Source organism: Phaseolus vulgaris, chromosome 4, assembly GCF_051622355.1.
Source record: "Phaseolus vulgaris cultivar YP4 chromosome 4, ASM5162235v1, whole genome shotgun sequence".
NCBI classification, from domain to species: Eukaryota; Viridiplantae; Streptophyta; class Magnoliopsida; order Fabales; family Fabaceae; genus Phaseolus; species Phaseolus vulgaris.
Window position 1 is genome coordinate 47709019 of NC_143501.1, and position 63712 is coordinate 47772730.

Sequence of the window (63712 nt, forward strand, 5' to 3'; positions counted from 1 at the left end):
ACAACCATGTGCTTTCATTCACTTCACTTGGTGTTCACATGGATGAAAATATAGTTGCAACTGGTTGTGGTATATATAGTTTTTGTGCTCAAGGTGCAATGTATCACAGGATTGGAGGGTTTTTTTCCAAATGAGGGTTCCAGACCACGTTTTTTGCAATTGTACATTTATGACACTGCACATGAATTACAAAATAGGATGTTGGAAACTCCACATCTTCATCAAATCATTGTTAATAAGTTGCAACAAATACTACATCAGTGCAATCCATTTGTGCATGTATTTAGACAACTTGCTCAAGAACAAAATATTCATGAATGTACTTTACTCATTAAAGAGCGTCCTGCCAATCAACCACAATATAATCTTCCAACTGCATCTCAAGTGGCAGCAATTATTGTTACTGGGGACACAGAATCAATGGCATGTGGACGAGACATTAAAGTTGTAAATCATGATGGGAACTTAATAAATATTAAAGAAACTGTGGGATATTATGACCCTTTACAATATCTACTATTATTTCCTTTTGGAACATATGGTTGGGATTTCAACATAAAAAATCATAATGGTCAAAGTATCTCATGTCGAGAATATTATAGCTACATGGTTCAGGTAACTTCCAACACAGTATCAACGAAAATATTATAGATATCTGTTGCAGGATTTAAAGGTGTCATGTAACTTGTCAGCTCAACTTTTCTGTGACAATCAAGCGGCATTACATATAGCAGCAAACCCAGTATTTTATGAACGCACAAAACACATTGAGATAGACTGTCACATTATGCGAGAAAAATTACAAACTGTGATAATCAGTCCTTCATATGTACCGACACAGTATCAACTCGCAGATATTTTTACAAAGGCACTAGGCAAGGAACGGTTTTTAACGCTACGACACAAGTTGGGGTTCATGATCTTCATCTACCAACTTGAGGGGGAGTATTAAGGAAATAATAATTATCAAATTATGCAATTATTGTATGCAATATTGTACGATATTGTACCCAATTATATGCAATTAATTTAATAATGATAGATCTCATGATTAGTATCCCTACCTAATTAGATTGTAAATTTGAGAGATAAACTCCCTATATATTTCCTATACATGATGTAGCCATACACATAAGAGAATAATAAACATCTCTTCTTTTTATCATTTTATCATCATTTTCTTATATGAAATGAATAACCATGATGAAGAACCATCAGTCTTATGAAAAATTGAAGAGCTCGAATATTGTGAACCACAAAACAAGGTTTTCCCATCGCCGCTCCAATTCAAGCTGGAGCAGAAACAATTCTGCAAAACAAACTTTAAAGAAATAAGAAAAAAATGAATAAAAAGATCGAGTGAATGAACGAAGAGATTATGCAACGCACCTCGAAGTAAAAATCTTGAACTTTCTTCTTACCCTCAAGATCCGAAACAATCACACTTTCTTCAGCAACGATGCCCTACCAAAATTTCGAAGGAGAAAAAACTCAAGCCATAAATGCAGGAACCAACGACAATCTCATTAAGCTTATTGCCGCCTTCCATTCCCCACAATTGAACAATTCCATTCGTTATGCCGCTGGCGATAACGGATCCGTTACGGGGAAGAGCCACCGTGTTCACGCAACCTGCGTGGTCAGAGGTGGCGAAACGTTTTACCAAGGTCCCATTAATCATATTCAGGTCCCACACCTTCACACTGCCGTCCCAAGCCGCCGTCACGAGCCTTGGAGACTCCGCCGTCGGAACGAAACGCACGCATGAAATCCAATCAAAATGGGCGTCTTCTGTGCCATTCTTCAAGATTATCGTACACTTTTCCAAGGCGTTCCAGACTCTCAGACTATTATCACGACCGCCAGAAGCGATGACCGAATCGTTGAACAGCGTGGCGGAGAATACGTGGTTCGTGTGGCCCACAAAACGTCGTGTCCTGCGACCGGTGGTCAGATTCCACAAACGGAAATCACCGTCCCATAATGTTTGTCTCTTTCTTTCTTTTACCCTTCATACAACACTAAATGTAAAAGTCTCCTCCCACATAGCTTTTCTTTCCATAAATATACAAGATGCGTACATATATTATCTTCGACCACCACTCTCCCTTCCCTAGGGATTAAATAAGTTCTATAAATATATTTTTTATTAATAATAATTTTTAAGATTGTAGATAATCATGCAATCTCTGCCTCATGGCAAGCGATTAATGATATATGTGGCGTTTAAAACGCATTCTTCCCAAAATTCTAATGGTAAATTGGACTAAAATAGGAGGGTCCGTGTTGTGTTTAAAACATGTCTATGTTTGCGTTCTACTACTCCATTTAATGAAATGAATGACTCTAAGAGATGTTGGGTTTCAAATTTGTGATTCATAAGAAATAGCTAACTACATCTAGTATAGTAATCGACTATAGTGAGAAAAAAACGTTTTCCAAAATGAGTTGGAGTTTTATGAGGACCCCAAATGTCACAATGCAATAGATTAAATGGAGAATGAGATTTTATTGTGCTTAAAGGAAATGGTAGCCTTGTCTGTTTAGCTTTGGGACAAATACTACAAGGAGGTTATCTCTCCAATTTACAATGGATACTAATCATGAGATTTTATCATTATTAAATTAATTGCATATACTTGAGTACAATATCGTACAATATTGCATACAATAATTGCATATAATTTGATAATTATTATTTCTTTAATATTTCATACTTTTCTTTTTGTAAAGAGAACATTGTATTTGAATTGAAAGAATTGAGTTTTTTTTTTCTTTTGGATTACAATATAAGATATTCTTTGTAGGTGTACCTGTTTCTAAGCAATTTAAATGCATACATGTGTACTCTGTTTCTGAGCAGTTTAAATGTATACATGTGTATTCTGTTTTTTAGCAGTTTTCATAAGACTCTTCTTCTTCATGGTTTTCATATCTTTCTTTTTCTTGTTCTTGTGTCTGATCTTGTTCTTGTGTCTGAGTAGTTTAATAATGCATACATGTGTATTTTTTTCAAAGTATTTTATATTTCTGGTATAAGGTTCCATTGATGGTTATGAAGAAAATACGACAGAAAAATAGAATTTGATAAATGATAAATAGAGTTAGTTGGAAAAAAATGGCAAGTAAATAAGGAAGTGAAAACTACTAAACCTAAATTCACCTTTAAATTCATTGCACAAAGTTTTAAAATTCAAGAATGAAATGTGTGAAATATTAAAAATGACTGAGACAAAATTTGTATAATAAAACTTTTGTCTTCTTGTTAGTCTACCGTTTCAAAGTTACTTATAGATTTGAATTAAAGTTTGTAATTTCAATTTTGGATGAATTAAAAGAGTCAAATTATTGAAAGGGTAAGTGGTCTTTAGGTGGATGAAAGTTAGTAAATAAAGTTAATTTTGCTTATGTGTCATGTTAAATGATAACTCATATTTTATATAAATTCCTGATGGATATTACTTTATAACAAAACAATATGAAAGGTTAATTATTTAAGGTATATATGTCTTCTTTCTTTTTTTTTTCATATTTTTCGTTTTCTTTTAAATTCATCTTCCATTATGTTATTTTTTTAAAAGTGATTTTTTTTTAATTTTAGTTTGGTTTTCATAAAAATAATAAAAACTGTCTAAATGAAAACTAATTCTGAATTATTTTTTTTGTCTTAAGTTAAGTTCTATTTATAATGTTCAGAAAATCTTTCTTCCTGCACCCGTCAAATTTTTCTCAGCACCTCCCATTAATTAGGTGATATGACCAAAATGCCTTATCCAGTTCATTTTGGAAAGCTCTTTCTGAATATCTATTTTGAAAAATTTATCCTAAAAATTTTATTATGAAAATTCTGTTCCAGAATTTTTTTTTCCAAAAATATATTTCACCCGAAAACATTATTAAGAAAATAATGCAAAAATCATTTTTAATAAGAGTAAAACAGTCTTTGACGAAATTGATGAACTTCAGGACGATATTTTAGCTTAAAAATATATTAATAACTCTAAATTTTGAAATACAATTGTATTTTAAATTTTAGAGTTTATAATTTTGAAATTTAACAAAAAAGAAAGAGGGATTTCAATGAAAAATATGAAGAAAAGGGTAAAATTATCATTTCATGCCTTCTATGAGGTGTAAGAAAGAAATTGCATTAGCTAAGTTCTATTTATAATGTGGCTCTTTCTCTCTGCACCCAACAAATGACTTCCTACACTACATCATTCTTTGAAAATACCATTTTACCATTTTTAAAATGACTTTAATATTACTTTTTCCAAAATATTTTTGGAATATAGTTTTCAGAATACATTTTACGAATTCCGGATTTATCATTCTAAAAATTAAAAAAAATGTGTTCTAGAAAGAATATTCTGGAATGATTTTTTAACTTCCAAATTTCTTATTCCAGAAGTAAATTTTACTTACAAAACCTCTAGAAATACCTTTTGCTTATAGAACTCTTATTCCAGAATCTTCCAAAAATATCAAAGATAATTCTGGTATTGCATATAATGTAGGGGTGCAGGAAGAAATATCCTTATAATGTTCTAAAGCAAGAAGAATGGGCCTAAGCTCCATCGAAGTGTACTGAAATTACAAATTAGGACTCTTTCTTCCTACACCTACATATATGTTCTTCTTCCACCTCCATAAATTTTCGTATTTTCAAAAATGTCGCTGTATAATATTTCAGATTACGTAATTTGGAAGTCATTTTTCAAATTCGTAATTAGCTTCCAGATTACATAATCCATAAGTCTTTTTCAGATGCATGATTAGTTTCTGGATTACATAATCAAAAAGTCTTTTCTACTTCCAGATTATGTAATTTGGAAGCCTTTTTTTAAATACGTGTTTGGATTACATAATCCGGAAGCTATTATTAAATCCAGATTTCTGTATTATGAAATCCAAAATACCATTCTGGATTATATAATCCAAAATATGAAAGTAACACAAGGATAAAAAAGTATTTTTATATTTTATATGGGGTGGATGAAGAACATATGGAAGTGCTGCTGGTAGAAACAGTCACAAATTAGCTCTGAATTCAATGTCATGATCCAATTGTCCAAAATAAGCTTTGAAAATAAAGAATCAACTGCAATTACAGAAAAATAAAACATAAATCAAATAGTAAATTAATGTAGGAAAATACAAAATTTCAGCATAAAAGTATACAGTATTTATATAGTATTTACTAAAACTCCTACACAAAGAATACAAATTCATACTAAAAACTAAGAATAAGAAAGAAGTATTATTATATGTAACAAAATTAAGTTAGAGGAAGCTTCCACCATTACAGCTAAACACATTATTGGAAACTTACCTACCTACTTAAACCCAATGTAAATACATAGTACATAATATATATATATATATATATATATATATATATATATATATATATAAACCTAAATTTATTACCTAAAGATTAAATCTGTACGAAATGTTGATGCCATAAAACAGAAACAATTAATGGAATAGGACTCAATCGTCCTACACTATAAAAAAAAATATACCATTAAAAAAATTAATTATATAAAAAAATTAATTATTATATTGACTAAATTAAATACTATTTTAAAAATTAAAAACTTATTTAAATTAATTTATATTATTTAATAAATAATTTATAAATTAATTAGTTATTAAAATTTTAATTACTAACTTTATAATTTAAATAATTAGTATTACGTAAACCGGTTTAAATATATTCCAAAAACAGTACCAAACATTTAAGCAACCACTACAAAATTCAACCAAACATTTAGTAAGGACAAAGCTAAAACGACTCACTAAGTAAGAGGAGGGTAAGAAAAGTAAAAATTTAAGTTTAGATTTTAATATTATTTACTTTAGGGTATTATGGTAAAATTAACTTTAGTATGGGGGTGGTTGAAGAAGTGATGGAGGTGCAGGAAGAAGCAGCATTTCTTCATATGGGTTTAGTGTATCAATAGAGAACTGGGTAGGGTGTTTCTTCATGTACCCTCTCAAATTTCTCTCTGCACCCATCAATTAGGTGAAATTACCAAAATGCTTTATCTAATTTGTCGTTATTTCACAAAGTTCTTTTTGAAATATATTCTGAAAACTGGAAAGGTTATTTTAGAAATTCATTTTTGGAAAAAAAAATCGATAATATATTTATAAATTCCAGAAAGTATGTTCCAGAAGTATTCTAGAAAAAGTAATCCAAAAATCATATTTTTTTTTAAAAAACAGTCTTTTCCAAAATTAATGGGGGTGCAGGAAGAAATTTATTGGGTTGCAGGAAAAAACAGCCGAATGAGTATTGTGAGAGCTGAATTCTCAAATGAGTTTTATCTGAACTGTCAGAAATCCCTTTGAAAATGGGCTTCCTATGGACTGAAATCCAGTGGGGTTTTCTGGTGTTTTAAAAAAGGAGAGGACAATTTAAAAAAAAAAAATAAGAGAAAAATAATTAATTAAAAATGTTGAGATTATATTTTAATTTCTCTGAGAGAATAGAAATAAATAAAACATAATTATACATACTTACACATGTTAGTTGGAAAAAAAAATAACCATTTTCATAAAAAAATAGAAACACAAACCTTATAACATGGAGATAATTGATTATGTCTCATTTATAACCTACTAGATAAGTGACTATGCTTGTAACATACTACATAATTGATTAAAACTTTTGGTTAATCAATTATGCATGTAAAAAAACTATTGGATAATCGATTATAACCTTAAAAAATCACAATTAAATCGAAGACAATGAAATAAAATAGTTTGTATCTATGTGACTTTCCTGGAGAATCTCTATTGTTTGAGAGAATAAATAAAATTATCACTCACTTTTTTTCATCATTGTACACTTTCTCACACGCGGATCAGAACAACAACCATTCACATTCTTTCTTTTGTGGTGAACAATACACACATGAAAGTAAACACAATATAAGGAACCAAATCACAAGTAAACATATTTATTTGAGGAAATAATGTTCAATTGGGTCTATTTGGAGAATTATTTTTTTTAAAAAAAAGTATTACTCTATGAAAAAATTGAAACAAATATTTGAGAAAATTGATAATAATATCTACAATTTAAATTGTTTATATCCTTTTCTTCAATAATTTAAACTTGCATGGAGACGATTGTCTCATAGCTAATGAATTACAAGGTGAATCATTATAAAATATGTATTTATATTTACCTCCATGAGTCGATTATCTTAAGATTAGTTGGATCTATCCTATTACATGCTATCCAGACCCCTTTATTCCCATGTTTTATTATTATGTATTTGTAAGGTCTCACTTAATGTGTTCAATAGTATAATATAAGTTGTTTAATTGATATGGAGTGTGGATGTTTTATTAATTAAGTTAAAAAGCTTATAAATATAAAAAAATAACTATTTAAATTTTATTCTACAAAAATCATAATTTCTCTAAAATATTTTTCTCTACCCTCTCCTTAGAAGTTTGAAAGATTTCTTATTTTTTATTATCTGAGTCTACTTAGGGATTTTAGTGGAGAGTAGAATTTATTTATTTTTTGATAAAAAATTGTTTTTTCTTTAAGTTTCTCTAAGACTTATTTTTTAGTTGGTTTTTGAAAAAGTTTACATGTTTAGAATTTTCATGTGTGTGCATATGTTATTTTTTTCTTTGACAAATATGATTCTTTATTAGTCTAAGATCATAAGGGTATGTTTAAATAGTTTATTAGAGTTTTTTTTATGTACACATTTAGAGAAGTTGAAAGCAACTTAAGTTTGAGTAAACAAGTCTTAACATGTAAGGAAAAATACTTATATTTGACTATAGTACCTCAACGTAAATGATATAGATGTGAATGTTACGTTGTCATAATATTTGATTTAGTGGAGAGTCTGTGTGTTGATTGAATGTATTCAAATTGTTTGAATTTTCTGTTGATTGCTTGATGACATTGTCAAACTGTTTATAGTGTGATAATTTGAATAATTATGTATGATATATTTGAAATATTAAAGAGTTGAAAAGATAAAATTTGTATAGTTTAAGTGAAAAGATTTTAAATGAATTATAATAATAAAAAATTTGAATATTTTAATTGAGTCAAATTTATTCTAAGTTGTTTTATTTGAAAAAATATATTTCATGCTAAGCATAAGAAATAGAAAAAAAAACTTAGCTTGAACTAGTTGGAACTTACAATTTTGGGACTAATGAGTAAACTTATTGAATTAAAAATATTTAGTAAACCTAATTAATAAACCAGTCCCTAAATATAAAACGACACAAAGGACTTCAACTAAATAAATTTTATTAAATAAATAGAATTTATATTCTATAAATAAAAATATGTTATTATGGAGTTACAATTTTAGTTTTTTAAAATAATTATCTTTTTAGTGTTTTTTATTTGATTTTAAAAACTGTAAATATTTATTTATTTAGACATATGATTTTATTTAAATAAATTGATAATTAAATTTAATTATTTTTACTTATTTTATGAAATTTAAATCTTCTGTTTTTGTAAATTGAAAATAAGTACATCAAAGTAACTTATAAATTATAAATTATCTTAGCCAATTTCTCAACTGTAACTTGTTTAAAAAATTCATTATTAATTTGATATTTAATAAACTTTCTTATTATCTTATAATTTATTTACTTATTTTTATCCGTTTATTGAAAATAAAAATAAAATAATTTTTTACCGAATACCGAAGCTTTTGGTCCTTCAACATTATTTTTTAAAATAACGAGAAGTGGGAGACCACTCAAACAGAGGAAAAGTCACGGAAAAGTACACAGATAGAGCACGCGCCAATGTTTGAGGGTTATGATATCGTCACCTGTGGTGACGCCAACAACATGTGTGGAAAATACAAAATTCCCTCTGCATTTCAAAATTAACTCTCTCCCCGCAAAGTAACTCTATCACTCTCTCCCTACTGTTTCAGATCTAGCGTTAGATTTTGGGAGACGCTGTTATTGTGACCAGCGAAAAGACGGAGAGCTTGTTTTTTTCAGATTTTTTTTTATATTTTAAAAAGTATTATTTAAAATAAATACGTGAAAGTTTAAGTATAAAGTATAATCAAATTAATTATTTTCTTATGATCTATGGTATTTATTAAAAAGGATTTATATGATACTCTCATAAAAATTATAATAAACGTCTATTCTATTTTACGGTAAATTGAGGTATGTTTTGAAGGAAAATAGAAGAAATGAAATTAAAATATTAAAATTGTAAAAAAACATAATTTTAATGGCAAACTTCACTCTTATTTGAAGAGGAAAAAGTTATCTTATAATTAAATGTAATCCACATTTTCTTCAGGATAAAAGTGACACTATTTTTTACAAGCAACATATATATTAATATAAACAAGTAAAAATATGTATATACATATATATTTATTTTCTACAAATCCAATTAATTATAAGAATTACTATAAAATAAATTATATATCCAGTTTGTCTCTTTTAAACATTCAAACTTTTGTTTATATCTATATGGAATTTCAAATTTCAATGCATTATTAACTTTTATTATTAGTTATATTGATACTTTTTCATCTAATCATGTATAAAATGTTAAGATAAAAACATTGCATTTTTTTTTTGTTTATTATAAAACAACTTAAAAATAAACAAAGAAAGCAAGTCACATCCTCTAAATGTAACAAATAATTAATTATTTTTTCTGACCTCAGACACAAATAACAAGAATAAATGTCTGCAACAAAGATAAAGAAATGGGAGATAATTTTACAAAATTAATAATATATTAATTATTTTCTTGAATTGCTCTTGATCAATACTCTATATTAATAACAAATGAATAATTGATTAAAACACACATTAATAATTAATTAGAAGATAAATAATACATTGAAATTTGATGAAAGCATGCAAAGACATTAATTATAGATTTGAATAGTTGATGAAAAGATTGAATATATAGATGATGAAAGAAAGTAGTGTTAGGAAGAATGAATGTGTAGAAAAGGAGAAGTAAATTTGGCAGAAGGGCACGTGATGAGTTTGCAGAGGGAATCTAAGGAAGGTGGTTCCCGAGACATATGGTGATAAAGCATCCAACAAAAGCAAAACAAAGAAAACAGCTAGCACTCTGCTCCTGGTCCACCACCACCACGTTACCATCATATCTTCATTTTTTTTATTATTCTTTTTCTGCAGAGATAAAAAAGCTGTGGTGTGGTCAATGGACCCTTTACCCTTAACCTTTTCAATAGCGTTGGGGTTGTTGAGCCTACATTTATCACTGCTTTTTCCATTTCGAGCACCTCTCTCAAACCCTCTCACCTCATGTATATATACACCCTTGTGTCACCAATCTTGTGGAACTTCCTAGATCTGAGATCTAGGGTTTTCTGTTTTGCTGTTCCTTCTCAGAAAACTCATGAAAGGGTTGCCTTCTATCATCTTTCTGCATGTTCTTGATTTTTGGTGGCTTTGTGTGTGCTAACGGTTTTGGTTTTTGGAAGTTGATAAGTGTTTTTTGGCTAGGGTTTGACCTTGTAGGGGTTATGGAGTGGAGCTCCTTGAAGTCCAATTGAGGATCTTACTGGGTGGATTGAGCTGCTTAGCTATGGATCCCACAGTTCTACCCATCAGCATGTTTTGTGGTAGTCTTGTGGCTTCCATATCTGGGGAGCTTCATCTGCCTCTATAGTATCATCCTTCTTTGGATTGAAGGGAGCTCTACACCCTTTTCTCCTTTTTCTCTTAAAACCTAGAAAGTTTAATCTTGAAGCAAATCACTTCATTCTTGTGAAAGGGTGTTGTCCCTTTTCTATCTTCTTCCATGCTGTGTTCTTGCTTTGTATGAACCTTGCTGAAGGTATGTCAATGTTTAGATCCATACTGAGTAATCTTGTCCAAGGTATGTGGAATATTCATGTTTCTCATAATGGTGTTTTGGATCTGGATTTGTGTGAGTTTTATTGTTGGACTGAGTTTTCAAGTCCTTGTATATTTTCTTGCTAACTCTTTCTGCAGATCCTTGTTCTTGACCTTTGTTTAATGGCGATGAGTTGATGATTTGTCTGCATCATCTTTGTTGACTGAAGGATCTTACATTTCATAGCTTGGAACCCTAGAAAAGTCAAGGTGGAAAATTAGAGATCTATGTTTGTGTTGAAAACAATGGAAGACAGAGATGACATAACATCCAGCTTCAAACTCTTTCTGTTGTGTTTGAAAAAAATGTTGTAATGCATTACTTTTCATTATATTTAATAGAGTTTTGTAATGGTGGTTCTTCTTGAATGAATCTTCATTTTCTGTTGGTTACCTCGAACAATTGCATGGTAGGAAGATGATGTTTTGGATTTGAGTTCTCAATCTAGTTAATTCTTTTAGTAAATGAAATTTTTTGCCAACCTTGTTCGGTTTTCAAATGTTTAATATTTGTTTTTTTACAAAGATAATGTTTAAGGTACAAGACTTGTAATGAAAGATTGTGATAAATTTGTTAAAGAAGATTCTTTTAATTTCTAGTTCCTTGTCCAAAAGATATGAAGTTATATGGTATTAATAAGAAGTTTAATTTTCTCTGTCGATAAAAAAAAATAAGAAGTTTCAATTTTTGAAATATGTTTATTTTGAATAACTTCTGAAATTTCTCTAATACATTATACGTTCAATTTTTATGGGAGACATTGTAGATTTTTGAACTTTAGGATCAAAATGAATCTAAGTCATTTCTTGGCTACAATTTTGTAGTTTTTACAGCAAAATGTAATGAATTTAAAGGTGAATTTAGTTAGAATATGATGATGGTATTTGTAAAAGAAAAAAAAGGAAAATTTAGTTTTAGTAGTTTTTACTTCCATTTCATTTGCCATGTATCCAACTGACTTCATTTATCATTTATCATTTATCCAACTCTATACTTTTTGACCTTTTTTCTTCATAACTATCAATGCAAAATTATACCAATTTTGATCAAAATCTGTCCATTTATAACTTATACATCATGAAATAACTAAACCTATATGCAAAATTTGTTAATTTAGAAATGTAGTTTTTGTTATGTGCCAAGAAAAGTTCTATTCAGTTAAAGGTGTAGTTAAAGTTTTAAGGCGTGTTTGGTTGCGTTTCAACTTTTCGAAAGTATGTTAAGTTATGATTTTTTAGTAGGTTAAGTTGAATTATGAACGAGTAATAATCAAATACACATTTTGCTATAATGTAGTAATATTGTATTAAATATCAACATAAATTACAATAATTAGGTAATTATATAAATTAATGTTAAGTATATTGTTATATAATTAAAAATAATGAAAAAAATAGCCTTAGTAAAGTATTTGTCCAACGAGGTTGGAACAATGGTGCCACCGTAGGGTCGAAGAGGCTTCGTCTCTCAACTAGGGGATCCATTCCCCTTAGACCTCGACTGGGGGGCTTGTTCCCGTATGCTAATACAGTTCTACATCGTTCAGATTCGAGGTCAAAGGCAGTTTATATATTTCCTTCACCCTTCGAGGTGTCTTTTAAGGATAAAACCGTGACGGAGTACCGACTTCCAAAGCGGATAATACCTCAGATGCTGTGATTGACCCTAGCGATGTTGTCCAACAACTTGAGGTCGAAACAAGTAATTATATAAATTAATAAATTAATGTTAAGTATATTGTTATATAATTAAAAATAATGAAAAAAATAGCCTTAGTAATACCTCTTTTTGCTCTCATTCATTGTTATGCATATAATATTTTTTTTTCTTTTCACTTTCTAAAAACTCTTGTCTCTTGTTTAAATAAAGTTATCACATAGTTTCTTATCTTCTAAGAGTCACTCTTATCTTATCATATTTTATTTCATAGTAAATATCTTGTTTTCAAAAGTCCTAAGAGTCATTCTTATCTTATTATATTTTATTTCAGGAGTAAATGTCTTGTTGTTTTGAAAGTGTTTTGATTTTCTTTTTCCGCTAATATTTAAACTTAATCTTGATTTTGATTGTTGATTTTTTTTCTTTCTCTCAACTACTAGTGCATTTATATAAATTTTCGTTGTTTTTAGTTATATTGTTTTAGATTTTAACCTGAACAAAATATTCAAATTAGTTTCAACAAGAGATTATTTATATGTTGTTTAGAATGAGAGAATGTTATATGCTGTTTAGAATGTTGATTGAGTTAAAAGAATTGGATTATGAAATGTGAATTATAGATTGTGAAATTTGAGTATCTTGAACATTAATGATATGGAAAGCATGATGATAAATATTGGTAATTTTGATAACTATACTTATTCATAACTAATTCTAAGAACAAACTAGATGGAAGCCTATTATATTAATGAAATAATTTTTTATGAATAAATCATAAATTAATCAACTTATCAACACACGCATCCCCATCACGAAAAAATATGAGTAACCGTAAATCTGATAAATGCAAAATGACATTCAAGCCAGACATTAGTAAGTCTCATATTTTGAGTTTCCTTCATAGCATGTATAACTATTAAGAAAGTGGACTTTAAGCCTAACTCAACCTCATAAAACCGGCTCATAAGGTTGAGGTTTGCACCCACTTATATACAATGAAAGAATCTAATCTCTAGTCGATGTGAGATCTCCAACACCCTCCCCCTCACACCGAGATTGCCAACTCGTACGTGAGACAATATATTATGGGTGGTCCGATAGCGGCCCGATGACTGTAAATATTTTGTTTATTTTAAAAATAACATGTAATAATCTTTATTGGAATTTTTTGTTACTTTGTATCACAGTGAGTTTTGTATTAAATATTTTGAAAATTGAATTTTTTTGAAAATATTAAAAATTGAAATTTTTTGAAAATTGAAATTTTTTCTAAATTTGAAGTGTTTCCAAAAAGTTTTAGGATTTAAAAATGTAAGAAATTTAAAATTAATTTTTTTTGAGAAAAATAGAAAATAACGTCATGTATGAAACAAAACATTTATATCATATAAGAATAAAATATAAAAAAATTACAAAAAAAATCTCTTTATATATAGAAGATAGAAATAAATTTATAATTATTTTAATAAATAGGAATACGCATAACTTTTAATTTTCTAGTATAATTTTTAGCTTATTATCAATATTGAAAAACAACGTTATCTTAATCTTGTTAGAGATAAGATTTGCACAAGGAAATTTCCAAAAAGAATGAGACAATTTTGAAGAAAATAGAAAAATATTAGGTGTTATTAAGAAATATTGAAAACCCATCGTGTAAAACCCTCTTCAAAATACAATAAACCATGAAAATGTAACTAAAAGATCTTATTTCAGAATGATTTAGCAGACAAATTTTGTTACAGAAGCATAATCTTTACGTACATCAATCTCAACATATCAAACTTACATCTATTGTATTCATATTTATTACAAACAAAAAAAAAATAAAAAAATATCTAAAACCTTTCTCTATAACACCAATCTACCATACAGAATTGTACATTTAGCAGATAAGTCATCTAAAGATGCACGAGTCTCTTACCTTTTAGAACAAAAATATGAAATTGAAAAAAAAATTAAAAAAACAAGACCAGAAATATAAAAACTTTGAAAAAGATACACATGAATGCATTATTAAACTCTTCACACACAATATCTTGATATTTTAAACACTATAAGAGGTACCTCATACCTTTGTATAAAATTTGGATTCAATTTAAAACCATCAATGAAAAAGTATCAATATCTTGAAAAAAAGAAAAAGATTAGACTGTATTGATGATGCATAGTTATTCAAATCATGATAATTAATGGCCGAAAACATAAGAATATAGGTTCAAGAAAATTAAATAAGTTTCTTACACGTTTTTCAAGAACTTTGTCTTCTCCGTCAAGCTCTTCAAGAACTTTGTCATCTTCGAAGTTAGTGACAGTGACGCGTTGGTAAAACTTTTTGCAATCTCCGCCCACGTGAACAGGGGAGCACTTCCTCAGGATAGGTCCGTCATCATCTGTTCTGACACCCACGATGACGAACCCGTTCTGAGGAAGCGCCCACCGTGTTCACATAACCTACGTGGCGGGAGGTTACAAAACGTTTCACCAACGCGTCTCCATTATTCATGTCCAAGTCCCAAACCTTGATGCTACCGTTCCACGCCGCCTCACCAGTCTCGGAGATGCCACCGCCAAGACAAAGCCCACGCACGAAACCCAAACGGAGTGGACGTCCTCGTCATTGTTCCCTAAGATTGTCATGCGTATGCCCGACGCATTCCACACCTTCAAGTTATTGTCACGGTCGACAATAACAGAATCGTTGGAGAGGGTGACGACGGAGAGAACATGATTGGTGTGGCCGTGGAAACCGTGCCGGTTGAGGCCGCTGGTGAGGTTCCAAAGATGGTTGTCGTCTCCTTTCTATACCATGATTATTTTATTATTATGGACATTGCATTCATTTTCTATTTTTTGAAATTTTAAAATTTTTCAAATTTTCAAATTCTAAAACCTTTTCAAAACACTTCAAATTTCAAAAAAATTTGAAATGTTTTAAATTTTCAAAATTTTTAAGTTTTTGAAATTTTTAATTTTTTTTAAATTTTCAAACTCTTCAGACACAATATCCTTATATTTTAGAAACCATAAAGGTATCTCTCTTGTGTAAAAAATTTAGATTCAATTTAAACTATCAATGAAAAAGTATCAAAATTTTGAAAAGAAAAAAATATTAGACTGTATCGTAAAATGTAAAAGTCAAAATTATGCATAATTATTCAAATGATGATAATTAATGGCTATATATATTCAAGAAAATTAAATATAAACTCTGTCATCTTCGAGGTTAGTGACAGCGACGCGTTGGTAAAACTTTTTGCAATCTCCGACCACGTGATCACGGGAGCACTTTCTCAGGACGGGTCTGTCATCATCTGTTCTGACACCCACGATGACGAACCCGTCCTGAGGAAGCGCCCACCGTGTTCACATAACCTACGTGGCGGGAGGTTGCAAAACGCTTCACCAACGCGTCTCCATTATTCATGTCCAAGTCCCAAACCTTGATGCTACCGTCCTACGCCGCCCTCACCAACCTCGGAGACGCTGCCGCCAGGACAAAGCACAGTGGACATCCTTGGCATCGGGCATCGTTCCCTAGGATTGCCATGCGTATGACCGACACGTTCCACACCTTCAAGCTATTGTCACAGTCGTCGGAGGCAATAACAGAGTTGTTGGAGAGCGTGACGAAGAGGACGTGATTGGTGTGGCCGACGAAACAATGCGTATTGAGGCCATTAGTGAGGTTCCAAAGACGGAGGAGTTTTTCTATCTATACCTCCTATATATAAAGTGATTCCTTCCTTAACTTCCATCAATTTTTTTTTCTATTTTATCTTTATATAAGTATTTGATTTTATTTCATTATTATGAAAATTGCGTTCATTTCTTATTTTTTAAAATTTTCAAAAATTTTAAATTTCTCAAATTTTCAAATTTTAAAGCTTTTTGAAACACTTCAAATTTTGAAAAAATTTAAATTTTCAAAAAATTTGAAATGTTTTAAATTTTCAAAAATTTTAAGTTTTTGAAATTTTGAAATTTTCAACTCTTAAAAGTTAGGGTTTCCCGTTTCATTTTTGTTTGCATCTTCGATCAACTTCGTCTTCTTCTGTGGAGTGCGACGGTCGATCTAGTGGAGCATTTGCGGGTTGCAGGTGGATCGTGTGGTGGTCGTGGGTTGCAAGTGGTCGCGTGTTGCGGGTTGAAAGTAGACTCTTACGAGTCGAGTTCACATAACTTCCACAATTCTACGTAAACTCACGAGTTTGACAACCTTGATCAAGAGTACAAAAAGTGAAGAATCCAATTGCCCAAAAGCTCTTAAAAGTGAGGAATCCACTACAACAAGAATCAACTCAAAAAGATGTCAACAAAAATCCTAATTGATTATATTAGAAGACAGTCTATACAAAAAATTATAGCAGGAAAATATAGTTTTTATACAAAATTTCCTACAACTTATATCTACTAAAAAAATACAAATCTATGCTAAAAAAAACAGAAATAAAAGAGATAGAAACAGAGAGAATACAATAAGAAAGCACGTGTGGAAGATCAACATTGCTTTAGTGGAGTTGCCATGCTAAAATGAATAATAGGGATTCTTTAGCCTCCTAAATAAAACAGAATAGCAAAACAAAAAGCTCCAACGACAACTTGTATCACAGGTGTGGCTTCGACGAAAGGCGGTAGGTAGAAAGGGCAACAATTCCAATGACGACAACTTGTATCACAGGTGTGGCTTCGACGAAAGGCGGTAGGTAGAAAGGGCAACAATTCCAATGACGACAACTACAAAAAAAGATAGAACCGCAAGTTGGGTGAGGCAACCTCAATAATGAAATGAAATGGTTAGATTTCAAACAACCCTAAAAAGAGTCGTAACTAAGACTATAAAGAAGAAATGTGAAAGCAAGACTCCCAAGATCGGAAGCTTTGAAACCAATTTAAAAGGATTAATCTGAAAGAAAGAAGATTTTTATTCAATTGATTGATTTGAAAGAGTACATTAGCCTCTATATACAGATAACTCTAACCCTAAAGTAATGATTATAAAGAGATAAAATCTTCTACCAGCTTCTAGTAGTACAACTTATTATCCTACTAACAACACATCATAAACGTCTTTAAACAAAATAGACAGCAAATCAATAATCTAATTCAATGGTTTCTACCAGCAAATCAATCCAAAATCGGACCATTTTACAGTTTAAACTAGAGAAAAATAAAATATAAAATGGAAAAAGACTCTTAAAGTCAGACAATTTACAAAATATGCCAGGACGAAAATCTGTATACAGACCCAAATTCAAGATAATGAAAGTGGGCTTTCAATTAATCAAACTTTTGCATATAGATTAGCCACTACCCAATTTCGTTTGGCTCAACTTTTAGTCAATTGGAAACAAATGAAGTTTACCTGCCTACAAATATCTACTGGGATGTTTTGGCTCCCTCCTTGGCCTGTTTTGCGTGAGGGAAGTAAAAAGCTCATCAACCTTTTATTCCACAATGATATCGATTGGTTTTGCAACACAACCATATAAAACAGTCTCCATGTCTTCAACATGCTTTGACATTGACGGTCCACTGTCATCAGATATATGCTTGCACAACGTTCATCATTTAATAATACAGATCCTGCTTTTAATTTGGAAGAGCACGCACCATGTCCTTTAGCAGGTTGACCTCTTTCTTTGGCTTGTTTTTTAGAAAGCATGCAAGGGTCATATGGTCATCCTCATCATCATCACTTCTCACTCGTCTATCAGAAGCAACATTTGGCTGCACAAGCAATTTTTTAGTTCCAACAGTTTCACATGAATGAGGCAAGCCGCCTTGATCATCAGATGGGTTTTGACTTTCAACCTGCTCAGGAACATCAGTAATCCTAGAGAAGGAAGTTTGACTCAATTTTTTGTTAAATCTAGATAATATCTCATTTGATTTCTTGCGTAAAAAACATGCAAGGGGTATGTTGTCTGAATCTTGATTTTCAGAATTCGGAATACAGGTAGATTGGTTTTCTGAACCCTCAATGTAAGTGACCTTGTCACTACAAGAGATATCCACTAATTCTTGGGGAGGATTTCGACTACTTTTTATACGTCTTTTGAACCTCATCTTCTTTTTGGGAAGATTGCTGCATGTAGAGACTGGGTAGAGCTCATCATCATGATATACCTCTGTATCTCGTACTTCTTTGGTACGTTGAGTTCTCTTTGCACCTTTCTTAGAGCTCATTTTCTTGGGAACAGTGCTGCATGAATGAACGAGAATTAGAAAACAATATTATACCCGAAATAATATTCAATTTCCAACATTATATGCCCAGCATGTTATACTGAAACAATTATACAAAAACTGGATCAGAAACTTAAGAAAGATGAGGTTTACCGAGATAAGAAAGACAAACAAAGTATATTTCCTTACAGAAACAATAACTCTGGTCCTTCGAAGGACCAACATCCTCCCAACATATATTTTTTTACCTCCTTTTCCTAAACCCAAAATGTATCTATTTATATACACACCTCTTATTATTAACTAACTCTGCTGACATGATAATTAACTCGTAACTACTTGTAACTACAACAATTAGCTTATTCCCATTAACCTTATTTCTTCTCGGATAAACCTCTGTAATAGGGTCGAATCCTATCAAACAATAATCCTAACAATGTTGGAATCACACGTGTAAGATGTTGAGAAATAAGGGAAAAATGAAAGGGAGATTAAATGGGAGTACCTTGTCTTCCGCTTCTTGCAGATGTCTGAAGCACCAACATCAGATTTAGGAGCTAATGCAAGTAAAGGTAGAAAGTCATTAAGTGTAATGGTTGGACGTTCAGATTTTCGATCAACAAAGTTACTACCAATAATAGCCCTTTGCTTCTTTCTTGCTTCTTGAAGCAAAGGAACTTGTTCAGGGTATAACACTTTCCATCTCCTGTTCAATGAGAAGAATACATGTAAGATTATAGAAATTGAAGATTTTTAGATTTTCATATTGAAGTTAATTTGAACTCATACTTTCGGCATTGAGAATCCGTACGGGGAGGCACTTCTTCAGCAATCTTAGACCAACAATATCCATGCTTGGCAATTGCAGCTTCTAATCTTAAATCCTCTTTCTCAGTCCATCCACCCCATTTCAAAGAAGGATCCAGACTATTGAGGTATCTGGCATAAGAATGTTCAAGAACTTTAAGAAGAACCTAAGACCGTAAGGAAATCATGTCGCCAAGATTTTTAAACAAAACGTACCTGTCCCTACACTGAGATTGGATCCGGCCAGGAACATATTTAGCTATTTGATTCCATTTCCGCCCAAAAAGCATGGCAGCTACTGTTAAGCGTATATCTTCCTCTGGTGTAAAGCTCCCTTTCTTCTCAGGACAAAGGGATTTCTTCCATCTGCATCCAGACAAAATGCAGCCACAAATAAACTTCTCCAGTTCTCCAATAAACTTAACTCAGTTAATTTATTGAACCAGACATAATTGCAGATATTTAACTTTAATATCAGTGACCATATTTTCTCGTAATGGTGTCATTTCATTTTCAATAATATGTTTCTTTTTTGTTTTTAACATAAAGCAACCACATGAGAGAAACAAAGGAAATAGAGTCTTGAACCATTCTGAATGGATATATTCTTCTTTTTTCCGTCATGTAGATATCAAAGCAAATCACTTTCCAAATTTCGACAGGTTTATGATGCATTGTGAGAAACAAGGTATGGAAGTAATGCTTTTCTTCAAAAGGATAAATATAGGAGGAGGACACGCTCATTTGCATTTCTATATAATTCAACCTCCAGAAATACATAAAATACCACCATCCTAAAGAAGTAACCAGATATTCTCTCCCAGTTGAAACCAGGTTGTAAATAACCAAGTACTGACTAAAACTACAGGGTCGGATATTATTGTTTTGTGTCACTAAACAAATGGCCGATCTTTACCTTACCCTATAGAAGAATAGATACTTTCTTTCTCAACCTTCCACTTTTCAACAATACTGTATAAACAATACTGAGCTGATATCAAATTATTCAATTTGACAATCACCAGAAATCATGAAGGCCACATAATAACAGCTTAAAAGAAGATGATTCCAAAGCATCAGTATCATCAAACTGTGAACTACACATAAATCTACCTTGTTATCTTAAGTAGGGTGAAAGGCTACCGTCAAATATTATTTGATTTCAGATAATGGCCTAGCAAAATTAAATTACAAATATAGAACAAAATTTAAATAGCTAACCAACCTATTTGAGCACTGGGTTCCTGTTCGCCGTTCTAAAACAGAAGCCACGCACTGCCAATTGCCATCACCAAAATATGTCACAGCAGAACATAGTTGAGCATCTTCTTCCTCAGTCCATTCACTATTTAGCATTGAAGGATTTAAACTCCTTTGGAATCGTGACAAACATTGAAATGGAGTCCTGCTTGTGCCCAATGATGAGGCAATATTGAACCAGTTCCTGATGCCCATATCTTGGACAATAAGTAAAAGGGACCTGTCCTCTTCCTTAGTCCATGCACCTTGGTTGATCAAAGGATCTTCATAATTCAACCACCTGTGTTTGCAAAAGTATGGAATTCAACCATTCATACAGATAGACATTATTCTATGGTCTACATAACAGACATCTGTGATGATGACAACCACCAGACATATTAAGCACCACTATGTTAAAAATCATGTCATGTACAACCCCACCTGCATGATGTATTGATCTTGAACTCTTACTGAAATCCAAAATGGTAAACTGTCTGTGATGGTGATCGTCATAGATGTCTGCAATGTAGGGGAAAAATATTCTTCATAGAAAGGCAATAAACATGAAACAATAGTCAAAGAACTGTATGGACAGGACTACGAATACAGAACGGGTTATAACGAAGCAGTTAAATAAATATACTGTGCAATTAAGAGACAAGTTGATCTTCCCCTCAATGAAGATTGATAGAGCATTTTAATACCCAAACTGAAGAAACAAATTATATAGGGAAAGGAAACTACATTGTTTCATCCTACGCTGACCCTATTTAAAGAGATTGTGATTTGTCAATTTGTTGTCAATTTGAAACTCACGTGAAGTGAAGACCCCCCAAAACCCACCAAAACATGTCTATGCTAAAACCCAATCTATTTTTCACCTACTCCATTCAAGCTCAATGTTAGCACCTCTTATCTCATTATGTGTATTAAAATAATTTCAAAAAGTTCAATCCACAGTGTATCAATAAAACAGTATCAAAGTAACTCTCTTAGAACAAATATGAAAAATGAGCATGGCACAATAACACCAACACAAAACATTTTATCATAACCAAGAACCATCTTTTCATGCATACAAACACACAAGAGAAAACTTCACCAATCAGTATATACATACATTGATTAAAATTCAGCATGAGTTCACCAATATCAGAAACATAAAATACTTTATCATAGCCAAGATTAATTTTTTTCATGCACAAAAACACAAAAGGAAAAAAACTCACAAATTAAAAAAACTTATACCTTGATTCACATTCAGCCCCAGTATGGCCACCAACATATATAGAAGCCATCAGATCCCAATTAACTTTAGGCAAAAATTGTCTAATCCTCTCTGGTGTGACTTCAAGATCTTTAACAGATGCAAATATATTATCCATGTCATCAGCATCTCCAAGCAAGCCATCGGAACTGTAAAGGAGGTACATCAAGGGGAAGATTCGAAACACAACAGGGGAAGGGTCACATTGGTCAAGCAGGAGTTAGTAATTTAGTAATATACCACGACAAAACAGAATTTATAGTACCTTGTTCTATCAAGTGAAAGTGAAAGTTGAAGCACCATTTCTTGGAATTGTTGCTTAATTCCCTTAAAAAGATTTCCCCTGTCTACCGTAGACCATTTTTTCCGATCCAACGAAAGTGGAAATCTTTCCAATACCATCCTATAGTTAGCGACACGAGAATTTTCTTCTGGGCCATAACACATTGCAGGTACCTTTTTATGTTTCTGCCAGAAAAAAGTTGAATCACAATACTCAGAAGGTGACAAATGCTGTGTTACCAGCCACTAAATAGATAACAACAAAATTACCTAAATATTTGCTCTCAATTACTGTGCAAGACTGCTAAGCAATAGATTCAAATCCCTTAATCATACCCCCAAATCAGGCATAATACCCGAATCAAATAACAAAGACTAAATTCCACCCTTCTAATCAAAGGCAGTAAAGAGAAAAGTTACTAATCTCAAACAAAAATGATAAAGTATCAATGTCGTACCCATTTCCGATACCAATGCACATGATAATCCAATATATGTTTACAAGGAGCATCCTTCAAATCTTTTATATTTTTTAAAATTTATTGACTGAAGCGTTTGAGATATGACTCCTATAACTTAGAAAGTCTCATGTCAACTGCCATGGATCATGTCTTAGAAAGTGAACTTTTAAGTCTAACTCAATCTCATAAAAATGAGTTGGAAAATAAGATTTTCACCCACTTATATATTATAAATTGGTCATATTTCTAATTAATGTGAGATCTCTAACACACTCTCTCACACTAAGGATTAGAGATCTAGAGCATGAGAATAGATATTATAGATAATCTGATAGGTTCAACTAACATCACTTAGATAGACTCAACATCTCTAATTAATGCGAGTCTCTAACACACCCTCTCACATTGAGGATTATAGATCTTGAGCGTGAGAATGATATTATAGGTAGTTCGATAGGCTCAACTCAACAAACCTTACTTGGATACACTCAACACTCAATTCTTCCATTGGACTTCCCAATTCACATTTTACTAATTTTTAGTGGTTTTTTTCTATAAATTTCACCACCAGCTTTCAATTTTCAAGGACCCCATGTTTTTCGTAATGTATAATTTGACTTATTATTTATCATAAATAGCTTTATTTTTTAGTATTATAAGTGTACTAAAATTATTGGGTAAATAGTCACTTCAGAGTAACAAATATTGATATGTTTTGTTTTTAGTACAATCAGACAAAAAACACAATATTACTACAAAAACTTTAATTTTGTTAGTTTAACAAATATTGATATATTTTTTTAGTACAATCAGAAAATAAAACTATTACTGCAAAAACTTTAATTTCGTAGTCTTTTTTAAGTGCGTTAATGGTTTATCCAGCACGTGTTTACTTTAGTAATTACCACGTGTGTTTACTATACAATTAACCTTGAAGGGAGCCCCTAAAGATTTTAAATTTACAAAGCAAAAAACAAAGGGTAGAGAAGACTTCCTTCAAGGCTAGTTACATATTAACATTAAATTTTCCTTTAATGAAAGATTCAATTATCTCTATCATTAATGGAGTTTAAATAAAACTAACAAAATTAAAGTTTTTGTATTAAGATTGTTCTTTTTTTTTTCTTATTGCACTAAAAATAAAATATGTCAATATTTATTGTAATGAACAGACTATTTATCCTGAATTATTTAATTTATACTAAATATTTAAATTAGCAGTCTCCCTGTTTCCCACTATAGCCTCTTCAAAGATGACTGCCACATGCGACTATTTGAGATTGGTAACTATGATGTAAAGTTTTTTTAAATTCATGATAGCATTAATAGGCTGTATCATATCTTGAATTTTTAAGAACCTTTCCTCTCCATTCTAGTTTTATATTATGCATGTTTCAAGTATCCAGGCTTTCATAAGAGAGAGAAACCTTTCTCTCCAATAACTATTTCATATTAACACTCAAACCCACTAAACTGTATGAAACAGATAGCATCTATGGTTCTCGTAATTAAAAAATAAGTTTCAAGTGAAAGAGAATCTTAAACAATATCCACTAGTCTACCGAGGGATAAATATATATATGACTAGCACCTCTATTTCACGATGAAATAGTACAAACAATAACTTAGACTTCAGCAAACTATAAAAGCATCATAGAACTAACCTTAGACTTCTTTCGAGCAGAAGACCTTTTTGCAGATATTAATTGAACACGTGGATCTTTTTTCAGTGATAATATATTCCCTGTTCTTCTAGTGCATGAAGCCTGGAAGTCCTTAAGAATTTTAATTTTATTCCTTATCTTTTTGCTTTCCTCAATTTTAGCCTCGAGCTCAATCAATTTACCTCTAAGAAATCTCTGCAAATCCCTATTTTTCTTAATGGCATCAATAAAACACTGAACAACAGGAGGACAGCTCATTTTCTTCTGTGGTAATCTGGACAACTCCCAGGCATCCGGTTCAGAACTCTCAACAAAATCACTAAGCTGCATTTCAATGTTTTCAATCAACTCCTCTGTGGCAGCCTCATTAGGATCTTGAGAGAAAGGACATAATTCACCACCATCTGATTCGTAATGGATTGAGCCATTAGCAATGTCACCCTCACAGCCCAGGCTGGAAATCTGATCCTCCTCAACCAACTTACTTATTCCACCTTCATGCAAACCTAATATTGCCAGCATGCCAGTTTTTGTTAAAAAAAAACAAAGTCCTAAAAGAGAACTGCCAACAAGACAACTTGGAGAATATATAAACATTATAAGGTAAAACCCCAAGTCCCACTTCCACTTTGACAAGAAATGGTATATTATTAGGGAATACTGAGATCCTGCATTGACTATAAACTATAAATAGTGCCTGATAAGATCTTATAAAGCTTAATACAAGTGTTTTGTAGGATGAGTTAAGTTAGGTCCATAACCTAAAAAACATACATCCAAATTCAGCCACACAAGAGACATCTAAAACTCATTTCAAAGCATCCTTTCAGAAGTACAACACAGTTCAGTTAAGACATGCATGTATACAAAAAAAAATAGATACATGGATATACAATCTTTCCTTCTCTTATCAATAACTGTCACGCCGATTATGCTTAAACATCAACAAGTTCCAACCACCACCCGATATCTATATTTTATTCTCTACTTATAGCTCAGCTCGCACTATTATTTCCCTTAGACTCACATCCCAAATTCAGAAACTACAAGCGAAATTCGAAATCAAAATTCAGCAACGAGATCACACAGAGGAAACTCAAATACCTTCGTTGTAGTCGCCAAACCTTTTCATGATGGCGCGCACGGTCTCGAGGTCATCCACGTCATCGTCGTCGTCAGACACGGCCACCGCCGGCTCAAGCGGCGGAAGAACGGACAGAGGCTGGTAAAGGCTCTGCACTCTCTTGAGACATTCGAGGTCGTCCTGGTCGTCGGAGTCGGAGTCGGTGGCCACGGGAACAATAGCAGTGCCGGCGTCATCAGTGAGAGGGACCATCGGCTGAACATCGTCTTCAGCTGCGGAATAATCATCGGCGCCTGGGACAACGATCATGCAGGCTCGGGAGAGCGCGGCCATATCTTCCTTGAAGACGTCGTCGTCATCGTCGTCGGTGGAGGACAGATTGTCGTTTTCGAAATCGCCGACGCGAGGAGTCATCGGGATTGTTAGGGTTTGTTCTGAATTTCAGGGAAAAAGTGTGAAAAGAAGAAACAGTGAAAGAGTGAGTTTGAAGAAGGTTTGGTATTCTGGTTGGATAATTTTTTGAAAGATTATAATATTTTTTTATTAATACATAAAGTATCTAAAATTAATATTAATTAGTACTTAGAATTTGAAAATACATATTTTATTTTAATTTATTATATAAAATTAAAATAACAATATGTTAACAAATAAGACTTTAATGTTGTATTTTGTAGAAGGAAAAAATATTAAAAAAAGGTGAAAAATGAGGAGAAATTAACTTTTTAAATTGAATAGAAATAAAATGAAATAAATTTGATCAAAGAAAAACAAAGGAATAGATAAATAAAAGTTAACTATCAAAATTATTTAATTGTAAAAAATACATTGTTATTTTTACTTTAAAAATGTAATTTTAATTGTTTATTTTTATTATTATTCTTATTGAAATTTAAGAAAGAAAAAACATAAGAAGAAGAACGTATCAAATTCATCTTAAAAACCTTGGCAGTGTGATGTATATATTTACAATTATAATTAAAAATGATAATTAAAATGATATTATAATTAAAATGATGTATATATTTAGCAGTAATAAATAAATATATAGTTATATAGTTATGGAAAAGAAAAAACAATTATTAACCTTTATTAATATATTTTAATTTCAATTAGAAAAATAATACATTTTGAACTAATTTTTGAAGTAGCAAAAAACAAAAAGAGCGCGAAGCAAGTCTTTCGCCATTCAAACTTATTCCCGGTAAATATTTTAACTGAAATACCATAATAACCCTCTTCCAACAACCAATCAGAACCGAACACGTGAAAGCCTTACTTGGTGAACATTTTCATTGGACTGTACACAAAGTTCTGTCACCGATATGTAACAATATTACAGTTTTTCTCGTCCCTCGTTTTTCTCACGCCACTTCGCGTTCTTCCCGCCATTTTCTGTCTTCCTATTTATGTGCAGAAAACTTCAAAAATTCCGAAGCAATAAAACGAAAAGCGAAGAAAATTCGAATAAACCCAAAACAAAACCCAGAAAGAAACAGGAGACCTAGAACATTGCAAATGGGCATCAAGGATCTCCTGAGGTTCATGAAACCTTACATCGAACCTGTCCACATAAAGAAGTACGCTGGAAAACGCGTAAGAATCAACCCCATTGTTCTAAGCTTCGATTTTTCCACATGATTTTATCTGGGGTGTGTCCATGTTCACTCACTTTGCAAAATCTGCAGGTGGGTATTGATGCGTATTCGTGGCTTCACAAAGGGGGTGAGTGTTGAGTATTGAACTGTGTGAATGGTTTTCAATTTTGGGGTAATTAATGATAAGAAGTTGAAGTTGGCATTTTGATTTTTCAGCTTATTCGTGTAGTATGGAGCTTTGTCTTGATTCTAGTAGTGTAAGGAAGTTGCGATACATTGAATACTTTATGCATAGAGTGAACTTGCTTCGCTTCTATAAAATAACTCCGGTTGTTGTTTTTGATGGTGGCAATGTTCCTTGCAAGGCAGCAACTGAGGAAGAGAGGAACAGGCATGCCTTTTTTTTCCTTTTCTTTTTCTTAGTATTTGGTTTTGGATGAACTTTTTACTCTTTTGGTTTTCTTTCTCGAATGTGAATCTTGGTGTGTTGATTGTAGAAAAAGAAGGGCTAATCGAGAATTGGCAATGACGAAGCTCAAAGAAGGGAATGTTGGTGCAGCTTCAGAGCTCTTCCAGGTAGAAGAATTTCCTAGATTTGAGGAAATAAATAAACAACATTGGTCTTTTTGGAGGAAATTGCTGATTACTACATAGATTTGTCTTTAACATGTTATTGAATGTTGTCTTAATAAGATGAATGTTGAATTTTATTGGAGTAGTCATGGCTAGTTTAAAGTGGAAAAAAAAGCAATGTACAATGCTAGCAATTAATCTAAGGACAAAACTTAGTTGTAGTTCTCATGTGTTTATGGAGCTGTAATCTAATCAAAGTTAATGTTTTATGTAAGGATCATGTACTGACCTTTATTGTAAACATTTATTATTCAAATTATTGAGATAAAACTTTTATTTTAGTTGGGGAACAATGCCAAAAACCCTTTAGAAACTGCATCTACATTTTGTTCTGTATCTAATTGTTATCGTTGTGGTAATTAAAGATTTTGCCTTTCATTTTCCAATATGCTAAAGTTTATGCCGAAGAGGGAAAACAGTTCAAGGATCTTCCTTTCTTTTGTGTGCAGAGAGCAGTGAATATTACTCCGGTTATGACACATCAGTTAATTCAGGTATGCTGTAAACATTTTTTGTTGTACAGACTTCTGACTGGTTCATCATTAATTAATCTTCACTCTAGGGTATTTCCATTATATATTTATATTGCAGACCCTTAAATCAGAGAAAATTGAGTTCGTTGTAGCTCCATATGAAGCAGATGCTCAGTTAGCGTACTTATCTCACCTTGGAGTAGAAAATGGTGGGGTTGCAGCAGTGATCACAGAAGATAGTGATCTAATAGCATATGGCTGTCCAGATGTAAGATCTTCAATAATATGAAATTGTTCGGGAGGCTTACTGTGTTTTGAATTGTAATCCTGTGGTTTTGACCAGATTATTTTTAAGATGGACCGTCATGGGAATGGTGAAAAAATAGAGTTAGAGAAGGTTTTTTCTGCTGAGTCTGGTAGACCTTCATTTCGGAGTTTCAATAAGGAACTTTTCACAGGTAAATTTTTGCTGTTTCTGTAATTCAATAACATGTGCTCATATGCATGAAATGATCAAGGTTGCTTTGTAACCTATGATGAACATGTGTATATGTCTTCATATAACTGCTCTAGGGCTTGATGCGTGTGTGTCTTATCATCAACCAGGAGAAAGAGAAAAAAAACTTGGAACTAGCCTAAAAGACCTTGTTCTGGATCTTTGTTATAAATGTTGGAAACATTAACTTCAGATGACTTGTAATTTAAGGATTTTATCTAGAGACTCTACTAATTTCTGAAGAGTTCTTTGTTGTTTGGATCATAGAAAAGAAGTCTCATGCTTTCAGGTTTATGACAGTTTATCAAGTGCTTTTTGTTTCCCCTCTCCAGGTATGTGTGTCTTAGCTGGCTGTGATTTTCTTCCATCTGTTCCCGGAATTGGTATTGCTCGAGCCCATGCTTTAGTTTCCAAATATCGGAACCTAGACCGTGTAAGTATGTTCCCATCTGCTAAAAAACATCAGGTTTGATTGCTTGTTGAAGGGAATTTGAACAGAAATCTAGAGAGAGCATTTTTAGAATTAAGAAGGCTCTCATGTCCCCTATTATCACTGGCTTTATGTGATCATGAGAACTGTCAAAAGGACTGCTCATATGAAGTGTTGACATTATTCCTTGCATTTCTTTATGTTTCATAGAAGGATATATCCTTTCTCTTCATGCTAAGTAACCAATCCAATTTCACTTATCTATCATGAATTCATCATTAAACCAAAGAGATTATAGGACTGTAGAAAAAAATATAATGCCTATTTCCACATTGGTTTTCAGCCTGATTTACTGAGATACAAGTGACAAGTTGGCTTTGCTGCTGAATGTAGTTTTTAGTAGAGAGCTCACTAGTCTTTTTTAAGCTAGAATTTGCAATAGTACGATTCTCAATGGTATGACTTGTCTTTCTGGATTTCCAGATTGTAGTTAATGAGTTCATATATCTAGCAAGAGTGGGAAATGAAAAATAAAGGATTTATAACACAAGTCACAACCACATCCATTGATAGCTAAGATAGGATTTATGATTTCAATATTCCTATTTTTAATCGGTAGGAACCTGCTTGGTTATATATGTCCTTGTAACAAGACACTACTACTGAAACACAATGAAGTAGAAAAAATGGGCCTAGTTTTACCAGAGAACTTCCACTTCTGCTGGAGTTTATTTTTATCAGTACTGAACAAAACTATATGAAGTTACATATTCCACCTGACTTATTTAATATGTTGTCTTGTCACTATCAGTTTATCAAGGTTATCAAATCAACATTCGCACAAAACAAAACTATTAGTATATTTAAGTTTTTGAAGTCTTTATTTTAGAATAATGGATAATGGATACAAAACAATTAAATAACTAAATATATGTATCAACGAGTGAGTGACAGATAAAGGTGAAATAATTAAATAGGATGAGTTCACAAGTGTTCTTTCAAAAAAAAAATCATTTAAAAATTTAAGATCACGTGACATTTTAAATATTTTCATGAAAATTGGTGAAAAAGTGAAAACATATTAATTGTGTGAATTATACTGGTGATATAAAACTACATAGATTCGTATGTTAGTACTGAGTTATTGTGATATGCATGGGTAGACAGCCAAAATGTATCGAATAGTAAGATTTATGTGTCTTGTTTTGGTTAATGAGAACTAGACAAATGCATATTTCCTTATTAAACTGGAATTTGTAGTCATTGGATGTTATATAGCAGAAACCAATACATTTGTTTTTTTGCTTCTACTGTTGCAAGTATAGATAAAGTGGTAGTTGATGATACAGCCTCAGAGATATCAGAATTAAGGTTCATATTCAGTTTCGTTATGACTAATATATCAATTATTTAACAGATATTGTCCGTTCTTAAGCTCGAGAAAGCCGACCAAATGCCTGAAGATTATGCCAAAACCTTTCAAGAGGCTGTAGCAGTTTTTCAGCATGCTCGAATGTACCACTTCTAAAACTCTTTCCTAATTTTAGAATGGTTATTTGTTAATTTTTATCAATGACTGTATTTGCTTCTGGAATATCTATGTAGATATGATACCAATGCTAAAGAGCTGAAACACATGAAGCCTCTTCCACAAAATTTTCTTGAGTCACTTGATGGGAAACTCGATTTCTTGGGGCCGTATCCTTTATTGTGTCTTCTTTTTCTGAATTGATACCATTACTTCAATATTCTCAACTTGTCCTCCCAGCATTTTTTTTCTTGCCTGTTATTGATATTGCTGTCAGACACCATTTTGGAAGTTACTTGGATTTGTATATGATATTTAGCTAGGAATTCGGAATGTATGTCATGCTATTTCTATTCTAGTTTTTTATTATTATTTTAGCACTTTCAAGAGAATATATGGTCAATTTAAACATTTATGCTTGTTCAACTTATATCATAGTTTCTTTGACATACAATTAGACAAATTCCCCCATCTATAGTCAAAGCTATAGCTGAAGGAAACTTGAATCCATCAACTAAGAAAGCCTTTGATAAGTCTGAATGTTCTAGATTTCCTCTACACCCCACTGATCTCCAAAGCTTTGATCAAATCCAGAAAGCGGAAGTTCCTGCACCACCTAGACTAAAGAATAGCTTTTCAATCATTGCCTCCCAATACACCAGAGAAAATAGTACAGGCAAGTGAAATATTAGATATCTTCACTACTATAATACATTGCTAAGTTTTTGCTAGCATGGCGTATATGTTTAACTATGGCATGTCATAACACTTTCTTTCTCCACAGTGACTAGGCTCTTAGATGAAGAAAAATATTCCAATGAAGCCTTGGCACTGGAGAAACTAATCAAGCCATTGGAAACAATTGGAACAGAAGAAAAAACCATTATATCTGATAACACTCCTTTGAAGGTTCCTGATAACAATCCATTCAGGATAAGAAAAAATGAGGAGAGATATCAGACAAAGGACACTATTGAAAAGATTGTTGTTGAAAGCAGCATGGAATATATTGACTTGTGCACGTCTCCGGATAACTTTCAAGAAGAGGGGTCTGATGAGAATCACTCAAGGAAAAGGAAATTTCAGAACATTTTGTCAGATAAAGTTGAAGCCAATGAGGAACTGGTTTCGGGAGTGACTGAAGCAGAAAAATGTGATGTTGTATGTTTGACAGAATCCCCAGAAAGTGTAACTTCTGGGACTAAGATGATTACTCATTTGAAAGGAAAAAGTGAAAGTAAAAAGAAATCCAATAGAAGAAGCAACAGCAAGAAAACGGGGAGTAATACCAACAGAACACTATTGAATTTCTTTTCTAGAGTGTAATCATTCTAATATGTATGTCCAATCTCTCTCGTTGCTGCAGTTTTGACTTCATTTTTATTGATAACAGTCAATTGATTAGACTAATAGAATATTTCACGTGAGAACAGTAAAATATTTAAAAACGCTTATATTTATGCTTTAAAGTATTTTTTGCATATAAAAAATAAACACTTTACATTAAGCTTTAAACATTTATATAACCTTGACCATAAATTCTGGAATGAAACTGATCGTTCATCAATTGTGTCGGCCACTTAAGTGATACAGTTTATTAGCTGAATACTACCAAGTATGGATAGGCACCCATGAATACAGTTGCAGAAAATAAAAATCTATTGTTTTTATCACATGTTATTTAAATTTTCTAATGGGCACATGGAAGCATATTTTAAAGAATTTATATAAAGAAACAAAACATTGAACAATATGATGCCAAGAGAAAAAGCAAGTTATGGCCATAAAAGATAATTTTATTCTAAGACTTGTATTAATCAAGTCAGATGATTGCAATTACAGAAGCACTTTCTAACTCAGCCAAAACCACTAAAACACGATTTCTGAAGCAACTAGAAGATTAGAAAATAGATGTTGAACTCAGCTATTAATGCTTCTTTCTGGCATTGAGCTGCTTGAACCAGTATGCTGACATCTTGGGGTATCTCTTGAGGGTTTTGAAATCAACATAGACAATGCCAAACCTTGATGTGTAACCCAACCTCCATTCAAAGTTATCTAGCAAAGACCATGCGAAGTAGCCAACCACATTTGCTCCATCATCAACTGCCTTCTTTAGGTTAGTCAAATAGCCTTTGTAATAGTTTATTCTTGTGGTGTCATGCAAACCCTTGGGAAGAGTCACATTACCTGGATCATCCATGCCTACATACAAGACATTGAAAAAGCAGAATACTAATGTCACACCAAGCCAAAATTAGAACAAGAAAAAAAGACCAAGCAACAAGTTAGAAGTTAATTTACTTTGAGGAAACAATTTTTAAATTTAGTTTAATTTCAAAATTGTCATTTTATTTTCACTCTGTACCTTGTTTTCAAAGATCTGTACAATAATAGTTAAAACCATACAGCCAGTGGTTCCTTTATCATTTTTTGTAAACAGGAAACAAATTCAAAACAAAAAAATCATTTTATAAATAAAAGTGAAAACAGAAATATTTTCTCATAATAAAACGCCCTAATGTATAATTTTACCATTTTCAGATAAAATCACTGTTGGGTTTCCATAATGTTCCTTTATGTACATCAATGATTTGTAGATGCCCCATGGTACGTTGTAAAGCCAATAAGAATTAGCCTGTAAAAAATCAACTTACAAAAATTAGTCACTGCATGATAGGTGCACTTGTATCTATTTAATGTAATGAATATCATTCGCTGAGTTCAAACTTACTCTTGGACCAATTGGCACTCCATTCTTAGCATCTTCAATGTTCAAGAAAACAAAAATGGTAGTTATGGAAATGCACAGAAAATATTTTAATCAATGGCTAAAGGAAGCATTGACTTACAAGCAAACCCTGCATTCCAATCCATTTGATAGCCTGGGACTTTAGGTTTTGATTGATGAGGATTATACATATAGTAGGTAGTATATTGGTTGATTCCAACAAAATCAATCGAACCCTTCACAATTTTAACTTCTTCACTAGTGAATTTGGGGAGTCTTTTTCCAACAATTTCTTGAACAGTCTTTGGATACTCTCCATAAACAAGGGGGTGAATGAACCTGGTGAATTCAAGCATTATGATTGCTATCAAGTGTGTGAAAGTTTTCACAGGAGAGAGAATTCGCGGTCATAAGTAAATACTTGAACAAGTAATGTAGGATAGACAATAAACAAATGCCAAAGATTTTTACCATCCAATATGAAAGTCTCTGGCTCTTTGAGCAGCATAATTGTCGGCCTTGGATCTTGTAAGAGGCTCATACCAAACAAAATCCAAGAGGATTCCAATTCTTCCCTTTTGCTTTTCCTAAAACAAGCACATTCATCATCACATAAGAACATTTTAGCATCTTAATTACGATTTGGTTTGGATAAACTTATCTAAAACCACAATAAGAAAAGAATGAATAGAACTTTTCCTGAAGTTAACCAACTTCTGCACTTCTGTTTAAATGCATAAGTTGATTTGAATTCATGGAAGAAATTCAATTCATTTTAATTTCCTATTCTTTTTCTTTTATACATCCTTATGGAGAACAGTACTTAAACAAAAGGATTATATATATTAAGATTACTTGATACTTCTCTCGGTATCTTTGAACAGCAGCTGCATGTGACAATATCAAGTTGTGTGCAACAGTATAAGGCTCAGTGCCTGAGTTACCAGCTGTACAATTCCCATATTCTTTTGAGCACCTTCCAGGGGCAAAGAAACCATTATCATAGCCAAGAGCAGCCACCACACGAGGTTCATTAAACGTCATCCAATTCTTAACTCTGTCTCCAAAAGTCTTGAAACAAAATTCTGCATAATCTGCAAAATCTTTCCTGTGCAACAATTTAAGCATTCTTGTTAGTTATCCTTCTTTGTATTTATTATCATGTCAACATGTACTTTTTTATCAGACTTACTAAAAGTATTAAGCTACGACAAATTTACAAAACATGCATTTAAAAGATCAATTTTTTCTTGTATATATATATATAGGTACTTACACAACTTGGCGACCCAATAATCCGTTGTACCTCTCCTCAAGTGCCAAAGGAAGATCATAGTGGTAGAGGTTTGCATATGGAGTAATACCTGCAATAGTTGCAGACAATCAATGATGAACAATGAACAATAACAATAAGTTGAACACTACATTTCAAATATTAAGTATGCAATAAAAGTTACCCTTTTCTAGTAAGTAATCGATCAACCTATTGTAGTATGCCACACCTTTCCAATTTACATTGCCAGTTCCATCTGCAGCAGTGGTGAAATTGAAACTCAGTTAATTTATTAATGGAGTTTAACAATTTAGTTCAGCTATGGCCAAATAAGTAAAACAAATATAGCTACATTACTTGGAAAAATTCTGGACCACGAGATTGAGAACCGATAAGCATCAAAATTCAGTTTGGACATGAGATCTATATCGTCCTGTGAAATTAAACATACTTTAGCTCACATTGTTGCTTCTAGCAGAGAAGAACTACAGGTATAAATCAATCACAATCACATTGTTGCATTTTCACAGATGGGTCCAACTGAAAAAGAACTACTTTTTTTTTTAAATATAGAAAAGGAAACAAAAAATAAAATAATCACTTACTTTATAAAAAGTCCTGATATTAAAAATCAACAAATAACAAATAATTAAAAAATAAAAGCCACTTACTTTGTAGCGATGATACTGATCAACAGAAACTTCTCCCGTCCCGTTATTTGCCACAATACCTGTTTTGTATTTAATCAAACAATATTTTATGTTAACAAATATTTTTTATTTTAAATCTGATTTTATGATATTATTTATCTAGCACAAACATACGGAGACGAATACAAAGATATAATAATTTTTAAAAGGTAAGAAACGGATTTATATATTATATAATTATAAATTATATAAATTAACAATAAATATTTATGTATGATTATTTTTATAACTGATTTAAAAAAATATTTCTAATTATATAATAAATTTAATTTTTAAAAATTATTGTATTTATTTTTTTAAAATTTATATTAGAATATTGTTAGAATTTTCATAAATTTAACAAATATCTAAGATCCGAACTTCATTAAGTTATTATTAAGAAATGTACTTTGAATATTAATTAACATTATTATATTTTAAGCTACCATCTAAACTAAATTAATCACCGAACCCATTTTCCACACGTTGTTCGTGCATTCGCATCTTGCTTTTCACCAGAAATTGCGACGCGAAACACACCGTCATCGTTAAATTAACGTCTTTTTCCGTCAACAAAACAACGTATTTTGCTCTGTGTGTTGTGTTGTTTAGTAGATTATTAAAATAAGAAAAAAAATTAAAAGTGAGTGGATAAATTAAGTAAAATTTAATTTTAACTCAAGATTTATATACTATAAAGAATAAAATGTTTTAATATTTATCTGGAACAAGAATATTAAATTAATTTTTTAAGAAAATAAATTAATTAATTGAAATTGAGAATGTTGACGAACCGGGCTTTTGGATAAAAACGTCCCAAATGCTTGGGCCTCGACCGTCTTGGTGGGCCATACCCTCCACCTGATACGCAGACGTGGCCGTTCCGATAATGAAGCCTTTGGGAAAAACCTCTCTGCTCAAACCTCCGGTGTCGAAACGCACCGTTTCGGGGTGGAGGGTCGCATCTGCAGCCGCGGCGCAGCGGATAACCGGAGCTGCAGCGATGAAGAAAGAAAAGAGGAAACAGAAACGTGGAAATGGAGCGAGAGACACCATAACGGAGCTCTCTGTACAAAAGAGAGTGAAAGAGATAATGGCAGTGATGACATGAGTGAGATCCATTTATAGGCCATGTTTTTGGAGAGTGGTGTTTTGGTGGTGGCATGACACATGGAAAGATAAATTTGGGAATTAATTGTTCTTTGTTTCTTTTGCATTCTGTCAAAATCATTGCACATATGGTGGGGCATGTGTGCTCCTTCTTCCCATTTTCAACCATTGCCAAGACCGAAATTGTGAAATGCTATTAGTATAAAAGGTGAAGAGAGTATCTTTTACCAATGTTTTTTATTTTACATGTTAATTATCTTAATGTTTAAAATTTAGTATAAAAGTGAATTTAAAATTTAGGATTTAGGATTTAGGATTTAGGATTTAGAGTTTAGGAATATATGATATTAAAGTTTATTATAACGATAGTTTATTATATATATCAAGTCACCGCACACGAGTTTATGAATCTCGACATCATCAATTAGAAATAAAAACATTTTATAGTAGTATATAAGTGAATTAAAATCAATTTCTTAATAGAATTAAACCAAAGTAGATTTTGAAAAGCGATTGTTGAAAAAAAGTTCAAAAATTGAAATTAATAATTTTATATCTCTTTTATTATTAAAATATGCACAAAATTAATAGTTATTTATTTTTTATATATATAAGGGTAAATTTGTAATCTATAATTTACACTGTTCAAAATAATTTAAAATACTCTTATAATCATCACATCATTCACGTATCTCAATAAACTTTCTTTACACATCTACTCTAACATACGATCCAAACAGACTAACTTTTTCACACTTTCTTCTCATACTCTCACTCTCTCACACCCTCAACTTTCCACTCCCTAATCCAAACAAAGTGTTTACTCATTTGTATATTAATTTGAAATTTGTTAAGGTATTTTGGAAACTTTTTATTAATATTGTTTATGATGTTTAGGATTCAAAGGAAGAGAGAGTGTATCTTTCAATAATATAATTTCATGATATGGCAATCCTGTGTTATCCTTGTTTAACACTAAATCTACAATAATAAACATTATTTTAAACTAATATATAGTTTCATCTTACATTAATCAATTAAGTTGAAGACAGTGTGTCTTTTAATAATATATTTTCGTGACAGGACAGTTTTCCTGTCAATCTTATTTATAGTGATTTTTATTATTATTATTGATTTAGATTTTTTTTACTTTTCTATCAATATCAATTAAAATTCTTCTAATAAATATTGACAAAAAAAATTATAATTAAAGTTAATCAATTTTTTTATCATTTGATATTAAAGAAATTTTAATAGGAAAACTTATATTTTAATGAAAACCAAGCTTAACAATGGTTAAGTTGATTATATCTCAGTTAAAACTAAGCTTAATGCTATATTGATTAAATATGAAAATTTTGAAGATTTTTTTTATGTGAGATTTAAATTTTATTTTATTTTAATAAACCAAATTACTTTTATAATTTTAATAAACAATAAAATGGTAATAATTTATGTATAAAAAAGTAATTATAAAGAGAATCTCCATTAATAGAATATGTGAACAAACTTTGCTACCATTAATATCACGCGAACCTTATAACTGAGATTCTAAAACAAACTCTATATACTTCTTTTAAACAATTTGCCATAGTATATATAAAAAAATTGTAAGCAAAATTTTATATTTTTTATTATTTTAGTATTACATCACTCAAGTCAAAAATTAATTTATATTTTTTTTTCTTCAATCCATCGAAATGCTTTCAGCATATTAATTAAATTATGTATGAAAAACTAGTCATAGATAAAGTTGATCAAGATTATTGAAAATTTAAATTCTATTTAGAATAATTACTTTAGAATAATTGTGTACATAATTTTGTTTTTATATATGAAAATATGTGAATCATGTATTAATATAAGTTTTGTTTAGTTTACACATATTATAAGTAATAAAGTAATTAACAAATAAGGCTCTTGATATTGTATTTTTGTTTGACCATCCAAAAGCTAAAAAGTAATGTGTATTTATATGCATTGTGTGTAAAGATGTTTAATTAATTTAATTTTTTAGGTTGACATTTATTTGTAAAATTAAATTAGGTTATTTTGTGTTTTCACATTTTGATCTGCATTTTTATAATTTAATGTTTTAGAGTGTTACTAAATATCGATGTTTAGTTTAACATTTTGAATTTATATTTCATCAAATACTTAGTCCATCTTTATTTTAATTATATTATTAATTTTTTTAATAAATATGTTAATTCACGATTTTATTTTTCTAAAATATTTATGAAAAAAAGTTATGTAAATAATTAATGTATCGTCTCATATTTCGATCTTTCGACTCGTCACTACACGTCTTAGAATATCAGTTGTCCGGATAAAAGGTATGCAGTTATCTCAACTTATTGAAAAACTTATGAGTTGATATAATAAAACGTACCCTGTGAATATTATTATTTGTAAATATATTTTAAAGATGAGTATCTTTATAAATATTCACCTCACTCTATATTGTAAAAATATATGAGACAAAAAAAACAAGAACATTAAGTCGAATATAATAAAACGAACTAAGAAGGACCGAATCGACATATGAAACATAATGTAAGTTAATTGGTATTTGAATTTATCCTATTTTTTGTTTTTATCAACAAATAATAAATAAAATAAAAGTATACATTTCAGGAGTGTCTCAACCCTTATACAAAAAATGGTAGGGTCAACCTGCCCCTGACCTACAGGAATCTAACAAACTCTACATACCAAAAAATCAATCATCAAGGATACATGAAATAAGCCACATCAAAAGAATTCAACATCCCTCAAAACAAAACATCCCCTAATAACAACAAAAAACTTAAAGTAACATTACTAGTCAAATTCTCTCATCCAAAAACAAGTCATAAAAGAGTCTACTCAACAAAAAAAATACACTTTCTTCAAATCTATAATTTTTAATATTTCTGAGAGTCCCAACCTCTTTTCATAACCTCATCAACTATAAAGACAAGAAATACACACAAAAAAATCCAACATTCTTAAACGTATAACTAAAAACATTCTACAAAACATATTTTTTAAAATACTTCATACAATACAACCCTATTTTTGTAAAAACATATCATATAAACATATAATATAAACCTACTCTAAGATATATACATATATACGAGAAAGAAAAATAAAATAAAAATATAGAATAAAACAGGATCAATAAGATAAAGACCTACTATAACTGAAGACATAATCATGATAGAAAGATACTTGAGAACAACACGAAATAATTTTTAAGAATATCTTGTGTCCACCATTGCATCAAAAAACTAAAATTATCATATTTATTTATCCAAGTTGTGGAGTTTTTTTATATTCTCACACGAACCATCAGTATTCTGACATCAATATAAACATAATATCACGCTACACAAACAGCATAATTATTTAAAGATTATTTTTAAATAAGACTTTTTAAAGAAAATATAACATAGATTCATTATCAAAACACCATAAATTAAATTTCTTAAATTTGATTTAGTTAAAAATTTACTTCATGCCAAAAAAAATAAATTATGATAACCCCTAAAATCCAATTTATCTATATTTATTTATTATTTCTTATTAATAATATATATATATATATTTATATTGTTTTATATTGGAATTACTGAAAAATTTGATTTTACACATTCATTGACTTTTCTTGTAGTTTAATGACTGTGTATTATCGATATAAAATGTTTTACAATAAAAATTAGTTTAGCGTAATTTTAGGATAATTGTTAGAGATTCCACTTCGACTAGAGATTAGAACCTTTCATTGTATATAAGTGGGTGCAAACCTCAATCTTATGAATTGATTTTATGCGAGTTAGGCTTAAAGTCCACTTCATAATAGTAATAATTATAAAATTCATTAAACTTATAAGTTGGTTTTAAACATATTTATTTTTCAACTTCTTTCGTATATTCATTGTATTACCATATAACGTAGAATTAAAATGTTCAACTATTTAACTAAATATTAATCATAATTTAAAAATAATATTATAAATATAGATAATAAAAACTAAAGTGTTAATTAATATAATTAGAAAAAAAAGTTAAACATCAAGATCATCCAAACACTATTGGATAATATTATAAGCTAAAGCAACTAAAATATTAATCTATCTAATTAAAAATAACAAATAATTATAATAAAAAAATTAAAAATTGTTGATAATGGATCAACACACCTCCAATACACCTTCAACATGTTTAATATTAAATTAAATTAAATTAAATAAATAATTTAATTTAATTTATAGTTTAAAAAAAATCCAATTCAACCTAGCTTATTTTTTACCCCAACAATTTTTGAAAGAAAAATTGAAATAAAAAGAAATAAAAGAGAATTAAAATATATTATCTTTAGTGGTGGAGGAGCACATGCATGGACCAGTTTCTAGGGACGAAGAAACAATCACAAGGGTTTGTCATTTTGTAATGATTGAAGGGTAAGTTTGTCATATAAAACTATTATCACCGTTAAATGTCGGTGAACGCCGTTCTCCTCCACTTACTCCGAGCAAGTACTTTTTGTACACTGCTTTTTATCATTTCAGTCTTTTTAAAAATAATAAAAAATATGAGACTCCCTATTAAATAATAATAATTATCAAATTATATACATAATTATATAATATTATACTATATTGTATCTAATTAAAAGAGAAAGTTTTTTACACTACTATATATTATTTATTTTCTATACATGTACATAATGAGAATAAAAAAAAAATTCTTCTTACCTACAATTCTTATACTCACTTCCTATATAATAAATTTTAGTTTTGCAATTTTAATAATTTCAACTGAAAAAGATATTTTGTTAAAAAATATATTTCTATCACTTAGTCAAAACTGAGAAAAGTGTCTAGTTTTATAATTATTTTAATTATTTTTTTTTCAAATTTAAATTTTGTTAAGATAATATTTTTAAGATAAATTATCATATTCAAAGTATTATATATTTAAATTTATAGTTTTATTATAATATATCAATAAATTAAGAGAAGAGATGTGAATAAATTGTTATTGATTTTGACTTTTAAAAAAAAACAAGTGAGACTATATTAAATATATTGAAATAATTTTTATTCTTAATAGAGTAAATAATTTTAAATAGTTTTTTCTATTCTTTGCCCCTCTTTGAACGGAAAGTGAGAGAAAGCAACTTTGGTGAAATTAAAATACCAAATTATTTTTTTACTATTATTAGGGTCTTCTTGTTTCAGAATATGAGAAAAAAAAAAGCAAAAAAAGGCATTTAAAATTCAGAAAAGGAGATACAAAATAACGAAAAGAAAAATAAAAATATTTCTACAGTAAATATAAACCGTACAAAAATAAATAAAAAAATTAAGTAATGTGAAAGTTAATTATAATTCATGTATTAAGATCGAATATTAAATGGCTTCATCAAATATTAAAAATTTTAAAATAAAGATAACAATCAAGATAAATGTACTATCATTATTATATCATTTATTATATTCAAATATTAAACATTTACTTAAATTTTGAATAATCTTTTATATGTGTTTTTTCGATCGAGAATCGAATTTGAATAATAGAAAATGACGATAAGATTTACAAATCAAAGAAAGAGATTCTATTGTTCAACTGATAGATACTTCTCACACATAAACATAAATATATTAATATACAACTAAATTTACAAATTTTTGACTTTCTTCCATCAAATTCAAATGATAGATTTACATATGATGTATTAAAATAGTTGCAATTTTTTATATTTTATTTTATTTCATTGATTTATTGTCTTTAGATGTGAATATATAACTAGATGGAATTAAGTGAATGATTTATAACATAATGTGAAAACTTCGTAGTTATTATTACTATAGATTATGTTGAATGAAGGTATCTATTTCAATGTGAGAATTAATATAAATTTCTACCATTAGTTAGAAGTAGGAAATAAATGCTCTTGATAGACATATAAAAAATCATAGAGTCGTATAATCATATAAAAAAATTATATTATTATTCATCAAATAAATATGACATATTAATCTTTGAATTAAAATTTAAGAGACTCGTATGTAGGATTTAAGTATTTTATTTTATGTCTATAACAAGTTGATGATTGTTATTAATAAATTGATGTGACAATCAATTCAATGAAATCACCTCCAAAAATAATCAAACACACTAAAATAAAAATAATAAAATTGATGCCATTTCCATCCATTTTTTTCTATTTTCATCTCAAACTTGCCACTTGTTATGCAATGTGAATATGTAACCCTAATTTGTTGCTCCACTTGATGTTGCTCTTAGTCCCAAAAAGAAGATGGTGACTCATAGAGCCCACATTCCCACAATGTTTTGAAAATAAAGCAAAACAAAACTCATATCAATGTCTCTTTGTGGTTATCATCAACAACCTCAATAAAAATCCACTCCTTATCCTTATCAAACCAAAAATTCTTCAACTTAGATACTTCAAACCTTGTTGATAGCCTCAATCATAGATTTTGCCCAATTATACATCCACACAACTCTTTCCTTTCTTTTGACTATCATCATCAACAATCACTACTAGAAAATCAGAAACTAAATATCTACTTAAAAAACCAAATCAAAAACCAATTTTTATAGTAAGAAAAAATAATTAGTTACTAAATTATATACTATTTTGTAAACTAAAAAAAATTATCAGTATTTGATTAGTTTCTATTATTAATAAATAATTTATAAATTAATATCTAATTAGTTACCAAAATTTTAGCTACCAATCATTTAGATTTTAAAGTTAGTAGCTAAACTTTGATAGTTAATTAGATATCAATTTAAAAATTATTTATCAATATTAAGAAATTAATTTAGAAATCAATAATATTTTTAGTCTTTAAAATAATATATAATTTAGTCAATATAATAATAATCTAATAATATTTTAAATTAAAAAATAAAATAAATATAATTAAAATAATAATTTAGTAGTGTGTAGAGTGTATATGTTTAACTTGGGGGTTAAAACTATCACCACCCATAAAGAAATAATAGTTTTGAAATAAAATGGTTTTTTATAATTTGTTTTCTTTCTTGAGGTCTAATTTTTAGTTGAAAAATAATTAATCGTGTCTTTTATATCACTCAAACGTCATGTCATTATTCAAACGATATGATTTGATGTAATAAATCATCAATTTAATCTTCAATATCAACTATCAAAATTTTCATTGCTTAAACAACAATGTGTTTACTTGAACGAGGAGAGTTTCAAATAAGATATAATTGTTTCGGTATCTTAATAAATCAAACTTCAAGCTTTATCATTTGAGAAATCATAGGATGCTCAAACTATATGTGTATACTATAATGCTACATAGAAAACTAGATTTTTAATAAAAGACGTAGAAATTTCAAAAAATTAACAAAATCACTTCCAACTATCCTACACAATTTTTAAGTTATTTCTTTACTAAGGCACCTACACCAAATGGCTATAATTGTTTAATAATACTACTCCAAACCAAATTCAAGTTAAAAAAATACAATAATTAAAGTATAAATACATTAATCCAATTGTTTCAGTCTCATAATCCGAACATTTATAAGAAATACATACCTACAATAATATATAGTACACAAAAATTCGTCTCATCTTCAATTTTATTTCATCCATTTTCCCTAAGAAATTTTCAAAACCAATTTCTAACTTCCAAAATATTGCAAAATACAATAGAAACTTCTAAGCTTCAAGAATGCAAAAACTTAGGAATCAAAGTATTTTCGAACAATGTTTTCTACTAACTAAACCGATTTTAGTAATTTGTAGAAGTTATAATTTTAAATTAACTATTGTCCAAAATCATGATTATTCAATATGATTTTTTTTCTTGTATTAAAAGCCCCTAACACTTTTAATTCAGTTTAAAATGCTATTTAGTTTCAAAAACTAGTTTTTAGTTTTAATTTTAGTGTCTAGTGTATCTATAAAGCAAAGTAAAAGAAGTATCAATAAAAACTAATACTTATTTCTAAAAGTTGATGTGCACAATAGTTTGCTTAAAGTAATTATTTGTTGATTATCAACACTTAATAATTCCATTACTTGTTCAGTTTGATTAATTAAATCATATGTAATCATGTTAAATATAGGTAAAAGAGATTTATTATTTTTATAATAATCTCATATGATTTTAGTAAAAATTCATTTATACCTAAAATAAAAGTCCAGTGGAAATTAATTTTAAGTAAACTTTCAAGATGTAAAACAACAAATTATCCCTCTTATAAAAAATGAATTATTAGGTTAAATACATGCAAATATCCTCTTGATAAAAAAAATAAAATAAAATGAATGGCTTCAACTTTATGCTACTGCTTAATAGTCAAAGAGTTGAGTCAAAAGTGACTGCCAAACTGATCCTTACAATTTGCTAATATGTCATTTTCCCAAAAAAAATTATTCACAAAAAGTTTGTTCTTTTCTTATGGTGGAAAAAGGTGTAAAAGGGAAGGAAAAAAATATATATTTATTTTAAAAATAAAAATACTTATTGTAATCTTAACTTATTGTATATAAACAAAAAGCCCGTCTAGCTCAGTTGGTAGAGCGCAAGGCTCTTAACCTTGTGGTCGTGGGTTCGAGCCCCACGGTGGGCGCTTTATTTTTTTTTTAATTCTGATGTTTGGCCCAATGGACTATTTAAGGTTATTGGAGAAGCAATTGCCTTAATTTAATCATATTAGAATGCCATGGTAATTGTTCTTATTTTTATTTCATATTTAAGTGATTTTTCTTCAAGAATGACATTTTCCTGTGATAATTTTCTTAAGGGTAGATGTAAAAAAAATCCTTATATGTTAAGAACATTATTCTTTTCATCTTTTAGAGAAGAAGTATAAACAAGTTGCTTTTAACTTTTTGTTTATTTGTCTTCTTTATCACTATCAAAATTTTCCCTATTGGCTGATTCATAATTTCTCCATGCTGAACTTGTGACAAGTCATTGTTTTTGGAATAATTGAGCTAGCAAAAAACATCACCACATCAAGTGTAGACAACAAAGAACATGAGTGTTCTGATGAGGAAGTTGACTTTCCATAAACCATATATAACTGTCTCATGAAAAATGCCACCCTAATAACTGAACACTACTTCCAAATGTTGTCCCTTGAAAACAACTTCACAAGTTCCTATTATGGTGGTCCACCAAAGCAAAACCCTGGCAAATATCAAACACCTCACCCTATTGCAACTAAGAGATGCTTATCAAGTGAGAGGAGTGTTTGTTCAAAAGAGTAAAGGAAAGAAATCTAGATATTATGCAACCATACATGGATGATTATGATGAAAAGTTCTTCAATTATCATATGATCAATCAACAAAGTCAAAGACACAAGACTTTGTACCATCCATTTATGGTTGTATGGTGAAGTTAACTTCTCTTGTCCTCTCTTATAAACACTTATCTCACTTGATACACACCCTGCAATCAATAAAAACTACATTCCTAAGCAACAACATAAAGATCCAAATCTACAAAATGTCATGTTTGAGATCTTTTTTTTGCTCATATCATGGTAAAATGCATAGGTAGTAGTAGCAAACAAAGCAAGAACAAAGAAAGAGAGATGAGTGGTTGGAGGTTGGTTGAGGAAGAGTGATTAGAGATTTCAGATGAGTCCACAGCAAGAGGCATTCCATCACTGTTTAGAGAGCAGGAATGAGGGTAAGAGGCATCAGTGTTCAACATCAGAGCTCTGAGAACACCAGAAACTGTGTGCATATAAGCTGTCCTATTTTTAGCCAGAAGCCATGTCAAGCCCATAAGCTCACAGTCTTTGTTGTGGATCTTGGTGGTCCTGTCTTCTGCTTTGCTTGAATTTGAAGACTTCTTGTTAAGCTGCGTAGAAGTAATACTTCAATGAGAATATCAAAAGAGGTTGCATATAAGTGATTCCACAAAAGGGGTTTGGTGCATCAAAGCTTCTTAAATAGCATCTTGGTTGGTGTAACATCCACTCATAGCAAAAATGGTCTCAGATGCACATCAAGGCTAATGCACTACCTAATGCAAGGCTTTTAATAGTGTGGCAGTGTGCAATTATTAATTTGTTAGCAACCCTGAATAATATTTTTAAATGCAACAAAAAATGTGACCCTAGCATGAGACTTCAATGACAATTTAAGATTCTGAAACAATTTCAAGGATTTTAAGGACAAGGGGCATAAATTCTGCAAACTCCTAACTGAAAATCAGAAACAGGAACAACAAATCCAAACACAGCCACAAATGATGTTGGTATCTAATTTTCAAAACTGTATGATGCTTAATAAAAAATGTGATCATGACAGACAATAGGATGAATGACTCAAGAAGAATCAGAGAATTAAAAGATCTGTAGGTATATATGAGAGAAAGAAAAAGAACAAAACTAAAATTCTATATTAAGAAACCATCATTTATGACCAGGGCAGGCTAATAATAAGAACAGTCAAATTGGATGGGGTCTCAAGCATTTAACAAATGACACTATCTGTCATAAATCATCATACCAAGAAAGCTAGTTTTGCATAAGACCATTTTCTCTGAGTCATTTTCATACTTGATCCAGAAGAGAATTATCTAAAAGGACTGGTGTTAGCTAAAGGGTCCTCTTAATACCAATAATCCAAAACTACAACTTAATTTGAAGTACCAAGATAGTGACATTGCACTTATTTGCTTAATATTTCCCAGCTATATCAGTTTATTTAAGAACTTGATTTTTGAGACATTAGAGTTAATACTGGTTTCTCTAAATTCTCATGTGACAAAAAAAAATAGTTGCTGAGTTACAAAGCATACTACTAATCCACCATTGGCTCCAGCCATGTTCGTGAACCACACAAACTCCAAAGGCGCGTGAAGAACTGTGAAAAGGCTTAGAAAGCAACCAACATCACAGGTAAACAAAAGCATGACACAACTTTACTAAGTACCAAGCATGAGTGAAGAAGATGAAAATGAAACCAAAACACCATCTTGATCTTCAACTTTCAACAAGATCCATCAACTTCCAAGTCACAATGAACTAAGCAAATGACACCGAAACATGAAAAGAATACCCTAGAAAAAAGAGATTTTTTTTTATGTATAAACTGGGAAAACTCACCAAATAGAGGGTATTTAAGCACTTAGAGCACCCTCCAAGACCTGGTAAGCCATTGACATCAGTGCTACTACTCAAGCAATTCTTCTCCAACCTTCTGACACCTGCATCCCCCACAAGCTCCCCATTTTGGCTAACAGAAAATGCATCTGGGCATGTCAAGTGATGCAGCCTAATGCCACAAAAGCAATACACCACATCACAGGTATCATTAGGCTTGGTAAGCTCAATTCCCCTAACTTCCAAAGCCTTTCCTAGCTCATTCACACAGGTTTCTGAGTCATCTGGCAGCAAAGGCATCATGTCATATACTGATGTAGAGTGGCCATGAACATTGCTATGCCTGTGGCCCAACATGCCTAGTGCAGTAGAAGAATATGCAGAATACAACCATGCTGCAAGCACTGGGCAGCACCTGCTGCGGTGGAGCTCCATGTCACCACCACTTTTGGCACCACCACATGCACTCTTGATCCCATCAAAGAGCTCATCTGAGAGGGTAAGAGGGCAACCTGCAACATCAGATTCTTCTGGGAATGCAGGGATTGTCGTTGAAGGCTTGGATGGGGTTAGCAAAACGGGCTTAAGGGTGGTTGTTGCTGCTGAGTCAGTATGGCACAGGTAGCAAGGGAAGAAAAGGATGCACAAGAGGAAAAGTGTCAATGACATGGTGTTAATTCCAGAGTGAAAGAGTATATGCCTAAGCTGAGGGGAAAGGAATGGAATGGAAGAAAGTTGTCTTGTTCCTCTTACCAAAAAGAAGAAAATGTGATGTTAGTATAGGTTTTATGGGTAGGAGGAACCAAAGGGAAAGGCAAAGAAAGATAAAGGGTAAAAGATGGTGGGGTTGGTGTACAATATATAAAGATAAAAAAAAGGAAAAAGAAAGTGGTGTGGCTGTGGAAAGTTTGGCAGTATGCTACCTCGTTTAGATCTAAAGTACTTACTACTCACCAGAGCAAAGTCACAAGAAGGGATTGGATTTGGAATGCTGTAGCATGAACAAATCATGGATGAAACAACTACATTTGATTCAGGTTTTGGTTTTATGTGGTCTTACAGCATACTTGGATTTGCCTTGCACATGATTTAGATAGAAACAAACACTTTAAAATACCAGTTAACAAGTTTTAGTCACATAGTTAATTGTGTACTTGTTGGCTCAAATACAGAATTAGTGTTGTTAAGTTTGGATTTTGTGGTTCCTTTTTTCCCAAATGATTGTTTTGTTTTGTTGTGTGATGTTTGGATTAGTGTGTGTGAATATCAGTAGGTAAAGTGTATTTAATTCATGGTATTGTGAGTGCAGAGGGATGGTGAGAGTTTTCACATGATTTGAAGGTTCTTATTGAATGAGTAACTCAGAAGTGCCAATATCTTAATTGTTTCCACCAGCAGTTGTTGCAACCTTTATTCTTCTCTTACTTACTCCTCCCTCCTAAATCCTAATCATGCAAATCAATTATCTTCTGCATAATTTTATTTTTAGGGTTCTAAGGGGTAATTCTAGATATTTTTCAAGCCTTGATAATAATATTTATTACTGTGAGGATAAAGCTAAATATTATATAATTTTAACATCAACACTTTATTTTATTGCTTATGTATGTTAATGTAAAATTATTCTAACTAAATCAGTAGTTTTTTTTATATATATATATATTTTAGTTCTGATACACAACTGTTAAAAGTGTCACAAAAATTTGTTATGATATAAAAAAAAATAAATGAAAATATCATAGTTGAGTTTGGGTTTAGGGTAAGAACATTATTTGAGTTTGACAAATTATCCTCTCAATTTTTTATCTATTAAAAGCAAAAATAACAAAATTTGAAAGAAATGATTTCAAAATCTAACCTTACTAAAAATGATAGATGTTAAAATTATATTCTAAAATCATCCTCGGTCTAATTTAGTTAAGTTTATTTAAATTTTTATATTTTATTTTATTTTATTCTATTTTAAAAATATATTTATAGTATTAAACATTATTAAAAATAGTTTTATTAATATTGATTTGATCTCATTTATTTGATTTTATTTGAACTGTTAATCCCTGAACTGGTTTATTGATGGATTCAATTTTAAAAGTATTCATAAAACTGTTTATGGTGTTAAAGGATGATCAATGAAATATTTTAATCAATAACACTTATATTTATATTAAATGTATTTCTAATTAGTTGATTGGATCAATGTTGCATGTGCCTAGTAGATATAAATCTTTTTCAAAATTTATGAACACTAAAAACTAATAAAAAAATTGGAAAAACAGCAAAAAATTCCAATAAATTATATTTAAATGCATTGTTTACTGTGTGGGTAAATTCAATTTTCCATTGATTCAAAGGGTCATTCTACGAGTGTTTGTGTTCTATCTACATTAATCTAAAGTTCTTTTTCCAATCTAATTCGCAAACAAAAAATATATATTAATCAAATTTAAAATCTAACAATTTTTTTTTCATTATAATGTATAATACTCTAATTTTTTCTACATATTATCAAATATTTTTCTCATAAAATAAACTAACATGACATCCAAATTTTAAAACAAATTTTAAATAAATTTAATCAAAGCTATAACTTTAAAACAAAGCTATAACTTTAATCAATTTAAATAAATGTAAATAAAAACTAATAAAAAAAGTTTGGAAATATCAATAAATTCTATAATTAATTATATATCCATTCAATTGAATTGTTTACTAAGTAGGTAATTAATTAAATTTTCCATTGATTCGATGGGTCCAATCTAATACACTATTCAACCTGCTCTTATATATTATGATTGATTCAATTTTTTTATTTATGGAAAACTGTGTCTCGAGTCCCCAAAAAAAACTGTTAAATATGAAACTTTAATTTTCACCCTTCTGCATATTTTTGTGTGTTTTTGACCCTTCTGAACGTTGTTCATCATTTTTCTACGTCTTCAAAAGAATGTAATCAGATTTGTAAGTTAAAATCTACATTTTACATTAATATTAATAATAACTGAGAAGTAGCCTAAAACCTTATACTCTAACAATGCCATATTTCTTTCATTTAGTCTAAGTAGAAACATTGGTCTCTAGATACCATATTACAAAGTGGACTTTAAGCCTAACTCAACCTCATAAAACCGGTTCATGAGGTTGATGTTTGCACTCACTTATATACAATGAAAGGTTCTAATCTCTAGTCGATGTGGAATTTCCAACCGTAATTAATGCTATTTTCTCTTCTCTATAAATAAACGAGATATTCTTCGTTAATTTTCTAAATCAACACTGAGACCATTTTGTCATCTTAACGGGTTGAGTTCATGATCTTAGAGTCTCCAACCTCATACATAAACTAATGAGACTAATAAACTTCAAAGATCGATAATTTTTTCATCATAGTAATAAACTCGGTCCATAATCTCAAAAGTACCATAATTACCAAAATTCGACAAAATCCGACTAATAAACAAGTTTGATTGGTTCGATGACCAGTTCAATAATTTTAAAAAATGAACAATTTCAGAATCCATGAGAATAGTCGAAAACATGTGAAAAAAATAATTTAAACTTATGTTACTTCAAATAGTTGATGTACATTTGCTTAGTTTTGGTGAATTAAGTTCAAGGTTTAGGATATTCTAAAAACATGTGCAAAAGACTAATTTGAATTGATATTCTTTCAAATAGTTGATGAACAATTACTTAGTTGGTGAATTAAATTGAAAGTTTTGGATCGTTTACCAAAACCATTCAATTTTGATAGGTTAATTATTTAAATAAATAAAATTTAAAAAATATTAAAATGAATAAATTATGTATAATATAAGAAGTAGTAAAAAGATGAAAGTTTATTTTGTATGATGATAAGAAGTAGTAAGAGATTTTGAGGTGAGAAAAGAGTGGAAAGAGCAGCACGTTTTGCAGTGAAAAGCTGCCAATAAGGTTTCATTTTCTTTCTCATAATGAAACCTTTTTTTTTCTTTCATCAAAACAACTATAGTAAAACCATATCTGCTACTTCCAGAAGCTTCATAATGTAACACCACCATTTTTTATTTTTCCACAATAAATAAATAAAAAACCAAGAGAAATAGTATCTAAGAATAAAAAATTATAAAAGATGTTGGATTATTGAACAGAAATTATTGATATTGAAAGTTTCTTTTTATATAACAAGATGTTCGTCTAGTTCAGTTGGTAGAGTGTAAAGTTCTTAACCTTGTAGTTGTGGGTTCGAGCCCCACGGTGGGAGTTTTTTATTTTTTATCTTTTAATATACATTCATGGACTTGTCTGGCCCAATGGGGCAACTTCTACCTGCACCTCTACAAATTTCTCCCTGCACCCCATCCTTTTAAGATAAGACTATTTTGCCCCCTTTAAAATGACTTTCAAATTATTCTTTCTGAAATAATTTTGGAACATTTTTTCTGGAACATGTTTTATGAATTCCGGATTTATCAATATGGAAATAAAAGAAAATGTGTTTCGGTAGTTCTGAAATGATTTTTTTTCTTTCGAATTTTCTATTACAGAAATACCCTTTGCTTATGGAACTACTATTTCGGAAACACCTAAAGCTGTAAAGGATAATTTCGGTATTTTTGAAGAACGTAGGGGTGTAGGAAGAAAAATGTAGAGGTGTAGGAAGAAATTTCCCTCTGTTGGCCCAACTAGTTACTGTTTGATCCAACTCGTAACTTTCAGTATAATGAAAAATATTGTTTTTTATTTTATTTTAAACCTCACAAAAGCTATAATTTGAAATTTTTTGAGTTACTTTGGATTTATCATTTTAGAATATCCTATATATATTTATTACGAATTTAACGTTTCTGAATTAATTTAAAATATTTGTTTTGAAAAATATAAAATTTATCATCCTCCCAAATACATTATCGCGACAAAATTTTAAAACATCTTAGAAAGCTTTTTCCTTAATGTACCCGAAGATTAATGCAATCAATCAAAATTTCATAAAATACACGTAATGTGATTAAAATATATTTACTATTGAGCTATACAAAAGTGGAGAATTCATCATTCAATATAATTATTATAATTATTGTGATTACTATCTCCTTTTGTTTTTGAAGATAATGAAATTGGAGTTAGTAATTAGTCTTTATATCAAATGTCAAATGTGAAACTAAAATTCACTCAATGCAATATAGTTCACAAAACAACTCAAAATTTGACAACACAACATTTAAAATAAGGTATTTTAAAATAAAACATTACAATTTGCATAGGATTGGTCATCTCTGAATCTAACTCCAATACAATTAACATATTACGAATAAGAATATCAAACTAAGACAAAAAAAAAACAAATATCAATAAAAACATATGCTCAAATTTACATAAAAATATTTCAACTTATAAAACCAAATAATATGAGTAAACTCAATATATAACTAATATTAAAAGTTTCCACTTTCCAAATAATTTATGCCACAATCTAATAATAAAATTATACTCTCATTTATAATATCAATTCAATAACAATTTAATATTAAACATAAATTTTAACATAATTATTAAAAAAGTTGTTATCAATTTTTAATTTACTATATTTTAGCTTAACCGATGTTATATTTTATTGTAAAAAGATATTTTTCCACTAGTGAAAACATAAATATGTTTATGGATATTTTTTGTTGCAACCTGAATAATGAAAGATTTTCAAATTTTATCTTCATTATAATTAATTGTAGTAGAGTGAGAAAATGTCCTCAAAATACGTTTATAGGAGAATATGTTCCTTTACAATGATCACATGTAATGAAATGCTCAATTTTCAAATTATGGCTCAATTTCCATGGATGATATTTTATTATAACTTTTGCATAATGTGTACCTCATAAAAATTGGATTTATGTTATTTTTTGACAAACATAATATAATAACAACACCGAGTCCATCTAACAACAACCAAAAATACTACTAATAGAGAATATATATTCATCTTCAATACTTTTAACTCTTCCATTAAACTATCTTTCATAAACAAAATCTCAACTCTCTATATTTCTTTTCCTCCACCCTCTTTATTTTGAGATTTCGTTGTTTCTCTTTATTTTGCTTTTATAATATATCTAAATTATCCTTCTTTATCATGGTAATTTTCCAATAACAAAAAGTTGACTTAAACATATCATAATTGTTGTTATTTATAACGTGGATAATTGATAATTGAAAACAACTCCATTCTTTAACCAAAATCAAAAGCAAATTTAACATACCCTCAATAATAAAATATATACGTGTGAAACAAATTTCTTAATATTTTTTATACTCTCACGACAAACCTTTTTACATTGTAGCACATACAATTATTAGATGCTAACATCTTGAAATCTTCTCCTTACATAAAAATTTGAAAAATCATTAAACGAATCTCAAAGACTCACAATAAGCTTAACATCTTAGATCAAACCTATTTATTACCATTACTCATCTTAAAGAAAACTCTATTTTTCCTCTAAAAACCATTAAAGTAAACACTTACATATTATTAGTGCATAATAAGACACAACCCTCATTATTGGAACCCCTTAGAAACCTAACTGGTTATTCCTTCACATTTATATGTTATTCTCTCACCTCCATAAATTATCGTATTTTTAAAAATATCCCTCTATAATATTTTGGATTACGTAATCCAGAATTTTTTTTTATATTCGTAATTAGCTTTCAGATTACATAATTCGGAAGCCTTTTTTTTCATATGTATGATTAGTTTTTAGATTACATAATCTGAAAGTTTTTTTTCAAATGCGTGTCCGAATTATAATATGATAGTTTACGAGTATAAAGTGGTAGAAGAATATAGAGATGTGCTGAAAGAAACAATCTAGAAACTATCATACCAACTATTTAAAGAAGATGCATAACTTTTTAATAAAAAAATGCAAAACAAACCATTAATTTTCGGAAATCAATAACTTACGCATGTGGGTCCTAACTTTACGAAGAAAAGAGTTAAATGTTAAACGAAAATCTAATCAAGAATCCCAAAGAAAAATAAAATAAAATCAGACACCTTCCAATTATTGTTTATAATATATAATATATGAGGAACTCGAAAGGTATTTATTATCAATAATAAATAAATAAAACAATTGAAGCGCGTTTATTACATTATTATTTTATTTTATTCAGCAAATTGGGTGTAGTAGTAGTGTAGCCGTTGCACTTGTCCAACGCTCCCTCTCTCTTTTTTCTCTCTCTCTTTATCGCAGTTCTTCACTATTTCTTTCTCTCTCTCTCTCTCTACCTTCACACACCCCACTGTGAAAAAACTATCAACACTCTTTCAGTTGGGGCTTTTCCAGCGTGACCCATTTGTTTATTCTCAATTTTCCAGTTCAATTTCAAATGCAATTGGTAGATTGCGATTTCCCCCACCAGAAACCCTAGCCGTTTCTAGATGACCCACTTGTGAATTCGCAATTTTGTTACTGAATTTCAGCTGTGTTTCATAGTTTCTTTGCATCTTCGCCACCAATTTTGGGGGGGAAAATGTCGGAATTCGATCTGTCCAAGAAAGTAGCCGATAGGTATCTCAAGCGTGAGGTCCTTGGTGAAGGTACATACGGTGTCGTTTACAAAGCCATCGATACGCAGGTAACTTTTTTCTAGTGTTTAACTCTGTTCTGTTCGTTAAAGTAAAAAAAAAGAAAGAAAAACAAAGTAAAAGAACAGTTATGGACAAAATTACGAGTATATTTGTAGCGAAGATATTTTGTTATGGATTGTGAGAATTGGGTTTGAATAAAGTTTGGAACTTGGAAAAGAAGTTGAAATGTCTTATATTGAAGGTTGGGTTAATAGAATCTTTGAATAAGAGGAAAAAAAAGTCTTTAATAATATTCAGGGAATGTATGCATTTTAAAGTTGTTTAAAAATGGATTTGGTAAAACTATGCTTTTTTTGTGGTAACTTGCAATGGGGTATTCCAGTTTCCGTTAATTTTTTGTTTTGTGTTGGTTGTGGCTGCTATTTGATTTTTGTTGCAATGGATACTATTTGATTGTATTGTGGAATTATGGCTGCACACGTCTTCATGAATTGGCCTTTTATTTAATAATGACGATGATACTACAATGGTACTGTTATTGTTATCATTATCTTGTGGTCCTTATGATTATAAAGATGTATTCATTGCATGGACAGACAGGGCAGACGGTGGCAATTAAGAAGATCCGGCTTGGCAAGCAGAAAGAAGGGGTGAATTTTACGGCTCTCAGAGAAATTAAACTGCTTAAGGAGCTCAAAGATCCAAACATTATTGAGCTGATTGATGCCTTTCCCCATAAAGGGAATTTACATCTTGTGTTTGCGTTCATGGAGACAGACCTTGAAGCTGTTATACGGGATCGGAATATTGTTCTTTCACCCGGTGATATAAAATCTTACCTTCAGATGACACTTAAAGGCCTTGCTGTTTGCCACAAGAAATGGGTGTTACATAGGTAGATTATGTTGCTTATATGGTCATTCTAAGTCATTACTTGCTTTTAGTTCTGAGCTCAGAGGTTTTGTTATGCATTTTCAGGGATATGAAGCCAAATAACTTGTTGATAGGATCTAACGGACATCTGAAACTTGCAGATTTTGGTTTAGCTCGGGTATTTGGAAGCCCAGACCGCAGGTTCACTCATCAGGTTTGCTTCTTTATGCATAATGTCTTGGGAATCCTTTAAGTATGCGGGATTAATCCTTACAATTTGAGGAAGGACTTTGGAAACGGACTGGTTTCTTTAATTAATATCAGCATTCTGAGTAAATTGTGAATTTAAATAAAACTCAACTCATCTGTTAATTATTCCACTTTCTTCAGATTCTTCAATAATAAGACTAGCAAACTTTCCTAAATTTGGATGGTTAGAATTTGCATGACTAGAAAAGAATATTCCCTAGATATTTTATAATCACCTTTGGTTTTCTATGATGCTTTAGTTCGAATTTATATGAAAACACACAATGCAAGTCAAGCTGCGTTTACCATGAAATCTGTATTATTACTTCCTGGCTTTGTCCCAAAACTTAAAGAAAACAAGGGAAAGAAAAAAAATTATGGGTAAAAAAGCATGGACATGACTTGGAAGTAGAAGTGTTCTAGATTTTTGGTGAATATGTTTTCCTGAAGAGTGGAGTACAATTTGTTGAATCAGTAAGTAGCAGCTTGCATATCAGCCTCTTTGTAACAAAAGTGTTTCTTTTGAATACCATGTCTTCATTGCCTCCTCTAGATGTCAGCTTTTGTGTACCTTTGAACTTAACATGTTTCATCCTTGTGTTTGTACCTCGCACTTCTCTTGATGCACATTTTTGACACAAAATACATGAATAGGTGTTTGCAAGGTGGTATAGAGCACCTGAACTATTATTTGGTACCAAGCAATATGGTCCAGGGGTAGATGTTTGGGCTGCAGCCTGTATTTTTGCTGAACTTCTTCTTCGTCGACCCTTCCTGCAGGTAAATCAATATTTTCATGGTGATTATGTATGAACTATTAGGCACAGGATAAATGTTCACTTTTTGTAGGTTAAAAATTAATCACTAGATCCCTAAACTATTTCGGAATTTTTAATTGTGTCTAAACTAAAAAGAAAATTCTAATTGGGTCCTTGGAGTTGGATTATGACGGCTTGAAATTGCTAGAAAATAAAATTTTTGTGGCGGTGTTATGTCCTACAGAGTCAATTACAAAAAATGAAAAATTAAAGACCCAATTACATATCTTTTTTTTATTGAGGCCTAATAAAATTCTTAAGAAATAAATATTTTTTAATATATAAATTATATTATAATTAAAATTCATAATATATAAATATTTTTTAGTATATAAATTATATGACAATTAAAATTCATACATATATATATATAACTATTTTTTATTATATAAATTTTGTAATTAAAATTCATAATAAATAATATTTTAAAGCATATGAATTATGTGATAATTAAAATTCATGATAAATAAATATTTTAATAATATAAATTAAAATTTTGGATTTATGATAAAAAATTTAAATTGTGATATAAGGTTATATTTAACTATTACTTTTTTCTTTTTTATAAAAAAGCAATGAAATTTAATTTAGAGATGAAAATAAAAGAGTAGATTGAAAGGATAATTGGTTGAAAAGATCGAGTATGTAGATAAAGATAAAAAGAGAGAAGAGTAGTTTGAGAAGGTCGAGAAATTTTTGGCTAATTGCAGAGGTAGTGTGTGAAATGCTCATCCCTATCAGAGAAGAGTATTGAGAATGTTTATTTGAGTGTGGAAAAAGTAAACCTCTCACTTTCTGTGCATTCCCATTTATTATATAAGAGTAGACTATTTTATGGTAAATGATGAAAGGCTGATGTTATTCCTGTTCTGACAATTTTTTATGTCACTGTTTTGCTTTTTAATTTCAAAGTGTGTATTGTTTTTGTGTAGTTAGGTATCCTCCTTCTGGTGATTTCATGAGTTTGTTTTTGTCATTTGGTGTAGGGTTCAAGTGATATTGATCAATTAGGAAAAATTTTCGCAGCATTTGGAACTCCATCTCCTTCCCAGTGGCCGGATATGATCTACCTACCTGATTATGTTGAATATCAACATGTTCTTTCTCCACCTTTGCGTTCTTTGTTTCCAATGGCAAGTGACGATGCTTTAGATTTGTTGTCAAAGATGTTTACTTATGATCCAAAAGCCAGAATTTCAGTGCAGCAGGCATTAGAGCACAGGTATGTACCATAACCATTCTCTTTAAGAAAATTTGTTTCTTTCTCTTTGCCTGATTTTTAATCTGTCTTCTTCCATTTTAGGTACTTCTCTTCTGCACCTCTGCCCACAGATCCTGTTAAACTTCCAAGACCTGCCCCTAAGAAGGAATCTAAGGCTTCAGATGTAATTACAAACGAAGGTCCTACTGTCTTGTCACCTCCAAGAAAGTCTAGGAGAGTAATGCCAGGGCGTGATGGGTCTGAAGGCAATTCCTTGCAAGGAGACAAGTTTGATGACAGTGTTAGTGTCAGACAGGCAGCTGGTGATAACACAGGAAAAAATGAGCCAGTTCCAATGTCACTAGATTTTTCTCTTTTTGGATTGAAACCTCCAAATAGACCTACAATTACCAGGTAAATCATGTTGATATCTTTATTTTATACGTAATTCATCAAGAATCTCATGAGAAGCATTACAGAGTTGAATGCAATTTCATTTTTTCTATCAGAGTTGAATAATGAAAGTGTGTGTCAAATTTGTTGTCTTCTCAATTTACTTGTAACTGCTATTTATTTAATTATTTTTTTCTTTGGTTCTGCAGTGCTGACAGATCACATTTAAAAAGAAAGTTAGATCTAGAATTTTAACAAGTTAGATCTATGATGGTTGCATCAGTGTACACGAGGGTTCTGATACAGTTGAGAAAAAACACTGCGTATCAGCTTCGCATGTATGTCATTCCTTCCTTGTCTCTCTCTCTCTCTGCATGAAGCTCCTATGATTAAGTTGATTTTTAAAGGAAGAAGTACGTAGCAGTGACAGCAGATTAGCATCTCACTTATATAGCAGTTCAGAGAGTGAAAGTAACTATCATAGATTAAAAAATTAAGTAACCGTACTCTTTGGATCCCTTTGCTCTGAATTTTTGTTCTCAACATTCAACAGAACTTGTTCTTGTATCTCTCTCCATGGAAGGCCTTGGCTGAGGGCTTTTTCTTGAGCCCTTGGCTGAGGCTTGAAAAAGTGATGGTGGGGAAAACTGGATTTTAACATTGATTTGTTATTCAACATAAAGAGAAATTATTGTTTACACTTGAAGTGTATAATATGTATTTTCTTTGGGGGGTTTTCAAATAGCTTTTGCACTGAGCAAATTTGTTTTTGTTTAGGGTTTTGCTGTGTTTGTTTCTTATGTGCAGAACCTTGGTTTAATTTTTGTTTAACAAGCTAATGATTTTGACATTCATTTGATCCTGAACTTCTCATTCTTGAAGCATTGCTGAAGTTTGATGCTGTCATGCATGCTTGTGTGCAAATTAATCACTGAAGTATTATTATTACTTTTCTCTTAAATGGTCTCTAAAGTAAAAAAATAAATAAATAAAATAAGTAATCCCTATCTATTAAAAATCATAATGAGTAATTGAAAATCCATCAAATTGGTAACGTTAGAAAATTAATTGATGATTTTTCAATATTTCAACATTTTTTGTAATTAATTGATGATGGTTTATTCAAAATAAACACCAAATTTCATTGTGTAGTATTAGACCTAATTATTAATAGTTATTGTTTTCATCTTAAAACGGTCTAATTGGGTCAAACATCATCATAAAATGCTAGTGAAAATATCTGCATTTTTAATTTAAATAATACTATTTTGAATAATTTTAAAAAAATGATTTAGGAATAAAAAAAATGTATGTATTAGTTATTTTAAGTGTGAAAGTTAGATATTTATATGAAGGATGACATTGTTGAACAAAAATGACAATAAGTTTTTTTTTTTTTTTTATAATAATAACAAATAATTTTCTTATACCAATAATAATTATAAAGTAGAACATTTTATTAAATTTTTTAGTGTTATACTTATAGAATATATGGAAATAGTTATTATTTATTGCAGGTAATTTTTTTTAATAATAAAATAAATTATATCCATGGGTAAAATCATAATCAATTAGAAGTCGTTACATAACGATTAAGAAGATATTTTTTTTATAAATAGTCATATATTATTATAAATAGAATAATTATTTAATAAAAACATATAAAAATAAATGCTGTAGGGAGGTTAATTAAACAATTTAATTTTAAGAGAAACAAAATAAAAACAAAAAATATGACTTGTATGTCTAACGAAATCAAATGAACTTATTTTTTTTTTAATTAAATCTCAAATCAAATGTCCATAACTAATTTAAACGATTGAAGTGTGATTTTATTAATGAACATTAACAACGTGTTTAAAAGTCTGTCACAAACCATTTGGCACGTGTTTATATTTCAAGCAATATTTTTATATTTTACGTCTATATGCTAAATAATTGGCTACAAACATATTATAACTATTATGCTTAGTTCAGTAAAAAAAATATTATAATTACCAAAAGAATATTTTTGGAAACTTAGAAAAAAAATTGTACTTGTTTTACATTTTGTTTGCTTTTTAATTCAAGTATCTTTTAAAAATTGTATTTTCAAATTTCTCTTTTTTAAAGAACGACAATACAAGAGAATCCAATAAATAATTTCAATTTCAATAAATAATTTTCTCTGAAATTGTGATTTCTTGTTCCTTATATTTAAGAGAATTTTTTAAAAAGTTTCTAAATGTATATATATATTTTTATTAAGATTTTAGATTTAATGTTTATTGTCGTTTTGGTTCTTGAAAATATACTGATACTATTACTTAAGTCATATATATGTAACTTTTGATTAAAATATTTATTTTTTAATTTATGGACTAAAATAACTGAACTATTATTTGAATGACTAAATTGACAATTTACTCGAATATAATCGATATTTTAGTTGTGTAAGAAATAATAATAATTGGTAACCAAGGGAGGAGTATATTTTTGGAAAAATAAATAATAAACGATACTAGATAATTTAAATTTCAGCAAACTTTTAAAATTGATGAACATTTCTAATATATGTATACTAATTAATCGGTCTTATTAATTGATTTTCCTATAACAATTATAAAATTATAAATTTCTTTTTCTTTTTCTGATTAAAATGTGTTTCTGCTAGGAAGACGAAACTTAGAGAACTATTGAAGTCTTCATCTTTCTTCTTTGGTCGGGCAGGTTGCTAGGGCTTTGCATCCTTCTCCCCTTCGTGCTTCTCCTTCGGCTCTCAGTCTCGGGTGAATGCCAAATGGGGGAGGTACCTGCAGAAGACACTCTGACGCTTAAGTCAGTAAAACGAGTGATCGACACTCGGGTAGATGCACAATAATAAATGATGTACCTTATTCCTTGGAATATGTGCTATTTATATTATTTTAATAGGCTTACCTCATTGGGCCTGATTAGTGGAATGAATCACACTTAGGGCTTGTTTGGTTCCAGGGGTGGTTCTGTTAGCGACGACGAAAGTCACAACACCACCCCATTTGGATCCATGAATTGCTGCAAGTGAGGATGGAGGGAAAGAGAAATGGGAGTGAATTTGGCTTCTCTCCAAAGATGAAGAGAAAGTTGAGCTGAAGAGAGAGAGTGCCACGTCATTCATAGTAAGTTACTTTGGTGCCCTTGCTTTTGTGTTGAACAGTGCCCCTGCATGCATGCCACATGAAAGCTTTAGATTCTTAACTTGGCTTAGGAATCGTTTGACCGTGTGTAAAACTATGAAAGGTGAGTGAATGCAGTGGGTGAGGTAGGTGGGTGTGGAATGAAGCTGACTATGTAACACGAAGCATGAAGGTGGTTCCTCCATTCACAGAAAAGCAAAGAAAGCGAGCCATTAGAGAGTGTAGTGTAGTGTGGTTGGAGAGATTCGTAAGCCATCATAGTTTGTGTTAAGGGCTTGAGTTACGTATAGCTTGTTCATCTCACGTCCTGGGTTCATCTCTGTGATTCATCTGGGTTCATCTATTGGTTCGTCTGAGGTGAGAGCATTTCTTTGAATGGTGCATAATCGATTATGGCTGAATTAAAACTGGTCACATAATCGATTATGGTGAAGATAATCGATTAAGCAAAGTTAGTAATCGATTATCTGTAAAAATTTCAACCCATAATCGATTATCTGAAGTGTGAAAAAGGGTCATAATCGATTATTTATTTCCATAATCGATTATGCTTGATTTTTGCCTACTAACATAATCGATTATCCATGGATAATCGATTATCCTATGTATATAACTGAATGGATAATCAATTATGTTCTAAATTTTGTTAAATTCTGTGTTTCTTATTTTGTTTTATGTGGTTTTCAGGCACGGGTGTTCTTCATCCCATCAGTCATCCTATTGTGTTGTTCTTGCTTATCTTCAGGTTTTTAAATTTTTTATGTAAAGTTATTTTTTTTTTCTGTTTTATATTTCTCTTTGGATGATTATGGTTTTGTAATATAATTTGTTTAGAATTTAGTTTAGTTAATTATGTTAATGAGTTAGTAAATTAATTTTGGTTGTAATATAATTTGTTTAGACTTTAGTTTAGTTAATTATGTTAAGGAGTTAGTAAATTAATTCCTTTATTTAATTTATTGTTTTAATTTTTGTAGATAGTTATAATTTTTATAAGATTAAAAAAAAATATTTATTTGTATGAAATGAATGATTTAATGGAAACAAAAATTTGTAAAGTTTAGGTTTTTGATTATAGTAAACATAAATTATTAATGTTATAGTTAAATCAAATACAAAAATGTTGTAGTGATTAAAGAAAACTGAAAAAGTTTAGTTAAATATTGCTGATAAAAAAAATAAAAATAAAATTGTCTATAAGAGAATAGATTTATTTATTTAAAATGATTGGACAAAAATTATTAATATTATCATTAAAACTATTAAAAAAATGTTTTAGTTATTTTTGTTATAAGATTTAATTGTTTATAAGAAAAAAATTAATGTTTTTAAAATGAATAATTTTACAATTGGAAATAGAAATTTGTAGGTTTTTTAAAAAGTAATTGATATTTTAGAAGTTGTATTTTTAATTGATATTTTAATAATAAATGTATAAAGTAATTATTTATTTAAAAATGAATTGTTTATAAAAAAGATTTACAAAATTTAATTTAGACAGAATGGAATTCAAAATTTTAAAAATATTTTTATAAGATTTTCATTTTTGTAGATTTAACATAATTTATTAATGTTATAATTAAAAACATTATAAAAATGTTGTAGTAATTAAAAAAAACAGTCAAAGTTTTGAGTAGAAATATGATTTTGACTTAATTTTTTTTAATTTGTATTTGACATTAATTATTGGTGTTAGAATTAAATGTTATAAAAAAATGTTATAGTAATTTAAAAAGTCAAACAAACTTTAGATTAGAAATATGAATTTTTAATAATATACAAGGGTAAAATTGTAATCTCA

At 30.1% G+C, this 63712-nt stretch overlaps 5 protein-coding genes, 1 long non-coding RNA gene and 1 other non-coding gene across 13 annotated transcripts; 4 read left to right on the top strand and 3 right to left on the bottom strand.

Annotated features, from left to right (window-relative positions):
- The first annotated feature begins 10224 nt into the window (after nt 1–10224).
- Nucleotides 10225–11304, top strand: LOC137837960 (uncharacterized). Its single transcript, XR_011085538.2, has 2 exons — nt 10225–10894; nt 11011–11304. It is a non-coding gene; the product is annotated as an uncharacterized LOC137837960 (long non-coding RNA).
- A 5577-nt stretch (nt 11305–16881) lies between these two features.
- Nucleotides 16882–26080, bottom strand: LOC137837954 (uncharacterized). Of its 4 annotated transcripts, XM_068647140.2 has the most exons (9): nt 25588–26080; nt 24484–24989; nt 22342–22544; nt 22058–22225; nt 20793–21107; nt 19784–19933; nt 19550–19699; nt 19266–19466; nt 17735–18776 (listed from the first exon to the last, which is right to left on the bottom strand). In XM_068647140.2, the coding sequence occupies exons 1-9, from the start codon at nt 25979–25981 to the stop codon at nt 18164–18166; spliced, it is 2700 nt and encodes an 899-aa protein (XP_068503241.2). In that variant the 5' UTR covers nt 25982–26080; the 3' UTR covers nt 17735–18163. The 4 variants fall into 4 exon arrangements, 2 of the variants coding, with proteins under 2 accessions (XP_068503241.2, XP_090157350.1); XR_016520373.1 differs by lacking the exons at nt 22058–22225; nt 22342–22544; nt 24484–24989; nt 25588–26080 and adding exons at nt 16882–17308; nt 21251–21328 and having other exon boundaries at nt 17937–18776; XR_016520374.1 differs by lacking the exons at nt 22058–22225; nt 22342–22544; nt 24484–24989; nt 25588–26080 and adding an exon at nt 16882–17308 and having other exon boundaries at nt 17937–18776; nt 20793–21328.
- A 906-nt stretch (nt 26081–26986) lies between these two features.
- Nucleotides 26987–32135, top strand: LOC137837956 (5'-3' exonuclease family protein). Of its 4 annotated transcripts, XM_068647144.2 has the most exons (13): nt 27039–27163; nt 27256–27292; nt 27382–27422; nt 27535–27556; nt 27663–27741; nt 28248–28292; nt 28390–28539; nt 28615–28729; nt 29100–29200; nt 30615–30712; nt 30803–30895; nt 31184–31401; nt 31510–32135. In XM_068647144.2, the coding sequence occupies exons 5-13, from the start codon at nt 27691–27693 to the stop codon at nt 32049–32051; spliced, it is 1413 nt and encodes a 470-aa protein (XP_068503245.2). In that variant the 5' UTR covers nt 27039–27163; nt 27256–27292; nt 27382–27422; nt 27535–27556; nt 27663–27690; the 3' UTR covers nt 32052–32135. The 4 variants fall into 4 exon arrangements, with proteins under 4 accessions (XP_068503244.2, XP_068503243.2, XP_068503245.2 ...); XM_068647143.2 differs by having other exon boundaries at nt 26987–27163; nt 27382–27556; XM_068647142.2 differs by lacking the exon at nt 27382–27422 and having other exon boundaries at nt 26990–27163.
- Nucleotides 32136–32500: 365 nt separating this feature from the next.
- Nucleotides 32501–36701, bottom strand: LOC137837955 (beta-glucosidase 44). The gene is made up of 11 exons (XM_068647141.2): nt 36213–36701; nt 35401–35459; nt 35087–35162; nt 34914–34985; nt 34733–34820; nt 34312–34564; nt 33928–34043; nt 33578–33795; nt 33460–33491; nt 33261–33363; nt 32501–32930 (listed from the first exon to the last, which is right to left on the bottom strand). The coding sequence occupies exons 1-11, from the start codon at nt 36538–36540 to the stop codon at nt 32653–32655; spliced, it is 1623 nt and encodes a 540-aa protein (XP_068503242.2). The 5' UTR covers nt 36541–36701; the 3' UTR covers nt 32501–32652.
- An 8385-nt stretch (nt 36702–45086) lies between these two features.
- TRNAK-CUU (transfer RNA lysine (anticodon CUU)) lies at nt 45087–45159 on the top strand. The gene has a single exon. It is a non-coding gene; the product is annotated as a tRNA-Lys (tRNA).
- A 417-nt stretch (nt 45160–45576) lies between these two features.
- Nucleotides 45577–48672, bottom strand: LOC137837957 (putative GPI-anchored protein At4g28100). The gene is made up of 2 exons (XM_068647145.2): nt 47656–48672; nt 45577–46403 (listed from the first exon to the last, which is right to left on the bottom strand). Exons 1-2 carry the CDS (start codon nt 48319–48321, stop codon nt 46071–46073), a joined length of 999 nt encoding a protein of 332 aa, XP_068503246.2. The 5' UTR covers nt 48322–48672; the 3' UTR covers nt 45577–46070.
- A 6133-nt stretch (nt 48673–54805) lies between these two features.
- On the top strand, nt 54806–59454 carry LOC137837961 (cyclin-dependent kinase D-3). Its single transcript, XM_068647147.2, has 7 exons — nt 54806–55269; nt 55819–56117; nt 56201–56309; nt 56999–57124; nt 58149–58384; nt 58466–58777; nt 58966–59454. Exons 1-7 carry the CDS (start codon nt 55165–55167, stop codon nt 59009–59011), a joined length of 1233 nt encoding a protein of 410 aa, XP_068503248.2. The 5' UTR covers nt 54806–55164; the 3' UTR covers nt 59012–59454.
- Nucleotides 59455–63712: the final 4258 nt, after the last annotated feature.

What these genes read in the sequence shown, in the direction of transcription:
- LOC137837956 (XM_068647143.2), top strand. Translation starts at nt 27,086, where the DNA reads ATGGGCATCAAGGATCTCCTGAGGTTCATGAAACCTTACATCGAACCT. An exon ending in TTCGTGGCTTCACAAAGGGG is followed by an intron (nt 27,293 to 27,381) that starts GTGAGTGTTGAG and finishes TTGATTTTTCAG; the next exon opens with CTTATTCGTGTAGTATGGAG. An exon ending in ACTGAGGAAGAGAGGAACAG is followed by an intron (nt 27,557 to 27,662) that starts GCATGCCTTTTT and finishes TGTTGATTGTAG; the next exon opens with AAAAAGAAGGGCTAATCGAG.
- LOC137837954 (XM_068647140.2), bottom strand. Translation starts at nt 25,981, where the DNA reads ATGACTCCTCGCGTCGGCGATTTCGAAAACGACAATCTGTCCTCCACC. An exon ending in GTTTGGCGACTACAACGAAG is followed by an intron (nt 24,990 to 25,587) that starts GTATTTGAGTTT and finishes TGGCAATATTAG; the next exon opens with GTTTGCATGAAGGTGGAATA. An exon ending in TGCAAGAAGCGGAAGACAAG is followed by an intron (nt 18,777 to 19,265) that starts GTACTCCCATTT and finishes TCATTCATGCAG; the next exon opens with CACTGTTCCCAAGAAAATGA.
- LOC137837955 (XM_068647141.2), bottom strand. Translation starts at nt 36,540, where the DNA reads ATGGATCTCACTCATGTCATCACTGCCATTATCTCTTTCACTCTCTTT. An exon ending in GTGGTCCAGAATTTTTCCAA is followed by an intron (nt 34,986 to 35,086) that starts GTAATGTAGCTA and finishes CCACTGCTGCAG; the next exon opens with ATGGAACTGGCAATGTAAAT. An exon ending in CGATTACTTACTAGAAAAGG is followed by an intron (nt 34,821 to 34,913) that starts GTAACTTTTATT and finishes CAACTATTGCAG; the next exon opens with GTATTACTCCATATGCAAAC.
- LOC137837961 (XM_068647147.2), top strand. Translation starts at nt 55,165, where the DNA reads ATGTCGGAATTCGATCTGTCCAAGAAAGTAGCCGATAGGTATCTCAAG. An exon ending in ACAAAGCCATCGATACGCAG is followed by an intron (nt 55,270 to 55,818) that starts GTAACTTTTTTC and finishes TTGCATGGACAG; the next exon opens with ACAGGGCAGACGGTGGCAAT. An exon ending in AATAGACCTACAATTACCAG is followed by an intron (nt 58,778 to 58,965) that starts GTAAATCATGTT and finishes TTGGTTCTGCAG; the next exon opens with TGCTGACAGATCACATTTAA.
- LOC137837957 (XM_068647145.2), bottom strand. Translation starts at nt 48,321, where the DNA reads ATGTCATTGACACTTTTCCTCTTGTGCATCCTTTTCTTCCCTTGCTAC. An exon ending in GCTTAAATACCCTCTATTTG is followed by an intron (nt 46,404 to 47,655) that starts GTGAGTTTTCCC and finishes ACTTCTACGCAG; the next exon opens with CTTAACAAGAAGTCTTCAAA.